Source organism: Oryctolagus cuniculus, chromosome 1 (genome assembly GCF_051225735.1).
Source record: "Oryctolagus cuniculus isolate XC-2025 breed Fujian yellow rabbit chromosome 1, ASM5122573v1, whole genome shotgun sequence".
Taxonomy (NCBI): domain Eukaryota; kingdom Metazoa; phylum Chordata; class Mammalia; order Lagomorpha; family Leporidae; genus Oryctolagus; species Oryctolagus cuniculus.
This window is the reverse complement of record NC_142867.1, coordinates 130,790,892-130,862,685: the sequence shown is the minus strand read 5'-3', so window position 1 is coordinate 130,862,685 and position 71,794 is coordinate 130,790,892. Positions and strand designations below refer to the sequence as shown.

General features: G+C 43.5%; 2 protein-coding genes and 1 pseudogene across 21 annotated transcripts; 2 read left to right on the top strand and 1 right to left on the bottom strand.

Annotated features, from left to right (window-relative positions):
• The first annotated feature begins 21,543 nt into the window (after positions 1–21,543).
• LOC103345347 (SRSF protein kinase 2-like) lies at positions 21,544–23,555 on the top strand (annotated as a pseudogene).
• Positions 23,556–32,422: 8,867 nt separating this feature from the next.
• Positions 32,423–38,117, top strand: LOC103345344 (anosmin-1). 14 transcript variants are annotated; one of them, XM_070048641.2, is made up of 8 exons: positions 32,423–32,582; positions 33,794–33,841; positions 35,241–35,303; positions 35,417–35,641; positions 36,344–36,473; positions 36,790–36,974; positions 37,158–37,282; positions 37,477–38,117. In XM_070048641.2, the coding sequence occupies exons 1-8, from the start codon at positions 32,457–32,459 to the stop codon at positions 37,544–37,546; spliced, it is 972 nt and encodes a 323-aa protein (XP_069904742.1). In that variant the 5' UTR covers positions 32,423–32,456; the 3' UTR covers positions 37,547–38,117. The 14 variants fall into 14 exon arrangements, 12 of the variants coding, with proteins under 12 accessions (XP_069904742.1, XP_008247487.3, XP_069904745.1 ...); XM_008249265.5 differs by having other exon boundaries at positions 32,424–32,582; positions 37,460–38,117; XM_017338018.4 differs by having other exon boundaries at positions 32,431–32,582; positions 35,389–35,641; positions 37,460–38,117.
• LOC100356754 (steryl-sulfatase) lies at positions 37,999–48,331 on the bottom strand. Of its 7 annotated transcripts, none has more exons than XM_008249263.5 (10): positions 48,044–48,331; positions 43,196–43,354; positions 42,742–42,863; positions 42,473–42,595; positions 41,779–42,202; positions 41,232–41,368; positions 40,926–41,063; positions 39,996–40,155; positions 39,669–39,747; positions 37,999–39,400 (listed from the first exon to the last, which is right to left on the bottom strand). In XM_008249263.5, exons 1-10 carry the CDS (start codon positions 48,211–48,213, stop codon positions 39,293–39,295), a joined length of 1,620 nt encoding a protein of 539 aa, XP_008247485.1. In that variant the 5' UTR covers positions 48,214–48,331; the 3' UTR covers positions 37,999–39,292. The 7 variants fall into 7 exon arrangements, with proteins under 7 accessions (XP_008247485.1, XP_008247483.1, XP_008247484.1 ...); XM_008249261.5 differs by having other exon boundaries at positions 39,669–39,790; positions 48,044–48,325; XM_008249262.5 differs by lacking the exon at positions 48,044–48,331 and adding an exon at positions 46,025–46,333 and having other exon boundaries at positions 39,669–39,790.
• Positions 48,332–71,794: the final 23,463 nt, after the last annotated feature.

Here is a 71,794-nt window from a genome sequence, read left to right as displayed (position 1 = left end):
GGTCTTTTAAGATTTACTAACATAGAGATCAGCCATTCCAGTGGGAGAAGTTACTAGTGATGCTTTTAAGTCAAAGCATGAAGAGTGTATGAAGAAAGGGCAGCTGTTCTCGCTGCATCGTTAGGAAGGGAAGAAGGAGATGGTACTGAAGTGTTGGGCATTAGGTGCACGGGTGGTTTCTTTCCCATAAAGAAGTCACACACTGCATTTACATGGTGAGAGGAGAACTGGACAAACAATGGAGAACTTAAAGATGATGGGAATTTCATTTGTAATTAGCTACATGAAATGTTAAGAAAGTAAAAGGAATACAAATTAGTAAAATAACAAAAGAATATATCATGGTTAATTTAATTTTGAAAACAATAAAATGAATAAAAATGTGAATGAATTCTGATATATTTGTAATTTCTATGGCAGCAGAGTTTTTTTGTGTTTTTTTTTGTGTTTTTTTTTTGTTTGTTTTTAGTCATTCCATCTGTTTTGTTAACTGGGAGAAATATCATGAAACCGAATTTGTGGAAGAAGGGTTGAAATATTTATGGAGCATAAAGAAATAGTATAATTTGCTAGGTATAATAATGTTTATAGGTGTACATTAATATCACTTAGAGAATAATAAATCTAATTAGATCAGGGTTGGTATCCTAATAGATACTCTGTCAGGTGCATGCATGGAGTAGGCAGATAGATTTGAAATCATGAGGCTCAGGTGCTTAATTAGCAGATATGGTGAATGAGAATATGCAGCCTTGATAAACATATGAGAAAATGAATAATTGAAATAAAATAGGAAGTATAAAGGAGGAGAGGCTGGATTTATGGAAGGAAAGTGGACCCATTTCAGGAATAGAACCCTGTGATGAGAATATTGAGTCAGGGCAAGAACTGTGTGATGGCCGGCACCACGACTCAATAGGCTAATCCTCCACCTGTGGTGCCAGCACACTGGGTTCTGGTCCCAGTTGGGGTGCCGGATTCTATCCCAATCAATCCTCTTCCAGTCCATCTCTCTGCTGTGGCCCAGCAGTGCAGTGGAGGATGGCCCAAGCACTTGGGCCCTGCACCCACATGGGAGACCAGGAGAAGCACCTGGCTCCTGGCTTTGGATCAGCGTGGTGCGCCGGCTGCAGCGGGCTGGCTGCAGAGGCCATTGGGGGGTGAACCAATGGAAAAGGAAGACCTTTCTCTCTGTGTCTCTCTCTGTCCACTCTGCCTGTCAAAAATAAAAATAAAAAAATAAGAACTGTGTGAATAAGCTAGGAGGTGACATCTAGATAATATGTAGGTCTGTTGTGCACCCCTCAAGGTGAACATGTTTAGGAATCAGACTTTTTGAAACAGGGAAACTTAATTTCCAATTTTTACCATTCCATATTTTAGCTATGGATTTTTGTTAGAGAACAGAACTTTGTGATTTGCAGTTCTAATTTGGAATTAGCTTACTGATTCTTATAGAGTATTATAGAGGATTAAATAAGCAAATAAATAAGAGGATTAAATCCTTATAGAGGATTAAATAAGCAAATATATGTATAATCCCATGAACAGAGTATACATTTTTCTTTAAGACACCTCAGTACCCATTGGTGAAGTTCATCTTACTCCTTGTTTTAACACGCAGCCACCATTGATTCATGCAGCACATATACTTACTTGTAGGGCACTAGGCACAACTCTAGTTATATGCTTTAGATACTAAGATGAAATGCAGGATATTACTGGTTAGAATGATTATTAATTTAGGACAAGGCTTCAGTTACCACTTCAGAATAACAGATGGAGCCAAATACACTTCCCCAGAATCTTTCTCTAAGTACTAATGTAGGATACCATGAACAGGTCATAAGTCAAAACACCAGCTTTGTAGTCTGGGGACACTCACCATTTCCTATAAAGAGAATTTAGGACTAGACTTATAAAATAAGAATCTCTAAATCGGGGTCTGGGTTGTGATGCCATGGGTTAAGGTGCCCCTTTCAATCCTGACCTCCCATATAGAGTGTCTTTTGATTCCTAGTCTGGGTTCTAGTTGTTCTGTTTCTTATTCAGACCCTTGCTAATAAACTTGGGAAAGCAACAGAAGATGAGTCAAGTAGTTAGACTCCTGCCTCTCATGCAGACAGTCTGCATGGAATTCCTTGCTCTTGGCTTCAGGCTGGCTCTGCCCTATCTGTTGTGATCATTTGGAAAGTGAACCATTAGAAGGAAAACTTTCTGTCCACCTTTGAAACAAATAAAAGAATGAATAAATAAATCCATCTTAAAAATTAATCTCTGAATCTTCAACATGACCTACCTAATAATGAAATAGAGTTCACAGTCTCCTGGTCAGAAATCCAAATACCTGAAGGTATGGGTAGAGTTGTGATCAGAACTGAGGAACCAATATTATCTGAATTAACAGAAGAGGTAACCCAAGATTTCTGAGGTCAGAATTCCTAAGAAGGAACTGAGCACCAAAGGGGAAACTTGTTGAAATGAAATGGACACTATGAGAAACAGTGACTTGATCAGCTCTTGTCCTGACGGTTGATGTACAATGTAACACTTTATCCATTTTAGTACTTTTTTTTGTTCTAGTACCATTGGTTGAACTCTGTAATTAACACACAATTATTCTTAGGTGTTTAAATTTTAACTGAAAATGATCCCTGTTAGGAATTTGGAAAACATTATGCTGAGTGAAATAAGCCAATCCCAAAGGGACAAATACCACTTGTTCTCCTTGATAGGTGACAACTAACTGAGCACCAAAAAGGAAACCTGTTAAAGTGAAATGAACACTATGAGAAACGGTGACTTGATCAGCCCTCACCCTGACTGTTGATGAGCAACTTGATATGTTATCCCTCTTAGTAATTTTTGTTTGTTCTACTTAATACTTTTGGTTGAATACTGTAATCAATACACAATTATTCTTAAGTGCTGAAACTTAACTGAAAAGTGATCGCTGTTAAATATAAGAGTGGGAATAAGAGAGGGAAGAGATGTGCAATTCGGGACATGCTCAAGCTGACTTACCTCAAATGGTAGAGTTAAAAACATACCAGGGGACTCCAATTCAATCCCATCAAGGTGGCATGTACCAATGCCATCTCACTAGTCCCAGGGATCAATTTCTGTTCACAATTGATCATAATGATAGGACTAAGAACCAAAGGAATCACATAAACAAGAATAGTGTCTGCTAATACTAGCTGATAGAATCAAAAAGGGAGAGAATGATCCAACATGGGAAGTGAGATACACAGCAGACCCATAGAATGGCAGATGTCCTAAACAGCACTCTGGCCTCAGAATCAGCCCTTAAGGCATGCGGATCCGGCTGAAAAGCCCATGAGAGTATTTCAGGCATGGAAAGCCAAGACACTCTGGGTGAAAAAAAAAAAAAAAACCTAAATGAAAGATCTCCACGAGTGAGATCCCAGTGGAAAGAATGGGTCATCAAAGAAGGAGGTACCTTTCTCTGAAGGATGAGAGAACTTCCACTTTGACCATGGCCTTGTCTAAAAATTATCAGAGTCAGTGAACTCAGGGGGCTTCCATAGCCTTGGCAGCTCATGACAAGAGCCTAGGGTAATTACTGATGCCATAAACAAGAGTGTCAATTTGTTAAGTCAACAACAGGAGTCACTGTGCACTTACTCCTCATGTAGGATCTTTGTCCTTAATGTGCTATACATTGAGATTTAATGCTATAATGAGTACTCAAACAGTATTTTTCACTTTATGTTTCTGTGTGGGAGCAAACTGTTGAAATCTTTACTTAATGTATGCTAAACTGATCTTCTGTATATAAAGAGAATCGAAAATGAATCTTGATGTGAACGGAAGGGGAGAGGGTGTGGGAAAGGGGAGGGTTGCAGGTGGGAGGGACGTTATGGGGGGAAGCCATTGTAATCCATAAGCTGTACTTTGGAAATTTATATTCATTAAATAAAAGTTAAAAAAAAATTCCCAGATGGAAACGACTATTTTCTGATTTTGCTATTCTTACTTTTATTATACAACTTAAGTACTAATAAAAAAAAATGTAATGGCTATTGAAATGCCAAAATGTGTATTTAACTTTTTCAGATCTAATATTTACAAAATATAAATGAAACAACTCACTTAAAGAAGCTCATTGGTATTTGCAGTGGGTTGCAGGTGCTTCCTCCTGGCTCCCTGGTCTCCCATGCAGGTGCAGGGCCCAAGCACTTGGGCCATCCTCCACTGCCTTCCCAGGCCACAGCAGAGAGCTGGACTGGAAGAGGAATGACCGGGACTAGAACCCGGTGCCCAAATGGGATGCTGGCGCCACAGGCGGACGATTAACCAAGTTTGCCTGCACCAGCCCAAAAGATGATTTCATACAGCCCTTGCCAAAAAGTGACTCTAAAACCATGGGTAAACTAACTATTCATTGACTAAATAAAAGCAGTGCACCAGAGCCTTGTTAGTAAAATGGGAAGAGAATGTCATATTTTTACTGATTCATGGACAATGATAGATGGCTACATGGATGCCTATCTAAAAGGAAAAAATAGAAAATTCATGGACAAAAATTATGAAAATGATGATAAAATACATGGGGCAGTGCTTAAAATAGTATTATCTCAGTTTTTCATGTATATGCCCATGCTGCTATGAACTTGCCTGAACATGAGTACAATGCCCAAATAGACAGATGGGCTAAAATCACATAAAATATGGCCAAATAACCAGAATAATATTTCCTGGAAAAATGGGCTCATCATTGTTCAGGTCACCTAGGAGTCCAAGCTATGGCAAGGTGGGCCTTTGCCATAGAATTGTCACTTTACCTATCTCTTTCAAAGCAAGTTAAAAATGTAAAATATTTCCAAGTTTGTTGATTTGTAAATATCCCATTCAAAAGAAGACCCTGCAAAGGAATATCTAAAGCCCCAAATGTGACCATAAGTAAGGAATTTATTCTACCAATATTAAATTAAGCCAAAAGTTTGGATAAAGAGGCATGATGAATATAATCTTAAGGCCACTGAGGTAGTTACTGAAAATAAAAATGAATGAATGAATGAATGAATGAATAAAATTGTAATAGTCCCTTATTCAGGCCAAGATAAAATATTGCCTACTGCTCAATTATTTTTGAAAAGCTTTATTTATTTCATTTGAGATGTAGAGGTACAGACAGTGAGAGGGAGAGACAGGAGAGAAAGGTCTTCTTTCCATTTGTTCACTCCCAAAATGTCAGAGCCATGCTGATCTGAAGCCACCAGCCAGGTACATCTTCCCCATCTCCCACATGGGTTCAGGGGCTCATGGTCTTGGGCCATATTCTATTGCTTTCCCAGGCCTTAGCAGAGAGTTGGATTGGAAGTGGAGCAGCTGGGACTAGAACCAGCGTCCATATGGGATGCTGGCACCACAGGTGGAGGATTAACCTACTGTGCCTCTGTGCCAGCCCCAACTACTGCTCAATTCTTTACTCATGAATAAAAAGTATTTTTGCAGGACTGCTCTTTATGAGTTAGAATTTTGATTTGCAGATATGGACAATGAAAACTCTCCTCATTTCTTCTCATAATATGAGATGTTTTCAGGATGAATCAGCTCTTCCAGGACCAGACAAAAGAAACTTAATTGCAATGATCACTAAATGTGTTATGCTTTAAATATGGCCCTGAAAAAAGTAACATTAACTATGAGAAAAGTTCTTCATGCATCTATGAAACATATTTTGTGGCTGAAGAAAATATTACTGTAACTGTAGAGTCTCAATACCATCTGATGCAATTATACTTCACAGATTGTTTTTTTTCAAATACACCTTGAAAAGAAGATACTACCTTTAAACAACAATGTCAAATATTTCCAACAATGTTTAATTTTATTTTTGTATATTATAATTCTCAGTTGTCATTTTGCTTTGAAACATGTTCTTTTACAAAATGGGCAGATCACATTTAATTATTTATGCTTCCCCTAAAATACAAGAACATTCTATTATTCAGATCCCCAAATCATATGTAAATATAATTCAAAATGTACAAAAATACATGATGATTATTCTCCACTAAAGTAACCTTAACATTGAAAAACACTTTCTAACTATTTGTCCATCCCATAATAGCCAATCTGGAAATAACTACTAATGTTACTAAAGTTTCTCAATTTTATGATGTGTTCCCTACTAAATATGCCTATGTTAATTCACAATAAAGTGCATAATGTGGGGAGCAACTGAGACTAGACTAAATTACTGGAACTAGGACTAATTCTACGCATCTGCTCTCCCACAATATGGCGCTGGGGAGGAGTAAACTTCTATGCAGCTGCCTCTCGCCAATTTGACTGATAAGCTGCAGGAGCTGATCCTGCTCCTGATTGGAGGAGAGTAGCATGCTTGGCGTGTGGGCAGCAGAGTTGGGATTGGTGGAAGAGGACTATAAAGGAGGAGAGAGACAACATGCACCAGGAACATCTGAAGGAACACCTGAGGAACATCTGAGCAGCCCCCGAGAGAGCCGGCCGGCGGTGTGCTGCTCCTCCGCAGAAGCGGGGAAAGCGGTGGGGGGTGCTGTCCCTCCACGGAGGTGGAGGGGTCGGCAGCTAACCCGGGACAGTGCCATTCCTCCACGAGTGAGGGGCTGGCAGCCATCTTTGGGAAGGACCAGCAGCAAACCCGGGAAGGGCCGAGCAGACAAAAGAACAGCGCAGGGTCTAGTGTCGTTCCTCCGTGAATGGGGGAGCAACAGCATAATACCTGTTAACCACCAGGACAGGTGTTAAATAGAAAAAATATTTTTCTAATATATACCTGTAGAGGATTTGTTAACTTTAGATAATAAACAGGAAAATTATGTTGGATTTTTTTTGTATAGGGACCATATAACATTGCTGTGTATACTCAACCCAAGTGCTGTGTCAATTTCATGTTATTTCTTTTATATTACTTCAATATTTTCACTTTACCCTACATAATTGGAATATATACGGGCCCTGATAATCTTAATAACTATCTCAGTGTACAGCAATCTGATCATGGATTGACATGTGAATGACATAGTAGACAAATTACAACATACTTATTAATGCATTCTTCTAATCTATGTGTTTTACATTGTATCCTATTACTAACTTTTCTGTGCTATATAAAATATCTCCTCAATAGTTTTTTTATAAGTAATAACAAAAGAAAGCAAAGGATCAAGGTAAAGTAGTTCCTTTTGTTGGTTGTCTGCTGCACCTTGAAATTCTCCACTGGCAAGAATCTTTTTATACCTCCCCTGATTAGTTAGGTGGTGTCATTTCCTGGACCTCTAAATCCTCACTCCTTTGTAATATTTAATGTTTCATTATGATCCCTTGCAAATATATTATGGAATGCTTCCCTGGTATCTGCCTTCAGCTAATAGCAATTAAATTAATTATAAGTTAGAACTCACATAATTGCCAAAAAACTAAGATATTTCACCCTTAGTTATTAATGACAATAATTCTCATTGATATGATTTCCTTTTTTAAAGCACCTACTGCAAAAATTTTCTTTTCAATCTTTAATTCTTTAATTCTTTTTGTTAAACTTGTTATTTTTTGTAATGTTTATCCATAAACCAAAATGCATCCAACTGCAGCGCCAGCATCCCATATGGCTGCTGGTTCAAGTCTTGGGTGCTCCTCTTTCAATCCAGCTCTCTGCTTATGACCTAGGAAGACAGTAGAGGATGGCCCAAGCACTTCAGCCCATGCACCCATGTGGGAGACCCAAAAGAAGCACCTGGCTCCTAGCTTCAGACTGGCCCTGCTTCATCCATTGTAGCCATTCGGGGAATGAACCATTGGATGAAAGACATTTCTCTCTTTCCCTCTCTGTCTGTAACTCTGCTACTTAAATAAACAAATAAAATTTTAAAATGTTTAGCTCAAAGTTATGTCTGGCCTATGCAATGAACATCTCTGATCTTAAAGGTTAGTGGAGGGTTAATATTAAATTAAGGATCTTGGGTGGTGCTGTGTTGTAGTGGGTAAAAGCCACCACCTGCAGTGTCAGCATCCCATATGGGCACTGGTTGTGGTCCGGGCTGCTGCATTTCCAATCCTGCTCTCTGCTTGTTTTGACCAGATAGTGATCTGGCCAAGAGTTGTGCACAGACTTCAATATTAGAGGTTTGAGTCATGAACAAACATCCACGTACCCATGAAAGTGGAAAGATAAGATTTATTTACAAAGATTCTCATCTGTTAGATAAAACCACAGCACTGGAATAAAGCATCATGGGCAACACATGTAGCATTCGGGAAGCAATCAGTTCCACCCCACCTTCATTTGTTTTAATTCTTACTTTTATATCCTTATGTAATCCCTTACCTGACCTTAACCATAGTAGTGTTTGACAATCAGCCAGAGGCAAATGTTTTTAATGTTGTTTGTGAACTGGCCTGGCCAGAGCCATATTCCCACACAACTTGATTAGAACATTGTTTGGAAGAACAGAGGATGCCCTCTATTCCCCAAACACCCTCTGTTCACCCAAGGTTGTACAGACTCATCTCCTTATCTTTCTTAATTCTTGTCCTTGAGTCAAACTTTTTCCTTTTACTTTTTCATTCTCTTTACATTGCTGTGCCTGAGAAAGTAGTAAAAGGTGGCCCAAGTGCTTGGACTCCTGCACTTATGTGGGAGACCCAGAGAAATCTTCTGGCTCCTGGTGTTAGATTGGCTCAGTCCTGGCCATTGCATCCCTTTGGTTAGTGAGCCAGCAGATGGAAGAGCTCACTCGCTTGCTCTCTCTCCCTCTCTCTTTCTCTCTTTCTGTCTCTGCTTCTCTGTAGCTCTGCCTTTCAAATAAATAAATAAATCTTTTTTTAAAAAAATCTCCCATGTCCTTGTTTGCACTGTAAACTCAAAAGCCTAGAACTATGGATGCCATTTTCCTTGGGGGCTTAGCTCACCTACAGAGAAAAATAAGCTTTTTTTAGTGAGATATGGATCAAGGATAGATGTTCCCACAGGTCCCTAACCAGTTTCTGAGAGAATAGACTCCATACCTAGTCACACAAGGACCATTGGATGGATGCCACCCTTATTCATAAGAATTTTAAGGGAACTTAAAAGGGAGAAACTTTACAAGCTCCCCTGTGGAGAAGATATTCTGATTGTCACCTCACAATTGGGACCCTGAAGCACATGTTCTGGGATTCCCAAGCCATGAATCTTCCAGCATTGTTATCTTTCCCTCCATAAGTAATGTTCTAATCTTCACATTTCTTTGTCTATTTAATTGTAGATAAATTTCTGATTATTCTATCTTTGTGTTGAGAGTGCTTTGTTGCCACAGATCTGACCCTGCTAAATTCTTTGGCCACAAATTGAGGTAGGCTTTTAATGATACAGTTTTTAATGTTACAGTTCACATTGTTCACATTGTTATTTCTTAAGGTCACAATATTTTCTCTGTCTTAACTGTGTGTGACAAGGCTGACTGTTCTAACTAGGAGAACTTGGTCTCATGGTTACTTTATATGTATAGATGTGTGGAATGAAGGAATGGGGTAGGCTGCGATGTGGTCAAAGACACAAACTCAATTCTCTTCTACTTTATGGTGAGAGTGTTCAGCTGTTCAAGAAGACATTACGGAAAGAATAGAAGTTACTTTTCATAGTAGCAGGGCTCTGATGTGTATTTCATGTGTTTGCTCTTTGTTTTTGGTCATGTTGATACATGAGTGTTCAATATTTGGGATCTGACAGAATTCAAGGCACTCGGTCAGTCATTCACATACACCATCTAATTAATAGTCACCAATCCCAGGAGGTAAGGACATGTATAACACTCATTTTCCAAATGAAACTGAGGCCCAGAGAGTTGAGTTCCCCAGCAAGAATTTGAATTTTGGCATTATGAGTCTATAACTCTGAGCTACTGTATGCAGACACAGAAGATCATTATATTAACTGGTATGCCTGTATGACTAAAATCACAGGCTTTCAGCTGCTAGCCAGCTCATCAGACTAAGTTTTATGCCTTAGGAGTGGTGATGAAAGACACAGAGATTGCTAAAGGAAGGGGGCAAGTCTTTGGGTGTTTGAAATATCAAAAATGAAGATTCTGGAGATAGTACACAGAAGAGACTTGATAGGAGAAGAGTTAGCATGCGTACTTGGGGAAATGTCCAGGACACAGAAGACACACAAAAGTAATGGCACTGGAAGATCCCTGCTGGATTTAAAGCAAAGAATTGTCATAAAAATTTAAGTGGGCCAGGGCCCAATTTGCTAGGCACAAGACCCCTGGTGAGGTCATGGTTAGCCACAAGCCTGGAATAATAGTGGTTAGAGCCAGAAGTTCAATAATAGCCCTACTCACAGCCTTGGCATAAAATGTCAACATCATCTGGTCTTAGAAAAATGTCTTTATTTTTTCTAAGAAGTTTTTTTCAAAATTCATTTATTTGGGGTGGTGGTGCATGGAGACAGAGACACCTGGAGAGGCTTCCACCAGCTTGTTTAATCTCCAAGTGTACACACTGGCTGAAGCTGTGTTTGGGTCTGGCTGGAATTAGGATCCAGGAATTCAATCCAGGGCTCCCATGTGGGTGGAAGGGACCCAAATATTTAAACCATCACCTGCTGCCCCCAGGGGTTTCATTAGCAGAAAGAAGGAAATTGAACCCAAACACTCTGATGTGAGCATCTTAACTGCTAGGCTAAAAATCCTTCCCTGTAAGAAATCTTGTCTTGACCAAAAGAATAACAGGATAGTGTTCATCACCCTCCCCTGCTGTGCCAGACTTTCCCATCTGTCTTCAGAGGCAGCTGTAAGGATGAAACAAGGCAGGGGAAGGGAAGCAGTGTTGTGTTGGTGACAGGTGAGTGGAGTCAGTAGCAATGGAGTTGAGTGTTTTTCTAATTGACTACTGGCCAGGTGTAGGCCCTAGATCACAATCTAAATGAATTCTATCATCCACCTCTTAGAAGGCTCAGTCAGCACCCCAGTCTGTGGGTTTGCCTTCTAGGAGTCAACCAACCACAGATCAAAAACATAAAAACATCGTGTTTTGGTTATTATTCCATAAATAGTAGAGCATAATGACTGTTTATAAAGCATTCACATTGCACTATAATAATTTAGAGCTGATTAAAGTATATGGGAGTATGTGTACAGGATATGTGCAAATGCTAAGCCCTTCCAAACAAGGTACCTGAGCATCCATAGGTCTGGTGCTAGTCTGTAGCCTGAGAAGCAGCTTGTGAAGGGCTTGTAAGGATGGCATCTCCCAAGCAGTAGTGTCATAAGATACTGGGCCTGTGCTCCCAACTCATTGCAACATGATTTAGCCAAAAATATTCCCAAAGTTCTTTAATAGAAAAGGCAGAAAAAGAGAGTTTTATCATCAAATTTTGAAAATGGATTCCAAGATGGTAGAATAAGAAAAAATGTTCTGCACTAGGCTAGAGAAAATAATAAGAAATGTAGGAAGTGAACTCTAAGGGGAGAATTGAGAGAAAACCCCAGTGGGAATTCTATTGAAGGAAGAGGAATGCTGTAGACCTGTGTGGAAGGTGCAGATGTGCAGCATGAACATGGACACAATACACTAAGCATCTGAAAGCCAGAGCAGTTAGCAGCTTAGAGACAGAGGTGAGACCAAACTGCAGCAGCCCTTGGTGATATAGTTGGAGGGAGACCATGATGTGAGTCCATCTGCAGCCTTAGGGGCTAATGGATACTCATGGATTCAGTGGGAAAAGGGGGGCATGTTTCTCTCACCCCATCCTTTCCACAGCAGCACCCAGTTGGGGGAGGGCAGGTGCCATTTGGGGCTTGGGCAGCAGCTGTGGTAGGCCTTGCATGCAAGCACAGCAACTGGCTCAGGCAGGGCACCATCTTCTCAGCAGTACTGGTGATAGTGGTGGAGAGAGGGCCATGTGTGGCACTTATGCATGCATGTGATCCAGAGATTCCAGCAGATGGAAAAGTATGTGGCCCCACTGACTTTGAGCCTGGCTGGGAGGATAGATAGGGGGCTGAGTACCCATGTAGGACTGCAAGGTTCCCCCAGTCTTCCAACACACCACAAGCTCTGGGTCTCAAGCCCATGGACAGCTGGTTCAGGCAACATCTGCCTCTCTGTGGACTGAACAGACTGGCAGGGCAGAGCAGAACCTCTGCATTCAGCAACTGTGGGAGCCTTGTGTGCTGAAGCTGTGGGACTCTGTGGTTGCATGAGAGGGTGCAGGGTATAACTGGCCTTCTGGACAATCATTGTGCAGTGAAGGCAAAAAACCTGCCAGTAAAATTACAAAAGAAATCCATATAAATAATAGGAATATTTTGCAAAAAAAATGGCAGGGCCAGTCATTATTTATTAATAGTACCTTAAAAGTAAATGGCCTCATGGGACTGGCGCTGTGGTGCAGCAGGTTAATGCCCTGGCCTGAAGCACCGGCATCCCATATGGGCACTGGTTCAAGACCCAGCTGCTCCACTTCTGATCTAGCTCTCTGCAATGGCCTGGGAAAGCAGTAGAAGATGGCCCAAGTCCTTGGGCCCTGAACCCACGTGGGAGACCTGGAAGAACCTCCTGGCTCCAGGCTCCTGGCTCCTGGCTTCAGATCAGTGCAGCTCCAGCCATTGTGGCCAATTGGGGAGTGAACCATCAGATGGAAGACCTCTCTCTCTCTCTCTCTCTCTCTCTCTCTGCCTCTCCTCTTTCTGTGTAACACTGACTTTCAAATAAATAAATAAATCTAAAAAAAGAGAAAGTAAATAGCCTCAAAAATCCAGTCTCTCCAGTTACAGGACACAGAAAAGCTGAATGAATTGAAAAACATGACCTGTCTATTTTCCGCCTACAAGAAACAGATCTCACCAAAAAAGATACACACAAATGGAAGTGAAAAAATTCAAAAGATATCCCATGCTATCAAAGCATAAAAGGGCAGGTGTTGCCATAATATTATCAGACAAAATAAACTTAACACAAAAACTGTTAAAAAAGACAAAGAAGGGCATGGCATAATCATTAAGGTATCAACTCACAGGAAGGTGTGACTATAAAAAATGCATATGTACCTAATACAGAATTTTGGATATTTAAATTAAATGTTAATTAACTTAAAGGGAAGCATAGACATTAATATAATAGCAATGGGGGGCCTCAATACCCCACATTCATCAATACATGATCTAAACAGAAAGTCAACAAAGAAACAACAGAGTTAGTGAGCATTATGGACCAACTTGACCTAACTGATATCTACAGAACTTTTCATCCCACAAATGAAGACAATACCTCATATCAAACATATGGGATACAACAGAAGCAATGTTAGGAGGAAAGTTTATATCAATTGGTCCCTACATGAAGAAATTCAAAAGGTACCAAATGTATGAGCTATTGATGCATCTCAAAGACCTAGAAAAACAATAATAAACCAAACTCAAATTAATAGAATTAAAGAAATAATAAATATTAGAGAATAAATTAAAAAACTGAAGCAAAAATCAATATTGATGACCAGTGGAAAAACAGAGCTTTTTTAAAAACAGTAAATATAAGTGATACACTTTTTATCAAACTAACCAAAAAAAAGAGGGAGAAAACTCAAATTAATAAATTTAGAGATGAAAAAGGAAGTGAAACAACAGATACCACAGATAATTCATCAGGAATTAAAACAAAGAGCTGTATGTCAACAAATTGGGAACTCAGAACAAAATGGGTAGATTACTGGACAAATACAGTCTGCCATAATTGAGTCATGAATATATAGAAAACCTAACCAGACCAAAAACCAAGATGGAGACTGAATCAGTAATAGAGACACTCCCAACAAATAAAAGCCCAGGAAAAGTTGGAAGTATTTCCACTGAGATCTGGTACCAGACAGGGATGCCCACTCTCACCACTGCTATTCAATATAGTTCTGGAAGTTCTAGCCAGAGCTATTAGGCAAGAAAAAGAAATTAAAGGGATACAAATTAGGAAGGAAGAACTCAAACTATCCCTCTTTGCAGATGACATGATTCTTTATTTAGGGGACCCAAAGAACTCTACTAAGAGACTATTGGAACTCATAGAAGATTTTGGCAAAGTAGCAGGGTATCAAATCAATGCACAAAAATCAACCGCCTTTGTATACACAGACAATGCCATGGCTGAGGAAGAACTTCTAAGATCAATCCCATTCACAATAGCTACAAAAACAATCAAATACCTTGGAATAAACTTAACCAAGGATGTTAAAGATCTCTACGATGAGAATTACAAAACCTTAAAGAAAGAAATAGAAGAGGATACCAAGAAATGGAAAAATCTTCCATGCTCATGGATTGGAAGAATCAATATCATCAAAATGTCCATTCTCCCAAAAGCAATTTATAGATTCAATGCAATACCAATCAAGATACCGAAGACCTTCTTCTCAGATCTGGAAAAAATGGTGCTGAAATTCATATGGAGACACAGGAGACTTTGAATAGCTAAAGCAATCTTGTACAACAAAAACAAAGCCGGAGGCATCAAAATACCAGATTTCAGGACATACTACAGGGCAGTTGTAATCAAAACAGCATGTTACTGGTACAGAAACAGATGGATAGACCAATGGAACAGAATTGAAACACCAGAAATCAGCCCAAACATCTACAGCTAACTTATATTTAATCAAGGATCTAAAACCAATTCCTGGAGCAAGGACAGTCTATTCAATAAATGGTGCTGGGAAAACTAGATTTCCACGTGCAGAAGCATGAAGCAAGACCCCTACTCTGGGGAGCAACTCGGACTAGACTAAGTTACTAGAATTAAGACTTATTCTATGCATCTGCTCTCCCACAATATGGCGCTGGGAGAGGAGTAAACAGCTTGTACACAGCTGCCTGTCACCAACTTGACAAGCTGCAGGAGCTGCTCCTGATTGGAGGAGAGCAGCGTACTCGGTGTGTGGGTAGCAGAGTTGGGATTGGTGGAAGAGGACTATAAAGGAGGAGAGAGACAACATGCACCGGGAACATCTATCTGAAGGAACATCTGAGCAGCCCACGAGAGAGCCGGCCGGCGGTGTGCTGCCCCCGCGGAAGTGGGGAAAGTGGCAGGGGGCACTGCCCTTCCACGGAGGTGGAAGGGACGGCAGCCAACCCGGGAAGAACCAGCAGCAAACCCGAGGAGGGCCGAGCAGACAAAAGAACAGCGCAGGGTCCTGTGTCATTCCTCCTCAAAGAGGGGGAGCGACACCCTACCTTACACCTTACACAAAAATCCACTCAACATGGATTAAAGACCTAAATCTACGACCTGACACCATCAAGTTACTAGAGAACATTGGAGAAACCCTTCAAGATATTGGCACAGGCAAAGAATTTCTGGAAAAGACCCGGGAGGCACAGGCAGTCAAAGCCAAAATCAACTATTGGGATTGCATCAAATTGAGAAGTTTCTGTACTGCAAAAGAAACAGTCAGGAGAGTGAAGAGACAACCGACAGAATGGGAAAAAATATTTTCAAACTGTTCAACAGATAAAGGGTTAATAACCAGAATCTACAAAGAGATCAAGAAACTCCACAACAACAAAACCAACAACCCACTTAAGAAATGGGCCAAGGACCTCAATAGACATTTTTCAAAAGAGGAAATCCAAATGGCCAACAGGCACATGAAAAAATGTTCAAGGTCACTAGCAATCAGGGAAATGCAAATCAAAAGCACAATGAGGTTTCACCTCACCCCGGTTAGAATGGCTCACATACAGAAATCTACCAACAACAGATGCTGGCGAGGATGTGGGGAAAAAGGGACACTAACCCACTGTTGGTGGGAATGCAAACTGGTCAAACCACTATGGAAGTCAGTCTGGAGATGCCTCAGAAACCTGAAGATCACCCTACCGTTCGACCCAGCCATCCCACTCCTTGGAATTTACCCAAAGGAATTTAAATTGGCAAACAAAAAAGCGGTCTGCACCCTAATGTTTATTGCAGCTCAATTCACAATAGCCAAGACCTGGAACCAACCTAAATGCCCATCAACGGTAGACTGGATAAAGAAATTATGTGATATGTACTCTTTAGAATATTATACCGCAGTAAGAAACAACGAAATCCAGTCATTTGCAACAAAATGGAGGAATCTGGAACACATCATGCTGAGTGAAATAAGCCAGTCCCAAAGGGACAAATACCATATGTTCTCCCTGATTGGTGACAACTGACTGAACACCAAAAAGGAAACTTGTTGAAGTGAAATGGACACTATGGGAAACGGTGACTTGATCAGCATAGCCCTGACTGTTAATGAACAACTTAATACATTATCCCTCTTAGTAGTTTTTTTGTCTGCTCTACTTAAGATGACTGGTTTGATTCTGTAATTAATACACAGTTATTCTTAAGTGTTGAAATTTAACTGAAATGTCATCCCTGTTAAATATAAGAGTGGGAATAAGAGAGGGAAGAGATGTACAATTTGGGACATGCTCAAGCTGACTTGCCCCAAATGGTAGAGTTAGAAACATACCAGGGGACTCCAATTCAATCCCATCAAGGTGGCATGTACCAATGCCATCTCACTAGTCCAAGTGATCAAGTTCAGTTCACAATTGATCATAATGAAAGGACTAAGAGTCAAAGGGAGCACATAAACAAGTCTAGTACCTGCTAATACTAACCGATAGAATAAATAAAGGGGAGAGTGATCCAACATGGGAAGCGAGATACTCAGCAGACTCATAGAATGGCAGATGTCCTAAACAGCACTCTGGCCTCAGAATCAGCCCTAAAGGCATTTGGATCTGGCTGAAAAGCCCATGAGAGTATTTCAGGCATGGAAAGCCAAGACACTGTGGAAAAAAAAACAAAACTCCTAAATGAAAGATCTCTGTGAGTGAGATCCCAGTGGAAAGAACAGGTCATCAAAGAAGGAGGTACCTTTCTCTGAAAGGAGGAGAGAACCTCCACTTTGGCTATGACCTTGTCTAAACAAGATAAGAGTCGGAGAACTCAAGGGGCTTCCATAGCCTTGGAAACTCATGACTGGTGCATAGGGAGATTACTGATGCCATAAACAGGAGTGTCAATTTGTAAAGTCAACAACAGGAGTCACTGTGCACTTACTCCTCATGTAGGATCTCTGTTTTAATGTGCTGTACATTGAGATTTAATGCTATAACGAGTACTCAAACAGTATATTTCACTTTGTGTTTCTATGGGGGTGCAAACTGTTGAAATCTTTACTTAAGGTATACTAAACTGATCTTCTGTAAAAAAAAAAGAAGAAGAAGAAATTATCAATTCCCAACTTGACTCTCACATGACAATAGGTCTGATCTGATTTCATCATCATTTAAAAAATCATCTATTATTCTTCACTTTATGTTTCTGTGTGGGAGCAAACTGTTGAAATCTTTACTTAATGTATGCTAAACTGATCTTCTGTATATAAAGAGAATCGAAAATGAATCCTCATGTGAATGGAAGGGGAGAGGGAGTGGGAAAGGGGAGGGTTGCGGTGGGAGGGACGTTATGGGGGGGAAGCCATTGTAATCCATAAGCCGTACTTTGGAAATTTATATTCATTAAATGAAAGTTAAAAAAAAATAAAAGCCCAGGACCAGATGGCTTCACTGCTGAATTCTACCACACATTTAAGGAAAAACTAACACCAATTCTTCTCAAGCTGTCAAAGCAACTGAAAGGAACGGAATCTTCCCAAATTCTTTCTATGCAGCCAGAATCACATTAATTCCTAAATCTGAAGAAGATACAACACTGATAGCGAACTACAGACCTATACCCCTGCTGAACATAGCTGCAAAAATCCTCAGCAATAGAGTAGCAAATTGAATCCAATAACACACTTAAAAGATGATTCACTGGACCAAGTGGGAATTATCCTTGGTATGCATGGATGGTTCAGCATTTCACAAACCAATCAATGTGATTCATCACATTAATAATCTGAAAAGCAAAAACCATATGATAATCTCAATAGATGCAGAGAAAGCATTTCATAAAATACAACACCCTTTCAGGATGAAAACCTTAAGCAAATTAGGTATAGGCAAATCCTCTGCCAGGATCTTATTGAATAGAAAATATTTGGGAGCATCACCACTAAAATCCAGATCCAGACAAGAACTTCCACTCTCAAAACTGCTACACAATATAGTCCTTGAATTTTAGTGAGAGCTAAGAAAAACAAGTCAAAAGTGTAGAAATTGAAAAGAAACGATTCAAACTATTCCTAATGTAGATTCTATGTATAGCCTGGAAGTTTGAGCCAGAGCTACTAGGCAAGAAAAAGAAACCAAAGGGATAAAAATTATAAAGGAGTAATTCAAATTATCTGTAAGTGTAGAAGGCATGCTACAATATATTGGGGAACCAAAAGACTCCAGTAAGAGACTATTGGAACCCATGAAAGAGTTGTGTAAAATGGCAGGATATAAAGTGAACATACCAAAATCAATAGCCTTTGTATACACAGACAATACCGTGTCTGAGAGAGAACTTTTAAAATCAATCCCATTCACAATAGTTACAAAAAGAATTAAATACCTTGTAATAAATTTAGCCAAAGATGTCAAAGTTCTCTAATGGAAAAAAAAATCATCTATATTAATGGATTGGAAGAATCACTATCATCAAAATGTCCATACTATTGAAAACAATTCACAGATTCCATGTGATCCCTATCACATACGAATAACATTCTTTTCAGAGCTAGAAAAAAAAATGATGCCAAAATTAATATACCAACACAAGAGACCCTGAATAACTAAAGCAGTATATTATGATAGAAACAAAGCGGGAGGCCTCACAATACCAGATTTCAAGATATGCTACAGGGAAGTCATATTCAAAACAACCTGGTTCTGGCATAAACATAGATGTGTAGACCAATGGAACAGAATAGAAACTCCAGAAACTGGTCCATGCATCTACAACCAACTTAAATTTGACAATGGACCTAAAATCAATCCCTGGAGCAAGCACTGGCCGGGAAAACTGGATTACCACATGCAGAAAAAAGAAATATATTCCTTACCTGACACCTTACATAAAAATCCACTGAAAGCTGGTGCTGTGGCTCAAAAGGCTAATCCTCCACCTGCGGTGCCAGCACACCAGGTTCTAGTCCCGGTTAGGGCACAAGATTCTGTCCCAGTTGCTCCTCTTCCAGTCCAGCTCTCTGCTGTAGCCTGGGAAGGCCGTGGAGGATGGCCCAAGTGCTTGGGCCCTGCACCCGCATGGGAAACCAGGAGAAGCACCTGGCTCCTGGCTTCGGATCAGCGTGGTGCACTGGCCACAGCATACCAGTCGCAGCGGCCATTGGAGGGTGAACCAACGGAAAAGGAAGACCTTTCTCTCTGTCTCTCTCTCTCACTGTCCACTCTGCCTGTCAAAAAAAAATCCACTGAAAATGGATCAAACATCTAAATCTATGACCCAATACCATCAAATCACTAGAGAATATTGGAAAAATTCTGCTCAACATTTTTATAGGCAAAGACTTCTTGGAAAAGATCCCAGAAGCATAGGCAAGCAAACATGAAATTGAGAAATGGGCTTGCATCAAGCTGAGATGCTTCTGCACTACAAAAGAAGCAGCAAAGTGAAGAGACAACTGACAGAATGGGAGAAATATTAGTAAACTATGTATCTGATTGGGTTAATATCCAGAATCTATAAGTAGCTCAAGAAATTCTACAAAAACAAAACAAAGAATCCAGTTAAGAAATGGGCAAAGGACTTGAACAGGCATTTTTCAAGAGCGAATACCAAATGGCCAACAGACACTTGAAAAAATGTTCAGCATCACTAGCCATTATGGAAATGCAAATCAAAACAACAATGCAGTTTCAACTCACTCCAGTTAGAATGACTCCTTTACAGAAATCAATAACATCAAATGCTTCCATGGATGTGAAGAAAAGGTATCCTAATTCACTACTGGTGTTAATGTAAATTGATGCAGCCACTGTAGAAGACCATATGGAGATATTATAGAAATCTGAACATAGACCTACCATTTGCTCTGTCCATCCCACTCCTGAGAATTATCCAAAGCAAAAGAAAGAAATCATCATTTGAAAGAGCTAATTATACCCCCAAGTTCATTGCAGCTCAATTCATAATAGCTAACATATGTCCATCAACTGAAGACTGGATAAAGAAATTGTGGTATATATATATATACACTAATGGAGTACTACTCAGCTGCAAACAAATGAAATCCTGTCTTTGCAATAAAATGGATGCAACTAGAAACCATTATACTTAGTGAAATAAGCCAGCCCCCAAAAGAAAGATATCATATATTCCATGATCAAGGTTAGCTAATAGAGTACCTAAATGGTAATGTGTAGGACTGAAACTGACATTTTCAGATTTGATGATTGTTTACAGTCCTGATCTTTTCTGTTGAGGAAGTGTTTTTTTCTTCATACTATTTGTTAAACTCTTTTACTTAGAGTAGGGTTAACCTTATGGTGATTAAGTAAATTGAAGTAGATCTTTGTAAAAATTAAGATTGGGAATGTTAGAGGTAGGAGGAAGAACAGTTGGAGCATGGGTGGGAATGAAGGAACTATCACTATGTTCCTAAATCTGTATATATGAAATACATCAAATTTCTGTAGCTTAAATAAAATGTTAAAAAATAATAAAATAAATAGTAATGAAGAAGAAATCAAATAAAAATAAATAAAATGGCTTAAACTCTGTGAATTCACTTCTTTTTGCCCTATTTTACTGGCAAGGTATCCATAAATTGACAAAGCCAAGCATCTTTACTCTGTTTGCTTTATTTTCTGGCTGGGAGAGAAAGCTGTAACCTGATATTTGTTTTCAATACTTTCCTGGTCTCTTCAGAGTTCTGGACTAACATTTTAGCCTTAAAAGGAGAGACATACTTAAATGGAAACATGGTTTCCTGAAATCAGAATGAGAAACGCTTCTTCCAATGAAGCCAGTGTTCCCTCCATCTTCCAGGCACTGTGCTTACAGAACTCACTGTCTTCAACTGAGGTTCTTTCCTAAAGATCATGCTAAAGGATGCTGGCAAGAGGGTGAAGAAAGGCATTGAAAAGTTCATTGGAAATTCTTCATGTACATAAGCTCTGTACCTGGGAGACATGCAGAAATGAGTATTCCACTCTTAGCTTAGCTGCCACCGCCACCACCTTCCCCACATCTGCCAGACCCCACACCCCCAGAGTCAGAGGAAGAGATCCTGGGATCAGAGGATGAGAAGCAAGAGGACCCCAAAGACTGATGAAAAGGTGCCTATCATTCAGTGAAAATTGGAGACCTCTTCAATGGCTGCTCTCATGTTATTAGGAAGCCTGGATGGAGGCATTTCTCTACTGTGTGGCTGTGTTGGGATACGCAGGGGAAAAGATCTATCGTTATGAAAGTTGTAAAAGGTGCCCAGCATCATACAGAAACAGCTTTGAGTGAAATAAAATTGTTCAAATGTGTTTGAGAAAGTATTCTCAGTGACCCACAGACATGGTGGCCCAGCTCATCAATGACTTAAAGATTTCAGGAATGAATGGAATACATAGCTGCATGGTATTTGAAGTGCTTGGCCACCATCTCCTTGAGTAGATCACCAAGTCCAACTATCAAGGCCTCCCAGTGTGCTGTGTGAAGAGTATCATTTGACAGGTCCTTCAAGGGTTAGTTTATCTGCACAGTAAATGCAAGATCATTCACACTGACATAAAGCCAAAAAACATACTGATGTGTGTGGATGATTCCTATGTGAGAAGAATTGCTGCCGAGTCCACTGAATGGAAGAAAGCAGGTGCTCCTCCTCCTTCAAGGTCTGCAGTAAGTACGTCTCCACAGCAAAAACCTATAGGAAAAATGACTAAAAACAAAAAAAAAGCTGAAAAAGAAGCAGGAGAGGCAGGCAGAATTATTGGAGAAATGCCTGCAGGAGATAGAAGAACTGGAGTGTGGAGCCGAAAGGAAAATAATAGAAGAAAACATCACCTCAACTGTACCTTCCAATGAGCAAGATGGTGAATACTGCCCAGAAGTGGAACTAAAAGTGGCTGGATTGGAGGAGGCCGCCAAGGAGGAGACTGCGTAGGACAGCGGTGAAGCTGAGGACCAAGGCAAGAAAGAAGATGCTGAGAAAGAAAACATTGAGAAAGATGAAGACGATGTCGAATAGGAACTTGCAAACCTAGATCCCACATGGATAGAATCCCCAAAAACCAACGGCCGTATAGAGAATGGCCCCTTCTCACTGGAGCAGCAGCTGGAGGAGGAAGAAGATGATGAAGATGACTGTCTAAATCTCAAGGAGTATAACCCTGATGAGCCAAATGCAGAAAGCGATTACACATATAGCAGCTCTCACGAACAGTTCAATGGTGAATTGCCAAATGGATGATATAAAATTCCCGAATCACAGCTTCCCAAGTTTTCTACTTCGTTGTTCTCAAGGTTCTAAGAACCTGTGGTCTGTGGCTCTGTCCTGTCAGAGGTATCACCACTAGCTGTGGGGAGCAACTGGGAGCAACTCAGACTAGACTGTTACTGGAATTAAGACTTATTCTATGCATCTGCTCTCCCACAATATGGTGCTGGGAGAGAAGGAAACAGCTTCTACACAGCTGCCTCCAGTTCAACCAATAAACAACAGGACCTGCTCCTGATTGGAGGAGAGCAGCGTACTCGGTGTGTGGGTAGCAGAGTTGGGATTGGCGGAAGAGGACTATAAAGGAGGAGAGAGACAACATGCACCGGGAACATCTATCTGAAGGAACACCTGTGCAGCCCCCGAGAGAGCCGGCCGGCGGTGTGCCGCTCCCCCGCGGAAGTGGGGAAAGTGGCAGGGGGAACCGCCCTTCCACGGAGGTGGAAGGGATGGTAGCCAACCCGGGAAGGACCAGCAGCCAACCCGGGAAGAACCAGCAGCCAACCTGGGAAGAACCAGCAGCAAACCCGGGAAGGGCCGAGCAGACGAAAGAACAGCGCAGGGTCCTGTGTCGTTCCTCCATGAAGAGGGGGAGCGACATAATGGTGCCGTGACTCGGATATGAAGCCTAGGCAGGGTTTAGTGTCATTCCTCCACGAAGAGGGGGAGCGACAACTAGCCAAGCAAGAGGAAAGCAGTCCATCTCATGACAGAAACAGGACTGTTTCAGCCTCCAGCACTGGGGATTTGCCAAAAACAAAAACTCAGGCAGCTGACTTGTTGGTGAACCTCTGGATCCTTGGAAAGCAGATAAAATTAGAGTAAAAATTGTTAATCTGGGAAATGCTTGTTGGGTGTATAAACACTTCACAGAAGACATCCAGACATGGTAGTATAGGTCCATAGAGGTTTTGATAGGCACAGGTTACAGTACACCTGCTGACATTTGGAGTACAGCATGCATGGAGAACTGTGGCACTTCACCAGGCTGAAGCCCTGGAGCCTGTTTGATGTACTTGTGGAAGGGTATGGCTGGCACCATGAAGATGCTGCACAGTTCACAGATTTCCTGATCCTGATGTTAGAAATGGTTCCAGAAAAGCAAGCCTCTGCTGGTGAATGCCTTTGGCATCTGTGGTTGAATTCTTAGCAAATTCTACGAATATAGCATTCTGTGCTAGCAAATGCTTTCCAGTACATTGGATATAAATGATGACTCTCATTCTTTAACAGGATTGCAAGTGAGCTGGCTTCATCCTCAGACCTTTATTTTGCTTTGAGGCGCTGTTGATTGAGATTTTTCTTTCTGTGCACTGTGGTCCTGGGGAAGGGTAGTCTTTTGTCTTCAGTTTAATAGTTCACTGACCACTCTCTTCTGGTCTCTAAGCATTGTTTCCTGCATTGTGTGACATTCAGGTGTCATTTATTTGAATAAAAATACTTTCCCATTTGTGTTTTGGCAGGTTTTGTAACTATTTATGGAGAAATATTTTAGCTGAGTACTCTATAACTTAAATCATAAGATATTATCAAGTTGGAACCAAGAAATAGCGAGGAAATGTACAATTTTACCTTCTGGCAAAGGGACATCATTCCTGTATTATAGTGTATGTAAATGCACTCTGTAAATGTTAATTTTCATTAGAAATGGGATGGGGACTCAAATGCAGAAAAGCTACCAAGTCTTGAGTGCTTTATAGTCTGAGTCACATGTAGCAGATTTTAACTGCTCCAAGGCATTGTGCAGACTTTCATTCCATAACAGTCCTTTTACCTTGGACTTGAAACGAAGTGGCTCTGGATTACAAGATGCCATTCCCCATATGGCACTTTAAAGAGGGAAAAGACATGCTTCTCATTCTAAAATATGCTTTATGATTTAGCATCCCTATTTGTATTTTTTGTGTATTTCTAAAAGTACTTTTAAAGGTGATTTTCCTTTAAAAATGTGATGACCAGGTACCATGTGGTGTGCCTCCTGCAAACACTATTAGGTTAATTTAATGTCCTAATCGATTATGATGTCATAAACCACCAATAGGATGCTAACATCAGTAATGTTATAAAAATCAGTGTGGTTTCATAAACCAACATTATAGCCAGCTCCATGACTCACTTGGCTAATCCTCTGCCTGTGGCGCCAGCACCCTGGGTTCTAGTCCAGGTTGGGGCTCCGGGTACTCTTCTTCCAGTCCAGCTCTCTGCTGTGGCCTGGGAGGGCAGTGGAGGATGACCCAAGTGCTTGGGTCCCTGCACCTGCCATAGCAGTCTTTAGGGGAGTGAACCAATGGAAGGAAGACCTTTCTCTCTGTCTCTCTCTCAGTGTCTATAACTCTGTCTTTCTCTCTCACTGTCTAACTCTGTCTGGCCAAAAATAGATAAATAAGTAAATAAACCAACATTATATCATAAAACATTGTGATATAATAAAGCTATCATGGGGACATCACAATCAATTATGATGTCACAACAATCATTGTCATGCCATAAAGCAGTACTATGATCTTATATATATATATATATATATACACATATATATATATAGTAGTGCCAAATCAATCATGGACTCATTACAATTGTTACACTATAACCTATTATGCTGTCATAAACCACCATTGTGATTTCATAGTTAATTGTGATGTCATAAAATCATTTTGATATCATACAGCTATCATAGTTATATCATAATCAGTTGTCATCTCATAAATTACCATTGGTTTTAAAATAAAATCAATTTTGACATCATAAAATAATTGTTATTTCAAAGTCTATTGTGATGTCATAAAAATGCAGTGTGATATCATAAAACTACCATTGTTATGTCATAATAATTTGTGATGCAGGGACGCTTTTGATGTCATAATTTATTGAGATGTAACAAACTGCCCTTGTGATATCACAAGCCTAACGATGTAATGTCATAATCAATTGTGATGTCATAAACACCACTGTGAAGTCAAAATTTATTGTGATGGCATAAATGATCACAGTGATTTCAAAATCAAGTATGAAATTTAAAAATTCAGTGTATCATAAACCACAATTTGTAGTAGATTTTCAAGTCATAATCAATTGTGATGTCATAAGCCACTATTATTATGTTATATTCTATTGTGATGTCATAAAACCCATTGTGATTTTTTTTGACAGGCAGAGTGGACAGTGAGAGAGAGAGACAGAGAGAGAAAGATCTTCCTTTGCCATTGGTTCACCCTCCAATGGCCGCCATGGCCGGTGCACTGTGGCTGGTGCATTGTGCTGATCCGCAGCCAGGAGCCAAGTGCTTCTCCTAGTCTCCCATGCAAGTGCAGGGCCCAAGCACTTGGGCTATCCTCCACTGCACTCCCTGGCCACAGCAGAGAGCTGGCCTGGAAGAGGGGCAGCCGGGACAGAATCCGGCACCCCGATTGGGACTAGAACCCGGTGTGCCGGTGCCACAGATGGAGGATTAGCCTATTGAGCCGCAGCGCCAGCCCCCATTGTGATTTTATAAACCAGTATTATGACATGAAATCAAGTCAGCATTCTTATTTATTAATCAATTGCGAGGTTGAAAAATCAACTGAGATGTTATAAATCACGAATGTGTCATAAAACTATCATTGTGATGTCACGATCATTTATGAAATCATAAAAAACACTATAGGGCCCGGCGCTGTGGTGCAGTGGGTTAAAGCCCTGGCCTGAAACATTGGCATCCCATATGGGTGCCATTTCTAGTCCTACCTGCTCCTCTTCCAATCCAGCTCTCTGCTATGGCCTGGGATAGCAGTGGAAGATGGCCCTAGTCCTTGGGCCCCTGCACCCACGTGGGAGACCAGGAAGGAACTCCCTGCTCCTGGCTTCAGATCAGCTCAGCTCTGGCCATTGCGGCTATCTGGAGAGTGAACCAGCAGATGGAAAACCTCTCTCTCTACCTCTCTCTGTAACTCTCTGTCAAATAAATAAAATAAATCTTTTAAAAAATTACTGTAACATTATAAACAAGCACAATGGAGTCATAATCAATTGTGATGTGTTATGCCATCATTGTGATCACAAAAACAATAACTAGAAGACTACTATTGTGAGATCATAATCAATAGCAAAGCTGTTAAAATCATTGTGGTGTTAAAAACCTACCATTGTGGTATAGTAATAAATTGTGATGTCATGAATAACTTTTGTGGTGCCACAATGATCTTTGTGATGTTATAAAACTACCTCTGTGAAATCATTGAACCAATTGGGACATCATAAACTTACCATTGTGATATCATAATCAATTGTGGTGTTATGAACCTCTATGCAATATCAAAATCTGTTATTGCAACATCATAATGATGTTAAAGCTATTCTTACGTAATAAACCAATATTCTGATCTCACAAGCATTCTGTGGCATAATAAATTTTTTAAAAAGATTTATTCATTTATTTTGAAGTCAGAGTTACACACAGAGAGAAGGAGAAGCAGAGAGAGAGGCAGAGGTCTTCCATCTTCTGGTTCACTCCCCCATTGGCTGCAACGGCTGGAGCTGCACTGATCCGAAGCCAGGAGCCAAGAGCTTCTTCCAGGTCTCCCACATGGTTCAGGGGCCCAAGGACTTGCGCCATCTTCTGCTGCTTTCCCAGGCCATAACAGAGAGCTGGATTGGAAGTAGAGCAGCTGGGACTCGAACCGCCGCTCATATGGGATGCCAGCACTGCAGGCGGTGACTTCACCGCCTACGCCACAGTGCCGGCCCCAGGCATAATAAATTTTAATTCACTATCATCTTCATGTTATTGTCAATTGTGATGTCATAAAATGATTGTGAAGGATAAATCTATTGTGATATGTAAAATCTGTGATTTTATAAAACAGCCATTGTTATGATAAAATCAATTGTGACATCATCAAAATCCCAGTGATATTATAATCAATCAAGATTTGATATATCACCATTATGACATCATAAACCAACCACTGTGATGTTATTATTAATTGCCCAGTCATAAAAGCCATTGTGATGTCATAAATCTAATGTTGTGACATCATAAACAATTGAGATGTCATAAGCCTCCATGGTGATACTACAATTGGTAGTGATGTCACAAATACAATTATGTCATAGATAAGTATTGAGATGATATAAAATGCTTTGTACTGCGATAAACCTACCATTGTTATGTCATAATCAGTTGTGATGTCATAAAATACTTATGATTACATAAACCAACAATTCCTGTATCATAAACCTACCACTGCGACATTATGACCAATTACCATGTCATAAACAACCCTAGTGATGTCATAATGGTGACTGTGATCTCACAAAAATACCATTGTAGTCTCAATCAATTATGAAGTCATTGAAATAATTGGGACATCATAAACTTACCATTTTGACATCATAATTAATCATGATCCCATAAACTATCATGATGTCGTATTCAATTGTGAATTCATAAAGACTATTGTGATGTCATAAATCTATAATTAGATGTCTTAATTACTATGTCATAAACCACCACTGCAATGGCATAATCAAATGTGATGTCATAAACCACAATATTGAAGTTATAATAAATTCTGATATTATGAAAACCATTTCCGTGTCATATACTATTATCCTACCATAAATATGTAATTGTGATGTCGTAGACCAAACATTACGTAGTAAAGATGAAATGAATATCATTCTGATATCATAAAACTACCATCATGAGGTTATAATCAATTGGGATGTCATAAATGACACTGGCTGGACATGACATGAATTGCCGTTGTGATGTCACCATCAACTGTGAAATCATGAACCAATATATATATATACAATATATTCCATTGTAATGTTGTAAAACTACAAATATCATGTTATAATCAACTGTGATCTAATTAAAACCATTTTGATGTCAACAGATATCATGGCATGAAAAACCATGTTATAAATGACAAATCTATAATTTTTATGTCATAATCAATTGTGATTTCATAAAAATCTTTGAAATTTCCTAATCAATTAGGATGTGAGAATCCATTATTGTTATATCACTTATCTACCATGGTGATGTCATAATCAATTCATAAAAATCATTGTGATGTTTTACATCTACCAATCTGAAGTCATAGTCAGTTTGTGTTGCCATAACCCACCATTGTGATATCATTAGTAATTGTTATGCCATATAAACCATTGGGATCTTGTATCAGTTGTGATGTCATAAATGACCATTGTCATGTTATAACCAATTAGATGTCATAAAATAAATTTTGATGGACTAAATCAATATTATGATGACACAGCATACTATTGTGTTGTCACAAAACTACCATTGTTATGTTATAGTCAATTGTTATGTCATAAAATCTCTTGTGTTAGCATAATCAACTGAGATATCAAAATCAATCATTGTTATTTCATATGCAAACCACTTGATGTCATAATCAATATGAAGTCTTCTTTTTAATTTAAGTTATACAAGTTTCATATATCTGATGTATGCAGGTTTGGAACAAAGTAGGGCTTTCCCTCCTCCCACCCACATTTCAAACCTTCCCCCATTCCTGGGTTCCCATTCTTAATTTTTATGATGACCTGTTATCAATTCACTTAGTGATCTTATAGTTAGCCTTACTCTAAGTAGAGGATTTCAGCAAATAGTGTAAAGATAAAGAAAACAAAACAAAATAAAGCAAAACTGAAGATTGTTCATAAATGGAGAAACCAGGACTATAAACAATCATCCATTCTCCAAAAGACTATCTTGCTTGAATACATTACATTTCAGGTATTCTGTTAGCTGCATCAGATCAGGGAAAGCATATGGAATTTCTTTTTTGGGGGGACTTGCACATTTCACTAAGTGTAATGGTATAAGTGGTGATCATCTTGTTGCAAAATAAAGGATTTCATTTTTTTTTCATTTGCTTTTACAGCTGAGTAGTACTCCATAGTGCATATATACAATAATTTCTTTATCCAGTGCCTAGCTGATGGACATCTGGGTTGATTCCATATCTTAGCTATTGTAAATTGAGCTGCAATGAACTTGGGGGTACTGGTATTTCTTTCATGTACTAATCTGTTGGTTTGGTTAAATTGCCAGGCCTGGAATGGCAGGATAATATGGAAGGTCTATACTCAGGTTTCTGAGTTATCTCCATGCTGTCTTCCACAATGGTTGCACCAGTTTACATTCCCATGAGCAGTAGATCAGAGTACCTTTTTTTTTTGCCACATCCTTGCCAGCATTTGTTGATCATTGTTTTCTGTATGAGAGCCATACTAACTGGAGTGAGACAAACTTCATTGTGCTTTTGATTTGCATTTCCCTGATGGCTGTGAACCTGAGCATTTTCCCAACTGTCTGTTTCCCATCTAAATTTCCTCTCTTGAAAACCACCTTGTTTATGTTCTTTGCCTATATCTTTATTGGATTGTTTATTGTGTTATGTTGAATTCCTTGAGCTTTTCATATATTCTGGATGTTAACCCTTTATCAGTTGCACAGTTTGCAAATATTTTCTCCCATTTTGTCAATTGCCTCTTCAATTTGCTGAGTGCTTCTTTGCAGGGCAGAAGCTTCTCAGCTTGATGTAATCTCATTTGTTGACTTTGGTTTTGATTGCCTGTGCTTCTGGGGTCTATCCAAGAAGTCTTCGCCTATGCCAATGATTTTCAGAGTTTCCTCACTGTTCAATAATAATTTGATGAAACCGGGTCATAGATTTAATTCCTATATCCATTTGAGTGGATTTTTGTGTAGGGCATAAAGTAGGGGTCCAATTTCCTACTTCTGCACTTGGAGGTCCAGTTTTTCCACCATCATTTGTTAAAGCGACTGTCCCTGTACGTGGATTGATTTTGCTATTTTATTAAACATAATAACATCACAGCTTTCTGTAGACACATGGATTGAATTTGGGAGTTTTTATTCTGCCCCATTAATCTATACATCTTTTTTTGTGCCAGTAACAGGCCATTTTGATTATCCTGTAGTTTTTTTTGAAATCTAGGATTGTGATGCCTCTAGCTTTGTTTTTTGTTGTACAAGATTGCTTTAGCTATCCAGGGCCTCTTGTGTTTCCATATGAATTCTAGCATCATTTTTTTCTGGACCTGCAAAGAATGTCATTGAGATTTTGATTGATATCTTATTGAATCTCTAAATTGATTTTGTAAGTATGGATATTTTGGTGATGTTGATTCTTCGAATCCATGAATGTGGGAGATTTTTCCATTTTTAATGTCTTCTTCTATTTCTTTCTTTAGTATTTTATAATATTCATAGTCATCTTTGAATTCCTTGGTTAAGTTTATTCCAAGATATTTGATGAATTTGATTCTTTATGGAGCTACTGTGAATGGCACTGATCTCATAAGTTCTTTTTCAGCCATGGCATTGTCTGTGCATACAAAGGCTCTTGATTTTCCTGTGTTGATTTTATATAGTGCCACTTTACCAACTCTTTTATGAGTTCCAATAGTCTGAGTGAAGATTTTTGGATCTTCTAAGTATTGGATCATGACATCTGCAAATAACAGTAACTTGAGTTCCTCTTTTCTAATTCTACCCCTTTGATTTTTTTTTTCTTGCCTGATGGCTCTAATTAAAACCTCCCGAACTATATTAAATAAAAATAGTGAAGGCCTGCGCAGTGGCTCACTAGGCTAATCTCCCAGCTGCAGCGCTGGCTCCCTGGGTTCTAGTCCCGGTTGGGGCGCTGGATTCTGTCCTGCTTGCTCCTCTTCCAGTCCAGCTCTCTGCTGTTGCCCAGGAAGGCAGTGGAGGATGGCCCAAGTGCTTGGGCCCTGCACCCACAAGGGAGACCAGGAGGAAGCACCTGGCTCCTGGCTTCAGATTGGCACAGTGCACCAGCCATAGCAACCATTTGGGGGGTGAACGAACGGAAGGAAGACCTTTCTCTCTGTCTCTCTCTCACTGTCTAACTCTACCTGCAAAAAAAAAAAAAAAAAAAAAAAAAAGAGTCGACATCCTTTTCTGGTGTCAGTTCTGGGGGGTGGGATGTTGACAGCTTTTCTCCATTCAGTAGGATGCTTATTATGGGTTTGTCTTATGTTGCCTTGACTGTGCTGAAAATGTTCCTTCTATACCCATTATCCTTGAGGTTTTCATCATAAAAAATGTTGTATTTTATCAAATGCTGTCTCTGAATCTATTGATATTATCATATGATTTTTATTCTTCAGTTTGTGAATGTGGTTTATTACATTGATTGATTTGTGAATATTGAACCATCACTGCCTTCCGGGGACAAATCCCATGGGGTCAGGGTGCATTATCTTTGCGATGTGTTGCTGGATTCGACTAGCTAGTATTTTGTTGAGGAGTTTTGTGTCTATGTTCATGAGAGAAATTGTTCTATACTCTTTGTTGCATCATTTCCAGGTTAAGTATTAGGATAATGCAGGCTTTGTAGAAGCTGTTTGGGAGGATTGCCACCCTTTCAATTGTTTTAAATAGCTTGAGAAGAATTTAAATTAATTTAAGTCCCTGCATCCAATGGCGTGGCCTCCTCTGGGCGCCGGCCCCGCCCCTGGACCTGTCACTCAAATCTCTGCAGCCAATGGCAAAGCCGCCTGTCACTCACACTCTCAGCGCCCGCCTTCAGAACTGTCACTCAAGCCCCTCCAGGCAATAGCGTAGCCCTCTGTCACTCCCAGCCGCTGCGCCCGCCCCTTGACCCGTCCAGCCCCTCCGACCTATACCCCGGCGCCTGCGCACTGTCCCCACCTCTTGCCTGTCACTCAAGTCCCTCCAGCCAATGGCACAGCCGTCTGTCACTCACACTCCCTGCGCCCGCCCCTGCCTGTCAATCAAGCTTCTGCAGACAATGCCCCTGTGCCTGCGCGCTTGTCCCGCCTTCGGCTGTCACTCAAGCCCCTCCGGCCAATGCCTTGGCCCCTGTATTCTGGTCCCGCCCCTGATGTCATTCAAGTCCCTCCAGTCAATGCTGCGGCGCCTTACGATGGTCCCGCCCAGGAATTAGATTGACAGCCCCTTCAGCCAATGTCCCGGCGCCCTGGCGCGGACCCGCCCCCGCGCTGATGGACAGCCGTGCCCATCATGGCTGCCGGCGCGGTGCTGGCCACCGGCGCGGGTCCCGGTGTGGTAGGCGCGGGGTCGCTGTGGGCCGGGGGCGTCCAGGCCTTGCGCTGCGCGGCCCGGTGCCTGAGTCTGCGGCTGTTAGAGGTACGCGGGGCCCCGCCAGGGGGGTGCGCGACGCGGAAATCCGCCCGGAACGCGATCTCGGGGCTCCCCCAGCGCCCCAGACCCCCAGTGACCCCCGCGCGTCTCCTTCAATCAGAGGCGTTGCAGAAGTGCCCGGGCGTCGGCCGTCGGCCATCTGTGTCATCTCAGAGGAGTCTCAGCCCCCAACCAGGGGATTCCCAACGCGAAAATCCTCCCGGGACGCGATCGCGGGACTCTCCCAGCGCCCCAGACCCCCAAGGAACCCAGAAACCCTCAGGGACCCCCGCAGGTCTCCTTCAACCAGCGGCGTTGCAAAAGTGTCCTGCGTCGGCCATCGGTGTCCCATCAGAGGAGCCCTGGCCCCCAACCAGGGGATTCCCAAGGCAGAAACTGGCCCCGGACGCGGTCTCGGGGTTCCCCTGGCGCCCCTAGACGCCCACAGACCTCCGAGTCCTCCACGGATCCCCTGGTATCCCCATGGGTCTCAGTAAACCGGCGGTGTTGCAAAGGTGCCCGGGCGTTGGCCTTGGTGTCCCCCTAGAGAAGACTGGCCCTCACCAAGGGGGGGGCTCCCAATGTGGAAATCAGGCCAGAACGTGATTGCGGGGCTCCCCTGGCGCCCAGAACCCTCGAGGTCCTCAGGGACCCCCACGGATCCCCAAGACTCCCGTAAACCGGCGTCGTTGCAAAAGTGCCCTGACATTGGCCCTTGGTATCCCCTTAGAGGTGTACTGGAGGTGAAAATCTGCCCTAAAGGCTATTGCTGGGCTGCTCAGGCTCCTCCAGACCCCCAAGGCTCCACAGAGACCCCCAGTGACCCTTGAGACCCCTGGGCAGCAGCAGCTTTGAAAAAGTGCCTGGGCCTCAGCCATCGCTGCCCACCATGCAGGGCCCCCAGAGTCTCCAGGGTTCCAGGCCATTCTGTGGGGGCTGGGGGCCAAGGGCATGGGGGGGCTCTGACTAGAGGAGACTTGAAAACCCCCCTAGGGTCCTAAGGAGACTGGGGGGCCCCCAGGGCCCTAAGGAGATTGGGGGATAGAAAATAAAGGAAAAAAAAGGGTGTGAATGTGTGTCTATTGGTTAATACTTAATGGGGTCCTGAAACTTGGAAAAAAAATCACTGTGGGGTGCTGTGCCTGGAGATAGGGGGTGTGAATGTGTGCCTGTTTTGTTGTTGTTGTTTTTTTTTTTTTTTTTTTTTCCCCCCGCAGAACAACGGTTCCCTGGTTTGGTGCCAGAATGACAAGCAGTGTTCAACGGTAGGATTCCTAGACGTGGATGTAATACATGTATGAAACACACGTGTTGGACACGGGAACTCCACAAGGAGCAGGTGCACAGTTGCCCAGTGTCGCTCCCCGTCTTCGTGGAGGAACGACACAGGACCCTGCGCTGTTCTTTCGTCTGCTCGGCCCTCCCCGGGTTTGCTGCTGGTTCTTTCCGGGTTGGCTACCATCCCTTCCACCTCCGTGGAAGGGCGGTTCCCCCTGCCACTTTCCCCACTTCCGCGGGGGAGCTCTCTTGGGGGCTGCACAGGTGTTCCTTCAGATAGATGTTCCTCTTAGATGTTCCTGGTGCATGTTGTCTCTCTCCTCCTTTATAGTCCTCTTCCACCAATCCCAACTCTGCTACCCACACGCCAAGTACGCTGCTCTCCTCCAATCAGGAGTAGGTCCTACAGTTTATTGGTTGAACTGGAGGCAGCTGTGTAGAAGCTGTTTCTCCCTTCTCAGCGCCATATTGTGGGAGAGCAGATGCATAGAATAAGTCTTAATTCCAGTAACTTAGTCTAGTCCGAGTTGCTCCCCACAGCCCAGGTTATTGATAGACATTCTAATGTACGATGTCAGGGATCAGCCCAGCATCTTGTCATTGACTCGGGGACCCCGTGCACCTACTGAAGACATAGATGGAGTCCCCGGGGACCCCGTGGACCTGCTGGAGACCAGGATGGGGCTCCTGGGAGACCTGGATGGAGTTCCTGGCGCAGGCTCAGGGCCCTGTGTACCTGCTAGAGACCCGGATGGCGCTCCTGGGGGCCCCATGCACCTGCTGGAGACTGGGATGGAGCTCCTGCTGCAGGGACAGGGTCCCGTGAACCTGCTGGATACCCGGATGGAGCTCTTGGGGCTCTGTGCACCTGCTGGAGACCCGAATGGAGCTCCTGGTGCAGGCTCAGGCCCGTGTGCACCTGCTGGAGACCCGGATGGAGCTCCTGGGGCCTCGTACTCCTGCTGGAGACCTGGATGGAGCTCCTGGTGCAGGGACGGGGCCCCGTGCACCTGTTGGAGACCCGGATGGAGCTCCTGGTGCAGGCTCGGGCCCGTGTGCACCTGCTGGAGACCTGGATAGAGCTCCTGGGGGCCTCGTGCTCCTGCTGGAGACCCGGATGGAGCTCCTGGTGCAGGCTCATGGCCCGGTGTACCTGCTGGAGACCTGGATGGAGCTCCTGGTGCAGGCTCAGGCCCGTGTGCAGCTGCTGGAGACCCGGATGGAGCTCCTGGTGCAGGCTATGGACCCTGTGCACCTGCTGGAGACCGGGTTGGAGCTCTGGGAACCCTGTACACCTGCTGAACCCTGGATGGTGCTCCTGGTGCACCTGCTGAGCCCCAGATGGACTCCTGTTGCCGTCTGATTAACCTTCTTTTCTCCCGACAGTGTCTGGAGCCCTGCAAGCACCCAGGGGAGCTGGAGACAGGGCCATGTCAGAGTCTCTGTGAGGTGAGGATGTCGGTTTCTGCCCCCCCCCCCCAGCGGCTGACTGTGGGTTTCAAAGGCCCTCATGGCCGGCTCTGTCGGTTTCAAGGCCCTCCGTCTTTCTCCCCTCCCCCCAGCTGCTGTTCCCCGTGTGGAGCCACGAGTGCCTGAGCAGCTGCGCCTTGTGGTCCGCTCGGCGCTGGCGGCCAAGCAGGGGACATGTCAGGCACCGACCCGAGCCAGCGGCTTTGCTGCGGCTTGCGTGGTCAGCTGTGAGGCCGATGCCGAGTGCCCCGGGGGCCGGAAGTGCTGCCCCAATGGCTGTGGGCGCACCTGCCAGGCTCCCCGGGGGGCCTTCTGAGGTCAGCAGGGCTGTCAATCACGGTGGGGGCGGGGCGGGGTCGCTGTGAGCTCCAGGGGCCTCAGGGGTCCCTAGGGGTCTCTGTGAGTCCCAGGGGTCTCAGTAAGTTCCAGGGGGTCTCCAGGGGTCTCTGTGAGCTCCATGGGGTCTCCAGGGGTATCTATGAGTCCCAGGGGTCTCTGTGACTCCCAGGGGGGTCTGTGATGGTCCCAGGGGGTCTCTGGGGGTCCCCGGGGTTCTGACTCCCAGGGGTCTCTGGGGGTCTCCAAAGGTCCCAGGGGTTCTAAGGGGTCCCTGGGAGTCTCCGAGGGTCCCAGGAGTTCTCAGGGGTCCCCAGGGGTGTCTGTGAGCTCCAGGGGTCTCCTGGGGTCTCCCTGACCCGGGCTCCTCCACCCTAGGGGTCCCCCTAAAACCCCGGAGGCAGCTATGGCTCAGGGAGCTGGGGTCAGGGCCCCTGGAGGTCCGGTGGTCGTCTAGGTTCAACATCTCCCTGGAGCCCGTGGTGTACGTGGTGCAGCGCCTGTGGAATTATGGGATGGCGCCCAGTGAGCTTGGGGCACTGCATGGGAGACAGTAGCCCAGGTCAGTCATTGAAATATTTAGATTGGTGGGAGGGGCCTGGTGGCCATCTTGGGTCCCCATCCATCATTTTTATTTAATTTCCGGTTCACATCCCCGCCATTTTCTGTGTCCCCTGTTCCAGACCACAGACCAGCGAGTCTGGCTGCCCGATGTCCGGCCCGGCGGCTGGTACCAGTTCCGAGTGGCTGCCGTCAATGTGCATGGTACCCAGGGCTTCACCACTCCTGTCAGGCACTTCCGGTCATCCAGAGGTCAGTGCAGGGCCCCACCCCTCCAGGTTCCTCTGTGCCTGGTCGATGGGGAGCTCCGTGGCCTTGGTCCCTGTGACTCCCCACACCTGGTCCATGAAGCTCCTGTTGTCTGTGGCCCGCTCCATGACCCTGGCTCCCATGGGGGCCATGGGCCCCCAAACCCGGTCCACCGGAGCCTCCTGTGGCCGTGGCTCCCATGGCGTGGCTCCCCCACATCCGCTCCCTGTGGCCATGGCTCCATGGCCCATGCCCACGCTCAGACCAGCCCCCGGGTGGCTTTGTCGTGCCTCATGGGCCCTTCTCCACTGGGTTGCAGCTCCGTTGGCCCCACTGGCCCTGGCCGACCTGCGTGTGAACTCCACCGTGCGCGATGCCGACGGGACCGTGGCCGCCACTGTGATCTGGGAGCCCCCCGAGGACCCCGACGTCCCTGTGCACCACTACAGGGTCTCCTGGGGCCACGCAACCGAGGGGCAGTGGCAGAGGAAGTTGGTGGACGGGGTAAGCGGGGTGGGGCCGGGCTGCGGCCCCCTTGCAGGGGTCCCGGTAACCTGAGGGATCCCAGGGATCTCACTGGGATTCCAGGTAATCTAAGGAATCCCAGTAATCGGACGGATCCCACTGAGGGATTCAGGTAATCTGAGGGACCCCTGGGATCTGAGGGACCTCCCCCCCATCCCACAGCACTGGAGTTCAGTGACCCTGCAGCGCCTGCGCCCCGGTAGCGTCTACACCGTGCAGCTGCAGCCACTGGGGGCCGACGTGGCTGCGAGGCCCCAAGGCTGCCCTGCACTTCACAGCTGCCAGCGGTGAGTGACGTTTTCTGCACACCAGTAGTCCCGCCCACTCTTGCTCACGGTCAGTGACAGTCCAGATACCGGAAGTCCCACCCACTCACTTCCGCACACTGGAAGTCCCTGTGACACCTCCTGCCTCTTTCAGATGTGAATGTCATTCTGATTGACATGTGTCTATCACCTTCACAGACATATTGTCCCCATAGGGCCCCAGCTCCAGTGCAAGGCATTGACAGAGTCAGCATCACTTGGACTTCCCAGGAGCCTTTGCAGTGAGTGCTCCTGTCAATCATGGGTTATCAGCATTTTGAACGGACTTCCCAGAAGCCTTTGTGGGAAGGGCACCTGTCAATCATGGGTCACCATGGAGACACCTCATGGACTTCCCAGAAGCCTCTGCAGTTGGGGCTTCTGTCAGTCATACGTCACCATGGAGACGCCAAGAGGACTTCCTAGAAGCCTTTGCAGCAAGCGCTCCTATCAGTCATGCGTCATCTGCGTGCCTAATAGACTTCCCAGAAGCCTTTGCGGTCGAGGCTCTTGTCAATCCGTACACAGTTCCAACTCATACACACAAGACTGCCACACCCATGAACATGCATGTGCAAACCTGGCTACATATGTGTGCACCCACATGGCAGCCACACGCAGGTCCGGGGTCACGACCTTTGATGGAGAGGCAGCCGAGAGACCCCAGGGTCACAACCTTTGATGGACAGGCGGCCATGTGACCATGTGACTTTTTTTATTTAATTCTCATCCCTCCCAGTTGGGCCATGTGGAAAATTGCAAGATGGCTTTCCTGTCACCCCGTTATTTACTGACTGCAATAAACGTGGTCAGGGGTCTTGGGGGTCTTTCTGTGCGGTGGCCATGTTGTCCTGAGGGTCCAGGCTGCCCCGTCCATCAAATCCGGGGGTGGGTGGAACCCTCAGTTCCCTGGAGTTCACCCTTGGGCCCCTAGACCGGGGTTACTGGTTCTGAGCTGCTGCTCCATACTTGCTGAGTCATGGTTCTATACCTGCCAAATCATGTTTCTATACCTGCTAAGTCATGGTTTCATACCTGCCGAGTCATGATTTCTATACCTGCTGTCATGCTTCCATACATGCTGAGTCATATTTCCATATCTGCTGAGTCATATACTTGCTAAGTCATCCTTCCATACCTGCTGAGTCATGCTTTCTATATATGCTGAGTCATGTTTCTACACTTGCTGAGCCATAGTTTTACACCTGCCAAGTCATGCAGCTATCGGCTCTTGTGACTCAGCAGAAAGTGCTCGGTGCCGGGGACTGACTCTGCTGTGCAGTGACTGACAGCATGGCTTCTCTGTGACTGACAGCTGCTCCAAGAGACCTGGGGTCTCCACCTGGGCCCCTGAAGATCCTCCGAGGGCCACCCCTGATCCCCGCTCCATTCTTCACAACCAGGGCCAGATTGACGGTTTCCTGGTCCAGTCAGGGGCGGGCTCTGAGGGTGAGTGACAGGTTACTGGTACAGTCAGAGGCAGGCTCTGAGGCAGATGGACAGGTTCCCAGTCAGTTCATCTGCATCTATAAGGAACACCTGCTGCTTCGTTTGTGATGAACACTTTATGGGAGTCATTGTAGACCCTGAGCCCAGGTTCGTGTTTGTGTCAAAGATGGCCGACTGATCCATGGATGGAGCCACAGGTTCGTGTCCAGGATAAAGATGGCCAACAGCCACGGATGGAGCCAGATTTGTGTGTGTGACAAAGATGGCTGACAGCCATGTTGGGAGTGGCCCCAGCTGCCCAGCAGGTGCATGGCTATGGCCCTGAGGCCCCAGCCGCCCAGAGCTGCAGCCATGGCTTCCAGATCACGTGGCCCGGGGCCAGCTGGTTGGGGACATCAAGGGGCACAGAGCCCCGGTGCTCCGCCACCGCCTCCAGGATGGCCTCCAGGATTGCCTGGTAGCGTGGCTCGGTGTGTGGTGTGAGGGGCGCAGCCTCGCTGGGGTCGTGGGCCAGGTTGAAGAGCAGGGGTGGGTCGTGGCTCGTCACGTGGGTGGGACCCTGGCACAGGCACACGTGGGTGGGGAAGCAGCCGTTGGCGCCGGCCGGGCGGAACTTGGGTGTGAAGAAGAAAGCCTTGAACACGGCTGAGCCTGGGGGTGGATCCGGGCTGTCAGTCATGGGGAGGGATGGGGCTGGGCTGTCAGTTAGGGTGGAGGGTGGGGCCTGGTCTGTCAGTCACAGGGAAGGGCTGGGCCAGAGCTATCAGTCACGGAGGACCTGTCAATCAACTATGGATGACCTGTCAATCATGGGATTGACCTGTCAATCAATAAATCACGGGGCTGACATCTACCTCTATCCAGCATGCCCCAGGGTCCACGACCGCCCTTCCCAGCATGCCTTGGGGTGCATACTCACTGTTGCGTGGCAGCCAGCGCACAGCCTGCAGGTAAGCATTGCAGTAGTGGAACAGGAACTCGTGGGCAGACTGCTGGCTCTGTCCCCGGAGGAGGGGCATCAGGTCCCGCCCATCAATCACCCTGGGGGAGTGGGGCTTGTGTGTGACTGACTTTGGGGTTCCGGGGGGGTCTTCCTTGAATCCCAGGTCCCATATGTCAACCACCCTGGGGGCAGGGCTTGTATCTGTCAATCACCCTGAGGGGCAGGCTTGTGTGAGACTGACTTAGGGGGTCCCATGTCCCATCTGTCAATCACCCTGGGGCGGGGCCTGCATCTGTCAATCACCTGTCGTGGGGCAGTGGCGCCCCTGTGAGCCCAGCCACTGTGGGGAAGATGTCCATGTTGCTCGTGGCCACATCCACCTCGCATCTGGCAGGGATAACCCCAGGCCAGCGCAGGATGCCCGGCACCCGGATGCCGCCCTCCCAGTTGTTGGCTTTGCCACCTGCAGGGGACAGATGGGGGAGAAGGCAGCTGCTGGATCAGCCTTATTCATGGGGTCTCATTATGACATGGTCTGGTCCCATCCTATAGGTTCAATGATTCTATGTTGAACATGACGGACTCTTATTATGACAGAGTCCCCTCTCTGACCTCATAGATGCGATCTGGACCATGGGGGACTTTTATTTTGACAGTGTGCTCTAGGAGGTACTCTTATTATGACACAGACCCCTCCACGATGACCCAGATGCCTGCAGCTCGACCCTGGGGACTTTTATTATGACATGGCCCTCTCCATAACATCTTAGGTTCAATATTGACCAGGAGGGGCTTTTATTATGATAGGATGAGCTCTAGGGGAGACTTTTATTGTGATATGACTACCCAGACGCCTCTACCTCAACCACAGGGGACTCTTATTATAACAGTGTCCTTTTCATGACATCATAGATTCGAGCTGGACCATGGGGGAATTTTATGACAAGGTCTGCTCTAGGAAGGACTCTTATTATGACACAGTACTCTCCACGGCAAACCAGATGCCTCCATTTTGACCGTGAGGGACTTTTATTATAACAGGGCCTGCTCTGGCAGAGACACTTATTATGACAGCGTCCCTTCCAGGATGCCCCAAATGTCTCCATCTTGACCGTGGGGGGGCTTTTATTGTGACACAGTCCCTTCCAGGATGCACCTGATGCCTCCCCCTGGGCCTTGGGTGACTCTTATTGTGACACTGTGACCCTGAGACTGGTCTGCACCCCTGCTCACCCCTGTAGATGCCGTTGCTGCCCCCGTGGACCTCGCCCGTGGCCGTCACCTCCTCCACGTGGGCGCCCTGGTCAGATGAGAAGTAGACGAGGGTGCGGCCAGCCAGGCCCAGTTCGTCCAGGACCTGCAGGATCTGGCCTGGACCAGAAAAAAACAAATTTACGAGGTGCCAACCAGCTCAGGTACCAAGATGGCGGACAGGGACAAATTCACATTGCAATTTGAGATTCGGCCCCCTGTGGCGCCAAATTCACGTTGCAATATGAGACTCAGCCACCAGGTGGCGCCAGAGACACATGCACATACCCACGCTCCAGTCCAACTCCTCCACGGCGTCGCCGTAAGCCCCATGCGAGCTCCTGTGGGCAAACTCTGGGGAGGCGAACAGGGCTGTGTGCACGTGGATATAGGACAGCAGCAGCAGAAAGGGCTTCTGGGAGTTCCTGGAGGGAGGTGAGCAAAAAAAAAAAAAAAAAATGGGCGAAATACTTGAACAGGTAATCTTTTGGTTCATAGAAGGCAATGCAAAATAGACACCGGAAATAGGCAAGAGGGGTTCAGAGTATATCTAAAATGGCTGCAGGAAGTGGGTATAAAACACTCACAGCCAATCCAGAATGGCCACTGGAAGTAGATGAGAAAGCGTTTAGAGCCGATCCAAAGTGGGCACTGGAAGTAGGCATAAAACGCTCAGACCCGACCCAAAATGGCCTCTGGAAGTGGGCTGAAAAGCACTCTGAGCTAATTAATGGCCACCGGAATTGGGTAAAGAAGCTCAGAGCTGATCCAAAATGGTCACCGGAAGTGGGCATACAGCATGCAGATCCATTTAAAATGGCCACCGCGGACTCACCGCCGTATGAACCCCGTGGCCTCCTCCGTGAGCCTCTGCGTGAGGTTCCCATAGTCCAGAGGCTGCTGGGCCACTTCGAAGTCCCGCATGAGGAAGCAGTGGAGTGACCGGAAGTAGCGTCGGAACAGGAAGTGGCAACCCAGCAAGATGGCCATGGGCAGCAGGAGGCCCAGGAAAGCGGCAGGCGGCGGCCGGGCCAGGCCGAGGCAGCGCAGGGCGGCCAGGGTCAGGGCAGCAGCGCCCAGGGCCTGCACGGGGACCACCACGATCCAGTGCACAGCGCCCTCGAACACCGTGCCAGCCCCCGGCTTGCAGTCCCGCAGGTTGGTGGCTGGGAGCCCGAAGAACTGGTCGAAGCCGTGGACCCGCGGGTGGTGGCAGAAGTCGCGCGGGTGCCGGCAGCTCAGGCCCAGGTGCCACTTCCCTGGGACCAGAAGTTCATTGGTGACAGACAGCCTGGTCCCACCCTGAGGCCCAACTTCCAGTCACGTGACTGGAATGCCTTCTGCTGCCTTCCCCTGGATGGGGTCCATCCTTGCATGTTGCTGCTACTTGGCCGCATTTTGCCTACCTTTTTTATAAACGGAATTCCCGCCTACACCGGAAGTCCCGCCCACCCCAGAAGTCCCACTTCGGAAGTTCTGCCCACCCCGGAAGTCCCGCCCCTGCCCTGGCATTCCGGAACCTTCTGTACCGACAAGCGCTGTGGTGTAGCCGCGGGTTTTGGCCAGCCTAGCGAACGTGACCTCGGTGGCTGGGAGACCCCCAGATGAAGCCGGGAACAGGAAGACACCCACCCGCGACCGCGCAGCCATGCCTGGGGGGCGGGGAAGAGATGAAGCCCCACCTCCTGTACCCCTGCCACGCCCCCACCTCCGAGGACAAGCCCAACCCTCCCCGGCCCTTCCCCCACCCCAGGGCAAGCCCCACATTTTCCCAGCCCCACCCCCGTGAGCCACAGACCCGAGCGCACTGGGTAGCGTCCAGTCAGAAAGGCTGCGCGGCTTGGTGTGCACAGCGGAGCGGCAGCCAAGTGCTGGGTCAGTTTCACGCCATCACGTGCCAGCTGGTCAATGTTCGGGGTTCTAGAGGGTGGAAGAGACCCAGATGAACCGTGGAGGCTTCAAGATGGCTAAGGGACCCGGATGACTGTGCTACAAGCTGGCCGCCATGGAGGTACAAGCTGGCCACCTGAGAGACCCAGATGAGCCCCTGAGGCTACAAAATGGCTACCCAAGAGACCTGGATGAGCTGTTGAGGCTACAAGATGGCCACCTGAGAGACCAGATGAGCCATGGAGGCCACAACATGGCCATCCTGGAGACCCAGATGAGCCCTGGAGGCTAGAAGATGGCCGCCTGAGAGACCCAGATGACAGTGTCACAAGATGGCTGCCCGAGAGACCCGGATATCCGACCTGAGCGTCCTGTTGCCATAGCAGCCGATGTCACCAATGCCAAGGTCATCTGCCAGGAGCAGGACGATGTTGGGGGGTGGGGCCGTGGTGGCAGTGTGGGCGTGGCCTCGGCTGGGACCCAGGAAGAGGAGGAGGAGGAGGCACGCGGCTCTCATCGTCCTGCACGGAGAGACAGCGGTGTCAAGGCTCCCTGCCCCTCTCTGTTTCAAGGCTCCCGGCTCTTGTCTTCTTCAAGGCTTTCCGCCATGACTTTCATTACAATAAAACAGGGCATGGCTCTTAGCCTTGAGTGGCGGGCAATCCATTCCAATGACTGTCAGGAGGAAACAGGGCTTTGAGTTGATTGGCTTTCCGGCTTGCATCAGTCATGGGCGGGTCACTGAGTAGCTATGGACTACTTATTGATCGCTCATTGTCTATTGATCAATGATCTGTTATTGATAAACTATGGATTATTGATTGGTTATAGATTATTGATTGGTTGTCGGTTATTGATTATTGGTGATTAATTACTGTTTATTGATTAGTTTTTAAAGTCTATTTTTTATTGATCTCTGAAATTGAGGCTTAAATTTTATTCATTTTTTTGTGAGGGACCAATATCAGAAACCAATAACTGATCAATGATTGACGGATAATCACCAGCCACCAACCAATAGCTAATCAATAACGAATCTATAATTGGTAACTGATGAATAGTCAATGCCCAACAGCGATAACTAAGAGCTAACCAATAACCGATAGCTAATCAACAATTAATAATCGATAGCTAATCAACAACTAGCCAATACCCAATAACTAAGCAATAAGAACTAACCAATAATCAATAGCTAATCAACAACTAAACAACAATGAATAACTTGCTAATAACTAATAAGCAATCGGTAGCTAATCAATAAATAAACAATAATTGGCCAATAACTAATCAATAACTAACCGATAACTGCTAACCAAAAACCAATCGCTGACCAATAAGGAATAGCTGATCAATAACCAACCAATAACTGACCAATAACCAATAACTAAGCAATGGCTAATCAATAACTCAGTGATCACCAACCCATCACTGATCCATAACTAACCAATCACGGACCAAAAACCAATCACTGATCCATAACTAACCAATCACGGACCAAAAAACAATCACTGACCAATCAGCCATAGCTAATCGATAACCTGATCCAGACACGTCTTCACCGGCGGTCCCGTCTCCCACAGCAGTCAGACACGGTCAGACTCGAATGCCCATTTCCTGGGTTCTAGAACCTTCTGCACTGGCCCTGGCCAGAATCTTCTGGCCTCCAGACAAATCCGCACAGACTGACAGCTGTCAATCTTATCAACAGCATGAGCCCTGACCCAGATGCTAAGACACATTCATTGCTGGGGACACACATTCATCCCTCAAGGCTACCACACAGAGGACATTCCAGAAATCCCAGTCGCCTTCTGCTGACTCATGCTGACTCACGCTGGCCTGTGTGTCCATCAATCACTCAATCAGGCTGACCCCCAGAAAAAATGGATGGATAGTTGGCTACAAAGAAGACTCTGGAGTCCTCTGGGTAGGGTGCTGGGGGCTGAGTTATCCCAGCTACAGAACCGGGGGAGGGTCAAGAGAGGGCAGAGACTTTGTGCAGCAGGAAGGACCATGGCTCCACCCCCAACTGGACAGCCCAGAGATATACTGTAGCAATTCTAATTTGCAAAGTTAATACATTGTAGCGATTTTGATTTCAATCTCAATACACTCAATACCCGATACACTGTAGCAATTTGATACATTGTAGAAATTTCTAATTCTGCTCTAAGCCACCAACTTGATACATTGTAGCAATTTCGACACATTGTAGCAACTTCAACTCCAAACTTAACTCACAAACCCAACACATCCCAGCAATCTGATACATTGTAGCAATTTCTAACTCACAGATGTGATACATTGTAGCAAATTTAACTTCGGTTGTGATTCACTAATCTGATACATCCTAGCGATTTGATACAGTGTAGCAATTTCAAATTTAAATTTAACTCACAAACTTGATGCACTTTAGCAATTTGATACATTGTAGCAATTCTGAATTTGATTTCAGTTCACGAATCTGAACATTTTAACAATTACAGGTCACAATTCTGATACACTGTAGCTATTTGATCCACCGTAGCAGCCTCAATTCACAAACTTGACACATTGTGGCAATCCGATACAACCTGGCAAATTCATTACAATGTTGCGATTGCTTGATACAATGTTGCAAGTTTGATGCAATGTTGCGATTTTTCGGTACGATGTAGCAGGGTGACCCCAGGACTTTGGCACAGCCCCCACCCCACGCGTCCCTGACCCCCGACTCACCGCTCCCTCGGAGGCTCCAGGACACGACTTCCCACTTCGAGAGCCAGACCCTGTCTGCCTGAGGCCTCAGCAGACAGCTAGCATGTGTCAACCCCCACGTCAATCAATCATTACCACCACGTCAGAGAGAGATAGGACGGTGTCCAATGGCTCACAGCTGTGACTCAGCGAGAAAAAACTCACGGCTGAGTCTAAGGGTGACGGAGCCGCTCTGGGGGTGGCTGGGTGCACCTGCCAGGCCCCGTGGCACACATAATTAAGCTGTCAATCATCAGAGGACTTCCTGTACAGGGTCATGGAGGGGACAGGGAGCTCCTGGGGGCCCTGTGCACCTGCAGGAAACCCGGATGGAGATCCTGGTGCAGGCTCAGGCCCTCGTGCACCTGCTGATCACCCGGATGAGCTCCTAGGGGCCCCATGCACCTGCTGGAGACCAGGATGGAGCTCCTGGTGCAGGCTCGGGCCCCGTGTACCTGCTGGAGTCCCGTATGGAGCTCCTGGTGCAGGCTCGGGTCCCGTGCACCTGCTGGAGACCCGGATGGAGCTCCTGGTGTAGGCTTGGGCCCCGTGAACCCACTGGATACCCGGATGGAGCTCCTGGTGCAGGCTTGGGCTCCGTGCACCTGCTGGAGACCCGGATGGAGCTCCTGGTGCAGGCTCGGGCTTCCTGCACCTGCTGGAGACCTGGATGGAACTCCTGGTGCAGGCTCAGGGCCGTGTGTAATCCTCCCTGGGCTCTGTGTGTCCTTAACGTTCCATCCGGAGGTCAAGGCCCCTGAGCCGCACAAACAACAGCCGCGAGGAATTTGTTCCCTGTGTCAACACCCGGGGTTGTGCAAGGCCAGCATCACCAGTGTGGGCGGTAGATTCTGGCAAAGGATGAGGCAATCACTGAGCACAAATCCATGGGCCTTGGTTATTGTTTGGAAATTTGTAATACTGGAGAGGTGGAGACACCTGTCCATCACCCCGGAAAGCCTGTCAATCACTTATCAGAAACCTGGCAGTCACTCCATAAAATTTTTTAATTCGTGAAGACTGTTTAATCATTAAAAATGCTCTTTGGCCATAAAAATACCTTTTCTGACAGAAACGTACCCATGTTTCTGTCAGAAAATTTTCTGTCAGAAATTCGAATTTCCGAGTACAGAAATGGGGAATGGGAATTCTGGGAATTCTAGAAGCAGCGGCTTGTCCCTGTGCTGCCCGCTGTCCATCAATGTTGCCAGGATCCATGATGGGCGGATCCAATATGGCTGCCACTCCTGTCAGAACTTGAAGCTGCCAGCATCCAACATGGCTGCCACTCCCGTTAATACGAGAAATTGCCAGACTCCAACATGGCTGCCACTCCTGTCAGAAGAAGAAATCGCTAGGATCCAAGATGGCTACTTTTCCTGTTAAAAGAAATTGGTATCGAACTTGGCTGCCGCTCCTGTCAGAAAAAAAGAATAAAAAAGCCACAATCCAATATGGCTGCCGTTCCTGTCAGAAAAAAATTTGCCAGAAACCAATATGGCCGCCGTGCACATAAGAACGAGAAATTGACAGAAGCCAATATGGCTACCGCTCCTGTCACAAGGAGAAATTGCCAGGTTCCAACATGGCTGCCCGTCCCGTCAGAATGAGAAATTCCCAGCATCCAACATGGCTTTCGGGGCCGTCACGACGAGAAATTGCCAGAATCCAACATGGCTGCCACTCCTGTCAGATGACATTGGAATCCAATATGGCTACCGTTTCTGTGAGAAAGAGAAATTGCCAGCAACCAATATAGCTGCTGCTCCTATCACTGCCAGATTCCAACATGGCTGCCGCCCCCGTCAGAAGTCGGAATAAGCACTGGAGGCACACACTGGGGTGACTCCGCCCTCGCAGCACGAACGGCACCCAGGGGAAGTGGGGCCTCCAGAAAGTGTTGGCGTTGTGATCTGAAGCCGTGCATAAATCATGAAGGGGGAAACAATTACGTCGGGCCTCTATTATGGGATGTTAACAAACACTTGTATGATGGGTTGGCTAACCCGCCAGGGCGCTGACAGAGACGCCGCAGTACGCATGCGCCGGCCCCGCGCCTGTCAATCACTAGAGCCAGAGCCGCCCAGTTCCCCCATCAGGACCACAGTGGCATTTGCTGAGGTAACTGATCAGCGGCTGAACGCGAGCGCGCTTGCGCGGGGTTGCCTAGCAACGAGAAGGCCGAAGCACGCGTGCGCAAAGTCCCAAGCGGGCACAAACGCGGCTACGCGGGTTGCCTAGCGACGGGGAGAAAGCCGGACGGCGCGTGCGCCAAGTCCCAGCGCCTCGGAACGCCGAATGCCTAGCAACGGAGCAATGAAGAAAATGCCTGTTCGTGCTTGCGCTATGCCTGTCTCCGCCCTTGGGTGCGGCTGTCTCCAGTGCGCATGCTTAAGGCCTCCGGGGCGCTTCTTTTACTAACCCCAGCGCCCCCCAACATGGCGGCACCCGGGATCGCGCGACCTGTCACTCACCTCCTCTTCGACCTCGGCAGACTCCCTAATGGGTGCGTAGACAACCCGGACGGAGGCGCACGGGAGGGGCGCGGGACTCCGCGTGCAGAGGGGACGGGTCTCCTCATAGCAGGGACCCTCGCTGCGGCTCGGCGACCCCCGAATCGAACCCAGAGCGCAGCCAGCTGCATCTACGCGGCCCCCAGCGGGCGGCTTCCGGTCCGCCGGACGCGTGCACGGGAGGCGCGCTCCCCGGAGACCACCCCGGGCGGGCCCTGGACTCCCCGCCCCGAGCCCGAAGGCGCCAACCCGGAAATTTCCCATGCTCCTGGTTTTTTCACAGGGTCCCTGAATTTTCCCACGGTTCTTGATTTTTCCACGGTCCCGCCCGTCAGCCTCGGGGTCGCATCTGGGAAATGGCCTTGAACTGGGGTGGCTAGGGTCCGGTCCCATGCACCTGCTGGAGACCAGGATGAGCTCCTGGTGCAGGTTCGGGCTCCGTGCACCTGCTGGAGACCCGGATGGAGCTCCTGGTGCAGGCTCATGGCCCTGTGCACCTGCTGGAGACCTGGATGGAGCTCCTGGTGAAAGCTCGGGGTTCCTGTGCACCTGCTAGAGACCCGGATGAAGCTCCTAGGAGAGCCCGATGGAGCTTCTGGCGGGCCCTGTGCACCTGCTGGAGACCTGGATGGACCTCTGTTGCAGGCTCCGGTGCTTGGATGGGAGCTGAGGATGTGAGGGGCAGGGCAGCTGGCACCGGGAGCCGCGCAGATCCTCGCAGATGTCCTTGGGCTGCTGGGGTTAGGGACCAGGGCTGCAGCGTTAGAGCCGGGGGGGGGGGCGGCTGATTGACCTGCTCCCCTGGGCCAGACTCATGCCGAGTGCACCCAAAACGTTCTACAAGTTCTATGGATAGCCTTGGCTGGCCGGAAGTAAGATGTCTGGGAGCCAGTAGTGATGGTGTGGCTCCTCCTAGTGGGGTCCGGAAGCCGGAAGTGGGGGGTCCCAAGAGGTTCAGGAAGCCAGAAGTGGAGGTCATGGCTGGCGCCACGCTGGATCTCGGCTCCTCCCCTTCAGAGAACATTTTTTAAAGATTTTATTTATTTGAGAGGTATAGTTACAGAGAGTGATAGAAAGAGGTCTTCCTTCCTCTGGTTCACTCCTCAAATGGCCACAACAGCCAGAGCTGAGAAGATCCAAAGCCAGGAGTCAAGCGCTTGTCCTGGGTCTCCCACATGCGTGCCAGGGCCTGAGCACTGGGGTCATATTCTAATGCTTTCCCAGTCCACAGGAAGACAGATGGATCAGAAAAGGAGCAGCCAGGATGTGAACCAGTGTCCATATGGAATGCTGGTGCTGCAGGCAGAGCCTTAGCCTTCTACGCCTCAGCACCAGTCCCCAGAGATCACTGAATTTATAGCTGTCATCTTTATGGTAGTGTAAGATCTGAGGATTATTTAGAAGTATTTTTGAATCCTTTAAGGAGATATTTCCTGTGATTGCCATTGAATCTAACAAATATAAGTGTTCAATAAGTGGGCACCAAATGAATTAATTTACCAATTTTAGTTGGTACAGAAAGAATTTATAACAATAATTATACTCTAAGTATAAACAAAAGATACCTTCTTGAGAAATCTATGGTATGATCTATGTACTGTTGCCTTTATAGTATTACAGTGAATCTATTCATATAGCCCAAATGTCAGTTGGGATAAATTCTGCTATGACAGATCATTTTTACTTTGTGTACACTTGGTTTCACGCTAACAAAACAGGGTTGTTAAGTCATAACAGAAATTACATAACCCACAAGCCTTATAGACTCCTTATACAGAAGTATTCCCAATTCCTGGTTTGCTCCATCAATACAATGAAATGTGAGTTTGTACAAATTAATCTATTATGTTACAACCCACAGTGGCTTTGAGATTGTGAAAACTCTCATCACTAAGTTTTTTCAGTGGCTGATTTACCATTCCTCACTAAGGAAGTGACTGATGTATTAGTCCACATATCTTACAACTGGACTTTGGAAAAGCAGAAGTCAATCTAGTGTGCAACCATAGCTCCCAACATATACATATTTGCCTCTATTATGTAGCAATACTTTCCTATTATCAGAAGTGGGGAACATATGGCCCACTGGCTCTATGAGGCCTTGGAAATCATTTGGTAAAACATTAGGCAACCACAGACAGAACTCAAAATTCAATAAATCAATAATCTAAAACAGGCTAATTTTAAGTTAATAAAGTTGTTTGGCCTGTGATAAGATTATAAATACCCAGAAACCCATGTCAGGAAAATGCTTCTTTTCACCACCCATTACATGTTCAGAGTCTTTTACTTTTGCCAGGATAAAGGCGTTTCTTGCCAGTAAGTCTTTTGAGACAAAAGGGAGCTCAAAGTGACATGGCAGCAGCCATACATTAAAATTCATTGAACTCCTACATCCGTCCCTGTAGGAGCATTCCTACATTGGGATTGAGAACATCTAGGCCACATAAATTAAAATTCTGGAGAGCAGAACAAAAATGCCATGTAAGAATGATGATGATAAGCTGATACGCCTTCATGCATTCTGATTTCATGGACCAATTCCTTCTACATAATAACCTGTCAGTACCTTGAAAATCCATTAATTTCAAAGATGTAGAGTGACCCACATGATGATGCCACCTTTCAGTCTCACAGAACCATTTCATCTGAATTCATGTCGATGCTCTATTAGGATGACAAATTCTGGATGGTGTCATGTATGATAGAAAGAGTGGATGCCATTATTTAGTCACCTGCCTCATGTTAGTTGAAGTACAATGAGATTTATATTCCTAGGAAATTGTATGCATAACCTCATTGTATTTATAATCTCATGTCTGGGAAACAAAACTCAGTGATTCTTCAAATAGTAGTGATGACTGAGGAACTGCAAGAAGACAGGGCAAACTTTGATTTAATATATATATACAGAGATTCCAATCAAATCGATCAGTTTTCATCAACTACCTTGATGGTCACCTCATGAAATTGTGAAGCATAGCATCAGTGTTAGTCTCTTTGGTTGGCAGATTGTCTAAACAGCAGTGGCAGCACCTGGGTCGTCCTTATTGAAAGTTAGCCTATGCTAATAAATCTATGTTTAATAAGTCTATGATCACTTTCCATTTGAGCCACCATGGTCACTGTGTTTTTGTGTCCCCTGTGTAATAAATGGGACTGGGTAGTGGTAGAGGCCTGTTGAAACCAATGGCTCACCTCACTCTGTCTACATGGGTGCTTACTGTTTCTTCTTTCATAGTTGCTATCTAGTCATTATTAGGAAGCACTATAAAGACCACACATTATAGCCACTCTGATATGCACATTTCATGTATTCTTCTCAAAAATCCATGGTACAAATCTACGGTTTTCAATCTTCTAATCAACCATAGAAACTATAATTATCAATGTTTCTGATCATATTTTCTCCATGTATTAGATCAGGTATAATACTCAGAGATTTAAAATAGTTTGAGCAGTAAAAAATATGCTACGTCTTGAATGCCTACCTACTGTCAGTCTTCTTTCTCAGTAGCAACTCTGGTACAACTCAATAAGGAGTCTTTTTTATCAGAATGTTTCCCAGCCTACCCTGGTCACCAGATCACAGCATAAGTACTCAAATGAAAGCCTTCAATCTTGGTACAGTATACCTCTCACATTCTTAGATGACCTTTAATGAGGTTTGCAATATATTGCTTAGATCTTCCCCATTTGTTTTGTACACTAACTGGAAATAAAGTTTTTCCCATGAGATAAAGGCGAATGACAAGCATTTTTGGTTTTAAGTATAATTTTATTATTTGACGTGAGAATAACTCTTTTTTATTTGATGTTTACATTTGGTCTAAGGATATGTTATGGATTCAGTATTGATAAGAAGACTATTGTAATCAACAACTCAAATTTGTCAACTTAGTTGCACTGTTGTGCTGTGTTTGGCCAAACATTTTTATTGATGTTGTTATGTAGATATTTTGTAGATGTGATTAACATCTACCATTGACTAAGTAAGGGAGATTATACTTGTTAATGCAAATACCTCTATTAAGAACCCAAATTGATATAGTACACAAATACAGATAAAAAATATAAAATTAAATTAGTAATATACATATCTGCATGCTCTCTGAGAAACTGAATGTGGGTATGATTAGAAAGCATATGGGCTCTACTCTTAAGAATAAATTTATGGGGCCAGCGAGTGGCTTAGTAGGTAAAGCCACCACCTGCAGTAACAGCATCCCATCCTTGACTTTCTACCTACCACCTACATGTATCTTTAAAATCCTACTTTAAGTCAATATTTGCCCAATGAAATGGAGGCCATCTTACTTGGGTTTTACATTGTGAGGTCATCAGTTTCCTTAAAGTTCTGTAAGTTGTCCTGGCAATGTTCAAGTACAGTTTCTCAGAGAGACCTTAGGCTGTGGTAATCATTCACCACTTCCAGGTAATAATTTTTTTACATTTTATGGATGTTTATGGGACTCTAAATTTTCCTTTAATTATGAAAGCTAAAGATGTTGAAGACTATTCTGTTGTCATTGTCTTTGATATTCTTTTTCTTTGGAGTTTTTTCAGTGTTTTATAATAATATGTTTATCACCAATTTTCCATATGTCTTTTATCAGTCCATTATTTCTCCCACTATATTACTCATTTTGATTCAATTAATCACAATCTTTCTCATTTTATGAAACATCCAATGATTTTATGTTCCATCTTTCATATTACCATTACCTGTGTTTTTTTTTTTTTTTTAATATCCTAATATAAGTTTATCCTTCCATTGTGACTATTTGGTCATGAACTCAAACAAAATCATTTAAGTTGTACAGACTACAATCATATACATATATTTTGAGACATCTTGGTGTCCCTAATAATTCATACTGTCCAGGTAATGCATTTTGAAGGTCACATTTTCTTATTTTCTTTTTTAAAGATTTGTTCACTTACTTGAAAGAGCTGCAGAGAGGAGAGATAGAGCTCTGATATCTCTGGTTTATGCTACAGATTGCTGCAATAGCTGGGTGAGTCAGGCTGCACCCAGGAGCCAGGAGTTTCTTCCCATCTCCCACATGAGTGGCAGGGGCCCAATCACTTGGTGCATCTTCCTCTGCTTTTCTTAGGCCATTAACAGTGAGCTGGATCAGAAATGAAGTACCAAGGACAGGAACCAGCACCAACATGGGATGCTTGTTTCACAGATGGCAGCTTTACCTCCTGTGTCACGATGCTGGCTCCCCTGCAACGTATTTTTAACTTATTGGAATTTTATGGGACTGTATATTTACTATCAGTGTATGAGAGTTGTATTAGAAAAGGTATAGACACTGCCTTCTTTGAATTTTTGCTGCTAGCTTGTTTGATCTTTGATTTCCATTCTGTATTTTTTTTCTTTTTAGGGTAATTGTAGTCATATAGTTTCCAGCCAAATAATTAAACATACTAGTTTTTCTACTTTTGTTTTTTTCTGAAATTATTGTTTCTTACAGTATATTTAATATCATAACATCATCATCTTTATTTAATTTTTTCTATTTGTTCTTGTAACTGTCCCCTATGTATATCTTTAATAATATAATCTCTGAAAATCCTACCACTGTGAACCTCATGCCATCTTGCCTAGTGTTTCCATTATGAGATTATCAGCGGCCACAATATTGTATAAGCAGTTCTGGGAACTTTCATATACATCATTTTTCAGAGGCATTTTAGGAGAATCTGTCATTACCCTTTTCAAGGTAACATATTTCTTGGTAATTGTGATTTTATGTAACTGTGACATATCCTTTGATTTTTTGAAAAATGTCAGTAGGTTAGTTTTAAACACTGATATCTTACCTGAGTTTTTATTCTTGTAGGTGATGTTCCCTTTGATTTACATTTTATGAAAAAATTTCATTTACTTTTCTTTGTATATTAATTATGATAGTATAATTTTAAATATATTTTATTTATTTGAAAGGCATAGTTACAGGCAAAGAGGGAGACAAAGAATGAGAGTGAGATGAAGAGAGAGAGAGAGATCTTCATCGTAGTTCACTCCTCAAATGCCCACAATTGCAAGGCCAAGCCAGATTGAATTCACAGGCCAGGAGACTTTTCCAGGTCTCCTACATGAGTGCAAGGGCCAATGAATTGGTCCTCCATCTAGTGATTTCCTAGCAAAGAAAGCTGAATCAGAAGTGGAACAGTGAGGACTTGAACTAGTACCCATATGGGATGCCAGCACTACAGACAGTGACTTTACCCACTATGTCTCAATGCCAGCCCCAATAGTCTAGTTTTCAACAGATTCTTTATCTTCTTGTCATTCTATCATTGCTACTGAAAACTATTCATTTTTTTCATAGTAATCATAATATATATTATTTCATAATATCTTTTCTTATTTGCTTTTGCATTTGAGTTTATAGTTAACACCTATATATCTCTGACTTGGTATTGTATGACATTCCTAGCACTATGAATGCACGATAATCATGGTTGGCTTTTTCATTATGAGATCGACACCATCCTAATACTATGGTTTTTGCTGGCAACTATCATGGACACATATTTCAGAGACATCCTAGATTCATCTGATAATTCTGATAATTCATTCTTGCAGTTAACAAATGTTTACATTTTCTGATTATTTGAGACTTCAGTTTTTGAAAGTTTTGATAGAATAGTCCTATATACATATTTTCTATAAGATAAATCTGATTAAGAAACAAAAATAAGATTATTGTGGTAAGTTATTTGGTCTTTATCTTTCCTGAAATATATTTTTCCTTTTTTCAATGTACTTGTATTTGTCTGTTTTAGTGTAATGTCTTGTATCCCCTTTTCATCTAAAATTATTCATTTCTTAGAGTAATTATAAATGAATTTTATTTCTTTTTAAACATATATTACTTTAAAGAGAACAGATTTCATGTAGTTTGTTGATAGAATTCCAGGAAGATGACCACAATTTTCCCTCTCCCTCTATTCCCCCTCCTTTCTTTCCTTTTTAAATTTTGCAATAACAATTAAAATTTACTTTATAATCACAGACTTAATGTACCACTAACCATAATGTTCAACAAGTAAAAAGTAGAAAAAAGATTATTCCATAGGACCATATAGAAGGGCTATAAACAATGATTATATCATGTTTTCAATTTCATTTTTGTGTATTATGTTTTTTGTATTCTGTATTAACTATCACATATCACATATAAGAGAAAACATATATTGCCGTATTTGTCACTGGGTTATTTCACTAAGCATAATGGTCATGGTCTCAGGTTGCATCCATTTTGTTATAAAAGATGGAATTACATAATTTTCCTGAGTAGTAGTCCATTGTGTATTTATGCCATATTTGTATTTCTTAATGTTTCCAATTGTTTAGTTTTGTCTTTGATGTCATGTCTTTTATCCGTGTATCATTAATATCCTTTTTCAATATAATATCATCATTTACATCAAAACTATAAGTTGTCCTGACAATCTTCATTTACACAAATGTTAGAGCCATCTTGGGTCCCACCAATCATTCACCTTTTCTTGATGATAATTTTTTAAGTCTTTTCTCAATTATTGGGGGACTTTGCATTTTCCTATGGTTTTTAAAATACCTAATTTTGTAGCCCATGTACTGTCATATTTCATTTATGATTATTTTCAAGGAAATGTTTTTTTTTACCTTCCCTTTATTTTTCCCATTTTAATTGTAATTTTAATGATTTTTTTTCAGCAACTGCCTTTACATTTGGTTGTGACTTTGTTATGACTCTTACCAGATCACTCATTTCTTCACACAGTAATAATGCTTAAGCTAGCATGCACACAGATTTTTAGTAACATATTTTTGCTTGTTCTCATTTTTTATGAAACTTTACCTTTGATTTCAAAGAGTTATTTAGAATATATGTGTCATGTTTTCTTTATTGTTTTTCAGGTAAGTGGTGTCATATATCCTTTTTTTAAAAATATTTATTTTATTTATTTGAAAGATAAAGTTACAGAGAGAGGTAGAGAGAGACAGACAGAGAGTTCTTCCATCTGCTGGATCACTCCCCAGATGGCTGCAAAGGCCAGAGCTGCACCAATCTGAAGACAGGAGGCAGGAACTTCTTCTGGGTCTCCCACATGGGTGCAGGGGCCCAAGGATTTGGGCCATCTTCTTCTGCTTTCTCAGGCCATAGCAGAGAGCTGGATCAGAAGAGGAGCAGCCTGGGCTAGAACCGGCACTGATAGGGGATGCCAGAGCTTCAGGCTAGGGCGTTAACCTGCTGCACCATCATACATCCTTAATTTATGTTTCCTGGAGAAGATTTAATTTATTTTCCCCTTTTAATGCAATTATAATGGATTGTTTTTAGCACCTTATCCGACATTGGTTTTTCACACCTCATTCCTTTTTCTAAAGTTTTACTTATTTAAAAATCAGAGCTACAAGGAAGGACAGAGGGAGAGAGAGAGAGAGATCTTCCAACTGCTGGTTCACTTCCTAGATGGCTGGAACAGCCAAGTCTGATCCAGGCTGAAGTCTAGGAGTTTCATCTGGGTCTCCCACAAGGGTGGCAAGGGTCCGAGCCCTTAGGCCATCTTCCACTGCTTTTCCCAGGTCATTAGCAGACAGTTGCATCAAATGTGGAGCATTTGGTGCCCATATGGGATGTTAGCATCACAGGTGGTATCTTGACCCATTTAACCAGAAAGTCAGAGCCCACTGTGCTTACAAATTGTTTATTTTTCTCACAGAGATCACAATATATATTTTATTACTTTTACATCCCCTTATCATTTTGTGATTCTGCCTTTGACATTTTACCTACCACTCATTGTGATGTTATCAACCCTGTGAAATTGTAACTTTACCTCACAACTTTGTGTACATATTTTTTCGGAGAAATTTAAGGCAAGACCTGGCCATTAATCCTTTATATGTAACATTCCGCAGATTTTGTTGATGATTCTGGGGATCTAAATTTACCATTTATTATTGAAAGTGGCATACTTCTACAGAGTTAAGACTTTTAGCTTCTTTAAAGTTTTATTTTAACTGAAAAGTAGAAAAGAAAGAGGAGGGAAATTCCATGTATTTGTTGCCCACCTAATTGCCACAGCAACTGGGGCCAAGCCAAGCCTAAGTCAGGATCCAGGAACTCCATCTGGGCCACTGATGAGGATGGCAGGAAACCGATTATTTAGGTCATTATCTTCTGCCTCCAAGGTACTTTAGCACGAAGCTGGATCAGTAGTGCAGAACAGATGGTACTCTAACCCAGCACCACAATGTTTGATGAGGGCATGCCCATTGGTGGCTTAATCCACTGCACCAGAACACATTCTTTGGGCTGCTTACTTTACTTCTGTGATAGATGGTACTATGTTTGCTATAACTATATTGGATTTTTTTAACATTCTTTTTCAATTCAATTGAAATGGTCTGTGCTTCTGTCATTTGGTCTATATTAACTTATTTTTATTTTTACTCCCAAGTTATTCATTTTTTCTTACAGTGATAATAATAGGCTTTTCACAATTGCTTAACTTTTTCAATTATATCTATTACCAGTGTGTGTGTGTGTGTGTATATATATGTGTGTGTATATATATATATATATATATACACACACATATTTATTTGAAGATTAGAGTTACACAGAGAGAAGAGAGGCAGACAGAGAGGTCTTCCATCAACTAATTGTCTCTCCAACTGGCTGTGATTGCTGGAGCCAGGAGCCAGGAGCTTCTTGGTCTCCCACGTGGGTGCAGGGGCCCAAGGACTTGAGCCATCTTCTGTTGCTTTCCCAGGCCATAGCAGAGAGCTGGATCAGAAGTGGAGCAGCTAGGGCCAGCACCATGGCTCAATAGGCTAATCCTCCACCTGTGGCACCAGCACACTGGGTTCTAGTCCTGGTCGGGGTGCCGGATTCTGTCCTGGTTGCTCCCTTCCAGTCCAGCTCTCTGCTGTGGCCCGGGAGTGCAGTGGAGGATGGCCCAAGTCCTTGGGCCCTGCACCCGCATGGGATTCCAGGAGAAGCACCTGACTCCTGGCTTCAGATCAGTGCCGTGCACTGACCGCAGCAGCCATTGGGAGTGAACCAACGGAAAAGGAAGACGTTTCTCTCTGTCTCTCTCTCACTGTCCACTCTGCCTGTCAAAAAATAAATAAATAAATAAATAAATAATAAAAAAAATAGAAGTGGAGCAGCTGGGACATGAACTGGTGCCCATACGGAATGCAACACTGCAGGCAGCAGTTTTAACCACTATGCCACAGAATCAGTCCCATCAGTGTATATTTTTAATATCTTAGTCTGAGCCAGCCAAACACTATGTGCTTAGCTTGGTTAGCTTCTTTTGAAGGCATCAACACAAAATCTGTAGGTTTTCTGAAAACTGTCATGTACACAGTTTCTCACAGTCATGTTATTTCATTTAGCAGGTAACATGTTTTATACTTTTTGCATGTTTATGAAACTCTAAATTTTGCCTTTGATTTTAAAACTTCCACACTGCAATTCAGAATATGTAAATCTATCCTTTCATATATTGTAGAACATAACGTGATCTTTGTATTATTTGAATTTCTGAGATTTTTTCATATTTTTTAATATTAATGAAATTGTGTTGAACTATTTCTCAATAACTTCTGTTATTGATAAAAACTTTGTGTTTTTCAAACCATTACTTCCCCTTTCAAATTACTTATTACTTCTCACAGTAATCATATCTTATTTCATAATGTGTATGTCCATTTTCATTTTTGTCAGTAATCACACACATGTTTTTATAACAGATGTATCACTTTTTATTTTTATTTTTTAAAAAGTATTGCTATAACCTGTGTATCACTAACATCCTAGTAAGACGGGGGTGATACTATGATCCCATGCCAATGTTGGTTTACATTTTCATTGCTAGTTCATCAATTTGCTCAAAGTTCTGTAAGATCTGGAATATTTTATGTATATACTTCAGAGTCTTAGGTCAGTTGTATTCATTCTTCCTTTCCAATGAACACATTTTACCTTTTCCAGATCTTTACCACTTGTGTATGAAATTTTCTATCATGCATTTTAGACACTGCTATAATTCCTGTAATATACCATGTAAAACGGAAACATCTCATCATGATTTAAGGGACTCCAATTAAGAATATTTTTAAAAGATTTTCATTCATTTTAGAGGTAACTTTAGTTACATACAGATAGAGGGAGAGAAAGAGAGAAAGTTTTTTAATCCACTAGTTCACTTCCCAAATCGCTGTTACAGCTGGAACAGGGCCAATCCAAAGCCAAGGGCAGAGATTTTCTGGGACTCCCACGCAGGTTGGGGGACCTAAGTACTTGGCCCATTCTCTCTACTGCATTTCCAGGCCATAGAAGAAGGCTGGATTGGAAGAGGAGCAGCCAGGACATGAACCAGCACACATCTGGAGTGCCAGTACCACAGGCAGGGCTTAGCCTACTACACCACAGCACCAGGCCCTAAAAAGTATGTTGAACTTTGCTGTAATGAACTATTTTTCACCAAATACCTTTATGTCTGCTAATTTCTCTATTATTACTCCACCAAATTTTTAACTTTTTCTTACAGACTTAGGACAATATTTAATGTACATCTCTCTCTCTGGCCAGGAGCCAGGAACTTCTTCCAGATCTCCCACATTGTTGCCATGAACCAATGACTTGGGCCATTCGCTGCTACTTCATTAGGGTCAATAGCAGGAATCTGGATTAGAAGTGGAGCACCCAGGAATTCATTTGCTCCCTATACAGGATGCCGGTACCAGTCCTGCAGTTTCTAATTCTGCCCTTACAGTACACTGCCTACCCTTTTATTTTTTAACTATTAATCCCTAATCAAGTGTGGTACATCATTCCCTATTCCACCTTCATCCAGTCATCCATTAATGGACATGAAGATTGATTCCATATATTAGATATTGTGAATAGAGTGCTATAAAAATCGGGTACAGAAAGCCCTTTTTTATACCAATGTCATTTCATTTGGGTAAATTCCCAGGAGTGGGATGGCTGTGTTATATGGTCCATCTGTAGATTTCTTAGAAATCTTCATAATGTCTTCTATAATGGTTTACATGCCCACCAACAGGGTATTAGAGTCCACTTATCTCCATATCCTCAGCAGAATTTTTGATTGTGTGGAAGATAGACATTCTAATCAGGGTGACATGATACATAATTGTGTCTTATTTGCATAACTATCCTGAGCATTTCATGAGTCTGTTGGCCATTTGTATTTCATCTGTTGAAAAATGTCTTTTCATGTCCCTCACCCATTTCTTACCTGTGTTGTTTATTTTGTTGTTGTTGAATTTCCTGTGCTGCTTATTTATCATGGATGTTAATCTTTCTTCATATGTATGGGTAATAAATATTTTCTACCACTCTGGCTGTTCTCATTACAACTATCCTATATGTCTTGAAGTCTGATATTTTGCCTCTGGCTTTGTTTGGTGTTTAAGATTGTTTTAGCTATTTGGAGCCTCTTATATTTCCATATCAGTTTTAGGATTTTTGAACTAGATATATGAAGAATGCCCTTGGTATGTTGATTGGGATTACATTAAGTCTGTAAAATGCTTTGGGTATTATGGGCATTTTGATGATATGAATTCTTACAATCCACATAGAAATTTTTTTCATTTTTTGTGTCTTTTATTTCCTTAATGTTTTGTAATTTTCATTGTAGAGATCTTTCACATCTTGGTTAAATTTATACCAAGCTATTTTAATTTTTATCTCTATTGTGAGTTGGACTGATCTTAGAAGTTCTTTTTCAGCAATGGCATTGTTTGTTTATACAAATATTATTGATTTTTGAGTATTGATTTTATAACTTGCAACTTTACCACACTCTGAGTTACAAAATTCTCTTAGTGGATTCTTTTGTTTTCCCAACAACAAAACGGGGATAATTCGATGGTATCCCTTTTATTTGTTTTTGTTTTCCAATGTAGCCAAATCCAAAACTATATTGGATGGCAATGGTGGATGTAGGCATACTTTTCTGGTTCCGGATATTAATGGAAATGCTTCCAATTATTTCCCATTCAATGTGTTGCAGGCTGTTTTGTTTCTTCTGTACTCATTTTGCTTAAGGTTTTTTATCATGAAAGGAAGATGTATTTTATCAAATGCTTTTCTCTGTGTTTGTTGAGATAACCCTGTAGTTCTTATTCATCAATTTGATAATGAGATGCATCATGCTTATTGATTTCTGTGTCATGAACCATTTTTATATACTTGTTTCTCTGGGATAAACTCCACTTGCTCTGGGTGGATGATCTTTTTGATTTGTTGTTGGATTTGTTAGCTAGGATCTTGTTGAGGAACTTTGTGCCAGTGTTCATCAGGTGTATCAGTTTATTGTTCTCTTTTTATTGTATCTTTTTCCAGTTTTGGAATTATGATGATGCTGCCCTGATAGAGGTTTGGCAGGATTCCTTCCCTTTTAAACTGTTTTATATAGTTTAAGATGAATTTAAATTAGCTCTTTAAAAGTTTTGTAGAATTCAGCACGGAAGCCATCCAGTCCTGGGCTTTTCATTGTTGGGAGGGTCTTTATTACTGATGCAGCCTCCGTCTTGGTCATTTGTCTATTCAAAATTTCCGTGTCTTCATGCCTCAATTTTGGTAGATTATATGTACCCAGAAATCTATCCATTTCTTCTAGGTGTTCCAACTTGCTGCCATGTAGCTATTTGTAATGATTTTAATGATTCTTGTTGTTTCAGTACCATCAGTTAAAAGAACTCTTTTACATTTCCATTGTTATTAATTTGGGTCTTCTGCCTTTTTTCATTAGTTGGGCCAGCGCTTTATTGATTTTGCTTATTTTTTTTTTTCCAGAGGACAGACTCTTTGTTTCACTGATCTTCTGCATCATTTTTGGTTTCCACTTTTTAAAATTTTTTCTCTAATTTTTGTTATTTTTGTCTGATTTGTGCTTATTTTTCCATGTCCATGAGATTTGTTCTTAGGTTATATACTTGATGTATTTCCAAATTCTTGATGTGGCTATAATCTTTCCCCTTAATACTGTTTTTGCTGTATCACAAATATTTGCTATGCTATTTTATGACATTGATTTCAAGGAATTTTAAAATGTCTCTCTTTTTTTTTTCTATGACCCTTTATTTATTCAGGAGCTTTCTGTTCAGCCATGATGTGTTTTTATACTTTCTTTTTTTATTTTATTTTTTTGACAGGCAGAGTGGACAGTGAGAGAGAGAGAGAAAACGGTCTTCCTTTACCGTTGGTTCACCCTCCAATGGCCGCTATGGCCGGCGCGCTACGGCCAGCGCACCACACCAATCCAAAGGCAGGAGCCAGGTGCTTCTCCTGGTCTTCCATGTGGGTGCAGGGCCTAAGGACTTGGGCCATCCTCCACTGCACTCCTGTGCCAAAGCAGAGAGCTGGACTGGAAGAGGGGCAACCAGGACAGAATCCAGCACCCTGACCAGGACTAGAACCCGGGGTGCCAGCGCTGCAGGTGGAGGATTAGCCTATTGAGCTATGGCACTGGTCAGTGTTTTTATACTTTCTAGAGTGTCTTATTTTAGTATTTTCCAGCCTCATTCATTGTGATAAGAAATGATACATGATGTGACTTCATGTAAAAAAATTGAGATTTGCATTATTAGTATAGAGTTTATCCTATAGAATGTTCAATTTACAGATGAAAACTGTATTCTGTGGCTGTTGGATGAAACATTCTAGATATCAGATCCATTTTGTCTATAGTGTAGATTATCTTTTGCTTTTTGATTTTTCACCTTGTTGATCTATGCACAATGAAACTCAGGTGTTGGAGCCCTCCATTATTATCACCGTGGAGCCTCTATTTCCCTTAAGTCTATTAACATTAGTTGTAAGTAACTGGGTGCTCTGGCATTGAGTGGATATTCACATAGTATAGTCACATCTTCCTGTTGAGTTGATCTTTTTATCATGACATAATGACTGCTTTTCCCTCTTTTATCAGTTCTAGTTTCAAATTCTATTTTGTCTCATATTAAAAGAGTTACTCCTGCTCATTTTTGATTTACAGTTGCATGGAGCATCATTTCTCATCCTTTCACTTTTAGTATGTGTATGTTTGTGAGGTATGTTTCTTGTAGGCAGCATATAAATGGATCTGGCTTTTTAATCCAAGCACCCTGTCTTTATATTTAAAATGGAGCGTTCAGTCCATTTACATTCAAGGTTATTATTGATAAGTGGTGATTTGGTCTTGTCATTTTTCTGTATATATTCATGTTATCTACTTTGGATCTCCTTTATACTATTATTAGATTTTTCTACCTTCAAATTCTTCCAAGAAACTATATCTATTTCTGTGTGTAAGACAACCTTAACTATGATTTGTAAGTCTGGATCAACCATGACAAATTCAATTTGTTTGTTCTGGAAGGTCTTTATTTCATCTTCATTTATAAATGAGAGCTTTTCTGTGTATAGCATTTTAGGTTGACAGTTTCTTCTTTTTTTAGACTTGAACTATCACTCCATCTCTTCTCACCTGTAAAATTATTGATGAGGAATCTACTGTCAATCTAAATAGAGATCCTTTAAAGATAATCTGCTGGTGCTGTGGTGCAGCGGGTTATAGCCCTGGCCTGAAGCACTGGAATCCAGTATGGGTGCCAGTTCTGGTCCCAGCTGCTCCTCTTCCAGTCCAGCTCTATGCTGTGGCCTGGGAAAGCAGTAGAAGATGTCCCATGTCCTTGGGCCCCTGCACCCACATTGGAGACCTGGAGGAGGCTCCTGGATTTGGATTGGTGCAGCTCCAGCTGTTGCGGCCATCTGGGGAGTGAACTAGCAGATAGAAGACATCTTTCTCTGTCTCTACCTCTCTCTGTAACTCTTTCAAATAAATAAAATAAATGTTTATAAAAATTAAGATAATCTGGCAGTTCTCTAGCACATGTTAGGACAATTCAGTTTCTTTGTGTTTTAATTTTGAAAGTTTGAATATAATGTATAGTGTTGAAGATCTACTCTGATCTGGATGCATGGGCTTCTGTGTGCTTCCTGTTCTTGGTTGTCCATGTCATTGTGCAAATTACAGAAATTTTGAAACATTCTGCTTTTATTTCACTAAATATGTTTTCTGAGTCATTCTGCCTGTCCACCCCTTCAGGAATGCTCAAGAAATGTGTACTTTGTTGCTTGATGGTGCCCCATAAATCACAAACACTTTTTTCCCCCAGTTTTTTCTTGTGCTTTATTGTCTGAGAGATTTCAGAAATGTTGTCTTCCAGCTCAGCTCTTCTTCAGCCTCACTGAGTCTGTTTTTCAGGCTTTCCCGGTGTTTTCTCTTTGACATGCTGAATTCTTCATTTCTAATATTTGTTAGATTTTTAACATCTTATTAGCCGAATTCCTCATCCATATAATTCACAGATTTAGCTGATGTAATTTCTCCTCTGTTTTTGAATTATCTTTCAATCTTTTGACTCCATTTGCATGCATTTCATCAGTTTCCTCATGTTCACGGTCTAATACTGAAGTCTTATGATGTTCCTTTTTGGAACCAGATTGTATTCCTTATTCATGTTTCTTGTATTTCTATTCTAATTTTTATGAATCTAGATAAGCAGTTGTTGATATTTCCTCTGAAGTCTTTGTTTTTGGAAATGTGCCTCTAGGCAAAGTTTGATGCCAGAAATTTGGGAGATATCCAGAAGTGTGTACTAGGTGGAGCAGGAGCTCTGGCCAACATTTGTGGTTGGGGCAGAATTCAGTGATAGCTCTTTGTAACAAGTGAGGTTGAAGAGTTCATTACCCTGGCTTGTGTGATCATGCTTCTGCCCTTCTTTTTGCCAAGGTGACCCCTTTGTGCCTGCACCCCCATCACTAAGGTACATGAACTACATAATCTGTGCATTCTGTAGTGTGAACGTTGAGCCGTCTTCATTGTCCATTCCCAGCACTGTGTGAATTCTAAACTTCTGAAATTGGACTTGGTAATTGCCCAAAGACCCAGCCACACCCTGTTAACTTATTGATCCCCCCACCTATTGCACAGTCACAGCATTCCCACAGTCACAGGGTGCAGTATTCCTGCAGTCACAGGCCTCATGGAATCCACTCTACCCTGCAAGCCTCCCCATCCAGAGAGCCACCCCATACCTGATATAGGTCCCTGATCCAGGAGTGAAGCAACATGGCCTCTGTTCCCAGAGTTAAGTGGGCACATTGCCCTCTGCCAGCTAGTGTTCCTGCACTCAAAGTCAGTGTGGATTATGGATTTCACATTCTGACAAAATTCACCAGATATGCTTGGGCTGCTGCAGCCTTATTCTGGTAAAATGGGGCTGTCCCATCTAGCTGATGCACAACCTGGTTGAAGGGTGAAGAGAAAATAAATATGCCCCCCATTCAAAAAATTTAGAACTCTTTCCACTGCCAACTCCTCTGCCTGGATCCAGTGGTCATTTTCCATGCATGTCCTGACCAGTTCTCAGCTCCAGTACTCCAGGGTACTCCTACTCATCTCAGGTCTACTCAGTGTGCACATAATTCCTTTTTGGAGGCATATTTAAATCCGCCTTCATTTTCATTTTCATTTCTTTTTTTATTTTTATTTTTGCCAAGCAGAGTTAGTGAGAGAAACAGAGAGAGAGTTATAGACAGTGAGAGAGAGACAGAGAGGAAGGTCTTTCTTCCATTGGTTCACTCCCCTAATGGCCGCTACTGATGGTGTGCTGTGCCGATCCAAAGTCAGGAGCTGGGTACTTCCTCCCGGTCTCCCATGTGGGTGCAGGGACCCAAGTACTTGGGCCATCCTCCGCTGCCCTCCTGGACCACAGCAGAGAGCTGGACTAGAAGAGGAGCAACCGGGACTAGTACCCGGCACCCCAACTGGGACTAGAACCTGGGGTGCTGGTGCCGCAGGCAGAGGATTAGCCTAGTGAGCCATGACACCAGCACATTTTCATTTCATTGATTGTAAAAGTTGCTTTTTTATTTTGGATAATGCATATATTCTTTATCATAAATGACTTTTGTATTTTCTCTCAGTTTTGACCCTTTTTCCATGACATTGTCTGTCAGAAGAGATGTTTCTCATTTTCATAATGTCCAGTTAGTAATCATTTATTTCACATATTATGCCTTCAGTGTTGCCTCAAAAACTCAACATCACACCCAATATTACCTAAATTTTTCTACAAAATTATTTTCTTGGATAGATTTTCATTGAATTATATGGTCAATGTTTGTAGCAAGATTATCTCTGATCCATTATTTTGCATTCACTCCTTTGTCAGTTTACTACCTACACTTGGAAAGGTCAGGAAGCCATGACGGGGAGTGGAGCAATATATTGAATTCCAGACCCTCCAATATAGGATGTAGGCATTTTAACCAATGTAAAACACACACCACTTTATTCATTTCCTTTAAGATATAGGCCTATTCAGAATGCATACTTTTTCTGGTGTGAGTTGAAACACATAGTTTTTCTAGAAACTTGTGTGTCTCTTCTAGGTTACAAATCTAATACCTTAAAGGGCAATTTAATACCATTAATCCAGGATTATATATGCTTTAAGTGGGAAGGCTGGTCAGTGCTACTCCAGCATAACCAAAGGGAATAGACAGCTTTCTTTGCCTCCTGTGTTTACATTTGTTCTTATAAGCCATCTTGACTGAACAAATCTGGGCTTATTTAGTGTTGATTTCCAAAGTATTTTAGTAAGTTATAAAATAAGTCTGCTTACTGCTAATATAAAAACTTCTGTGATCTTATTTAGATGCCTTTAGTGTTAACAATATGTTAACAATGTCTTTGTTGGGTTAGACTTCAGGTAATCCCTAAACTAAATAGCTTGTAATCTAGCTGTTCTCCTCCATCCCAATAAGTTTACTCCATTGAGCCTCTTGTTGTTCACCTGATCCATGCTCATCCACCCCTTGATCATGGACTTGTAGGGACTCAAGCTTTCATCTTTGATGTTTCCCCCTCTTTAACTTATTTCCTGTACAGATTAGAGATATATTAGCTGCCTCAAAATTTGACAGCTTCTGCAGTTCTGTACTGACAAGTTGTGCCTGAAATCCAGTCCATTGTGCAGTAGGAAGCTGTTTTCCCAGAATTTCCCAAAAAAGCTATATTACCTGATTTGAAATTTTCTGCCCAGTTGCCCCAAACATATATTTCCTGCTGTCATGCTGTTATGGCAGGAGGTTACAACTAGGTGTTGAAAATAAAATTATCTGATATGATTTCTACATCCATATTTTGATCCATTGAGAGTATATGCTGGTTTGTCATATGAGAAAAACATGTATTCTTTCAAATACATTTTGATACAATTTAAGATTCTAAAATCTTAGTTTTATGAATTTTAACTCTTGAAAATTTGAGAGAAGTTAGATGATTTCTAGTTTGGGAGGGGGCTTTAGTTGTTTCTGTATACTTTTTAGCATTCTTTAGATTTTTAATTATGTATTATTGGAATTATTCAAAAGTAATATAATGCAGTGGTTAAGAACATAAAATGAGGTACTACTACCGTGAAATACAACTTTGCCTACCACCAATATTCATGTTAAACTTCTAACCTAAACAGGGATGCTGTTTGGTATCGAGGCCTTTGTGGGGGAGATAATTAGTTTTAGATGAAATCATGGAGGCACCATGATGAAATTAATGGTTTTGTGAGAGGACAATGGAGACAATGGTTTATTCTGTACCCCATGAGGACATGGAAAGCAGTTGTCTGCAAGCCAGGGAGCAATAATTTATCAGGAACAGAATCTGCCAACATCATGACCTTGTACTTCCCAGTCTCCACAGCTGTGAGATAATTATCTATTTCTTAAGCCACCCAGTCTATGGTATTTTGTTATAACAGCCAGAACTGACTCATGGAGATTTTTATAAAGGATTTCACATGGTATCCAGTTAGGAGATCCAGATGCTTCTGTGATCAATTACAATAATGAATTCTGTTCTTATTTAATAATTATCCCCTCTAGACCATGAACTCCCACAAGCACAATCTATGTCTGTCTCATGCATAGAACAGTGCTGTCAAAGTAAAGCCACATCAAAAGTTACCTGATAAATGAGTGAATGAACCAGTTAAAGGAGTAGGAAGAGACACACATGCACACGTGCACACGTGCACACACACACACACACACACACGCACACACGCACCTTGAAAGTTTATATGTGTTAAGGAAGTAGTTGTGCCATCTGTTGTTTCTTCTAAACTCTTCCATGGGATGAAGGGAGCCAGCCAGGAGCTTCCACCCCACTCTCAGCTCAGAAAGAACCCCTATTCTTTCTAGGAGCTGCCACTCACCTCCCACCCTGGATGAGTTCTAGAGCTCATATGAACATTTTAAAACAATATAGCAATTTCCTAATCAAACACTTTCTATTCTTCAGTCTTAAGACAAAATCCAAATAATTAATATGATCATGTAAAGTCATCAGATCCAGTCATGGTCCACCTCCGTTTCCTCCATTTTTGTCTCACCCCAGCCCCACCTGAAGTATTGTTCTACCAGTCATATTGAGGGGCAGGACTTGTGCATTGAGTCTTCACTCTGCCTAAGACAGTACAGACCCCAGAGCTTGATATTAGTACTGCTTGTTCTTAAAAGACTTGCAGATCCCACATGTAATCTTCCCAACCTGGAAGCACGCTGGGCCCCCTTGATTTACTCTTTCAGAAAACCTGGACTTCTTTTCCAAACAGTAATAATTATACACCTTTTCATGCAGTAATTTGTGTGATGTCTATCTCCTCTAGCAAGCCACTGGCTCAATTACAGCTCCAACTCAGAGTATGGCACATTTGCATGTGCTCAGTTATGGCTGGTAGAATGAACAGAAATGTCCATTAGAGATGTGTCCCTAAAGCTGTCCCAGCCTTGGAAATGCAGTGTTGAATGAGCCATAGTGGCCCTCTGGAGCAGCTCAGGTTTTAGGATGACAACAAAAACAGGCTTCATGGGACAGTGGTGTAGTGCAGTAAGTTAAGCCACCATCTGCAGTGCTGGCATCCCATGTCATAGTTCCAGTGTTAGCACTGGCTGCTTTGCTTTCAGTACATCTTCCTGTGAATGTTGGAGAAAGCAGTGAAATATGGCCAAATCCTTGGGCCATGGCTCCCAATGGAGAGACCTGAATGGAGTTCCAGGATCTTGGCTTTGGCCTGGTCAAACCCTGCTGTTGCGACCATTTCGGGAATGAATCAGTGGTTGGAAATCTCTTTCTCATTTCCTTTCTATCCCCTTCATCATTCTACCATTCAAATAAATAAAGTATATGTTAAAAAAAAGAAAATCAACACTGTAATAATGGAGACCAAAGTCATTTCTAAAAGAGTCTTAACATGTGTGTGACTGTGGAGGAAGTCTAGAGATAAGGTCAATCAGCTAAGGCCATTGGAGCTGAGGAAGTTATTTTCTTTACATTTGGGGGCTAGAGGCAAACAAATTGAATTTGTTCTATGTACTCTTGAAAGGCCAGAGCTTTTCAGGCTTTCCAGATTAAGCTCATGAATGGCAAACATTTTAAGCCTATAGCATTTGCACATATTAATATGCATATGCTATTTACTAACTTCATCTGTACACATTAAAAATCAATAGAGGTGTGGTGCTGTGGCATAATAGTTTAAGCATCTTTCTGTGGTGCCAGCATACCATGTGGGCATTAGTTTGAGTCCCAGTTGCTCCACTTCCAATCCAGCTCCCTGCTGATGCTCTGAGGAAATACTGTGGTATGGCCCAAATTCTTAGGCACCTGCACCCACACAGAAGACACAGAGGAAACTCCTGGCTTTGAAATGGCCCAGGTCTAGCCATTTCAGCCATTTGGGAGTGGGCCAACAGATGGGGAGTCTCTCTCCCTCTCTCTGTAACTCTGCCTCTCAAACACATAAAATAAATGTGAAATAAAGAAAAGGCACTGCAGTGATGGTGAAGGAGAAAGCCTAGGCTATTGCACAGCATGCAGTGTGTGTGTGAGGGTGGGAGTTGGGTGGGAGCAAGGGACCTGTACAACTTCCATGGTGACAGTAAAGTCAAAGAAATTTGGTGTTGCAGAGCATTGTAGAAATAAAGATAGGAAATGGAAGGACAATTGGCAAGAAGGTAAGTGGGAGAGACAACTAGGGACAACTGTGCACGGACTGAAAGGATGCCATAGCAAAGTCTGCAGGAGTTTGGCTGCGTCCCACAGGACCTGTGAAGAAGTGATCACATGACAAAAGGTGTCTGGTCTTCACCCAAATTGCCTGTAGGCTAGTAGTCCCACTTCAAGCCATAGGGTATTTTCTCAGCCTAAACAGTGGAGAATGGATGAGTCAGGCACTGTGACATGCCTGAGCAGCTTTACCCACTTAAACTGAGTGAGCTTAATAAACTTGCAGTGTGGCACGTGTGGATGAGCCATGCCACTGAGCCTGGGTGGGGAGCTGTAAAGCTGTCTTTCCTGAATTGCTGGAGAGAGCATGAGCTGGAGAACAACAATCCTGTCATGGTGGGAACCAAGGGTCCTGTTTGGAGAATTGATTCACTAGGTATAGGGTATTTGGTCTGGGGCCTTTTGAAATCAGTGGGCCAGCATGTTAGGTGCCAGAGTCAAGGTCACTGTTGGTGTTTAGTAGGGAGCAGATGGGGAACTCTTTAAACAACCAGGACCTATTATTGTATGAAGCATTTGGGTCAAAACCACCTACCATTGAAAGGCCAGGAACTGAGTGCTTAGTTGACCCCACAGGCCCAGAGGATGGGGTCTCACCTCTATGCTGGTTTCAGATTTTTGCAGGTGGTTGCTAGGTGGCACTAGTATGGGGCAGCACAGTTGGTCTAAAACTGACTACAAAAGCTTTGAGCTGAGTTGTAGCCTTTAGCTCAGAGTTCTTGGAAGATGGGTGATGAGGGGCTGGGGTTGTGGTGAGAGTTGGGGATGGGGTGGGTGCACAGAGATTCTTCCCTAGAACTCCAAGGACTTCAACCTGGACATATGCTGCAGGCAGAGGGTCTCACCCCATTAGATATCCACCTGCAAGAGGCAACTGTGGCTTGCATTGGCACTGACAACTGTCCACATGCTGACTGGCCCCAAGAAAAGGTTCCCCTGGCTTCTATGCAAAAGACTTCCTGGCCCCGAGGAAGTATGTCTTCCCACAGGCTTTCTGAAGGTCTTGGCATTGCATTGTGTACCCATAGATCCCAGATATCCTGTTTGGTGGCTAGCATGTGTAGCTTCCCCTGGCCCAATACCTTAAACTCCACTCCTTAGGCCTCAGAAACCTAAGGCTCCAATCCTGTCCAAGTTGTTCCCTTCCCCTACACAGACCTCTCCCCCATTTCCCTCACACACAAGCTTCCAACCTTCACAGGGTCTCTGTTACTACTTCGGCCAGTTTCTTGAGCCCAAACGCACATCTGCTTCCACCATTACAACTCTCAACTCTTCTGTATGAAACACAGCCTGACAAAAATCCAGGAGATGATGAGATTGGAGCCTGCAAAGTGAAGCAGGACTCCATGATGGGGCTGCATGCACCGTCTCACCTTTCCCCATCAGCAAGAGAACACAAAAGTGCAGGCAATGGGCTCAGGGAACTTGCTGCCAGCCCAGATGAAATGAGACATCTTGCCAATACCCTACACATTGCCCCTCTCCCCTGCCAAAGTCCCGGGAACAGTGGTGACCATACCTTCCTGCAGCTTGATG

What these genes read in the sequence shown, in the direction of transcription:
- LOC100356754 (XM_008249261.5), bottom strand. Translation starts at nt 48,213, where the DNA reads ATGCAGCTGGCTGCGCTCTGGGTTCGATTCGGGGGTCGCCGAGCCGCA. An exon ending in GCCACGGGGTTCATACGGCG is followed by an intron (nt 41,369 to 41,778) that starts GTGAGTCCGCGG and finishes ACCTCCCTCCAG; the next exon opens with GAACTCCCAGAAGCCCTTTC. An exon ending in GCGCTGGCTGCCACGCAACA is followed by an intron (nt 39,401 to 39,668) that starts GTGAGTATGCAC and finishes ATCCACCCCCAG; the next exon opens with GCTCAGCCGTGTTCAAGGCT.
- LOC103345344 (XM_017338017.4), top strand. Translation starts at nt 34,738, where the DNA reads ATGGAGCTCCTGGTGCAGGCTCAGGCCCGTGTGCACCTGCTGGAGACC. An exon ending in CATGTCAGAGTCTCTGTGAG is followed by an intron (nt 35,304 to 35,388) that starts GTGAGGATGTCG and finishes GTCGGTTTCAAG; the next exon opens with GCCCTCCGTCTTTCTCCCCT. An exon ending in AGAGGAAGTTGGTGGACGGG is followed by an intron (nt 36,975 to 37,157) that starts GTAAGCGGGGTG and finishes CCCATCCCACAG; the next exon opens with CACTGGAGTTCAGTGACCCT.